The 72,089-nt window shown below is 37.8% G+C and overlaps 1 protein-coding gene across 2 annotated transcripts; it reads right to left on the reverse strand.

The window, feature by feature from the left end:
* Positions 1 to 10,971: 10,971 nt before the first annotated feature.
* MYOZ2 (myozenin 2) lies at positions 10,972 to 48,297 on the reverse strand. 2 transcript variants are annotated; one of them, XM_052641852.1, is made up of 6 exons: positions 48,140 to 48,297; positions 47,529 to 47,619; positions 31,846 to 32,015; positions 26,640 to 26,769; positions 19,503 to 19,686; positions 10,972 to 11,412 (listed from the first exon to the last, which is right to left on the reverse strand). In XM_052641852.1, the coding sequence occupies exons 2-6, from the start codon at positions 47,602 to 47,604 to the stop codon at positions 11,178 to 11,180; spliced, it is 795 nt and encodes a 264-aa protein (XP_052497812.1). In that variant the 5' UTR covers positions 47,605 to 47,619; positions 48,140 to 48,297; the 3' UTR covers positions 10,972 to 11,177. The 2 variants fall into 2 exon arrangements, with proteins under 2 accessions (XP_052497812.1, XP_052497813.1); XM_052641853.1 differs by lacking the exon at positions 48,140 to 48,297 and adding an exon at positions 35,132 to 35,211 and having other exon boundaries at positions 47,529 to 47,564.
* Positions 48,298 to 72,089: the final 23,792 nt, after the last annotated feature.

Consider the following 72,089-nt stretch of genomic DNA (forward strand, 5'->3'; position numbering starts at 1 on the left):
GTGAAGAGGAACTAAAAAGCCTCTCTTGATGAAAATGAAAGAGGAGAGTGAAAAGGTTGGCTCTAAGCTCAACATTCAGAAAACTAAGGTCATGGCATCTGGTCCCATCACTTCATGGGAAATAGATGGAGAAACAGTGGAAACAGTGTCAGACTTTATTTTGGGGGACTCCAAATTTACTGCAGATGGTGATTGCAGCCATGAAATTAAAAGACGCTTACTCCTTGGAAGGAAAGTTATGACCAACCTAGATAGCATATTGAAAGCAGAGACATTACTTTGTCAACAAAAGTCTGTCTACTCAAGGCTGTGGTTTTTCCAGTAGTCATGTATGGATGTGAGAGTTGGACTGTGAAGAAAGCTGAGCACTGAAGAATTGATGCTTTTGAACTGTGTTGTTGGAGAAGACTCTTGAGAGTCCCTTGGACTGCAAGGAGATCCAACCAGTCCATTCTAAAGGAGATCAGTCCTTGGTGTTCTTTGGAAGGAATGATGCCAGAGCTGAAACTCCAGTACTTTGGCCACCACATGTGAAGAGTTGACTCATTGGAAAAGACTCTGATGCTGGGAGGGATTGGGGACAGGAGGTGAAGGGAACAACAGAGGATGAGATGGCTGGATGGCATCACCAACTCGATGTTCATGAGTTTGAGTGAACTCCAGGAGATGGTGATGGACAGGGAGGCCTGGCGTGCTGCAATTCATGGGGTCACAAAGAGTCGGACATGACTGATTGACTGAACTGAACTGAACTGAATATCCTGAGTTTAGAAACAGTGAAAGTTAGGTACTTAGCACAGTGTCTGCCATATAATAGCCACTCAGTAAACACACTGAATGATTTAATAAAAGAACTATCAGTTAAGTATGACATCAGGTTACAGCCAGGAAATATAGTCAGTCAAAATGAGGAAGGCAATGTGTGTCATACTAATAAATCCAGAAGTAAAGGCCAAAACCATCTAGGTTTTGATTGAAAGCTAGTGCTAGGATTTTTGTGCATGAATGTAATTTCTCTTTAATTTTTTGAAGCCAAGTTTTATAGCATGTTATATTTGTATAGTTCTTTAGAATCTTAGAGATGGAAGGGATCTGAGAGATTAGTTTGCCAAAATCCCTTATTTAACAGATGAGAGCACTTGAACTGAGGGACATGCTAGACACTGATAGAAGCAGGACTAAAATTCAATTTCTAGTCACTTGGAATTTGCCTAGTATAAAATATTTTCTGTGATATATTCTGAAATTTCACAGGAGATAGCACTCTTTTGTTCCTTAAAGTACAACCAAATTTCTTCCATATTCAAACACTGTTGATAAACAAAATTGACACTTTTGTCCCTTTCTGAAAGATAAGGGAAGGGAAACGAAAGAAGTCAAGAGCGTTTCACAGGTAAAGGTTATCTTTTTCTGAATTGTGATATCTGTAGTCGTATTCTGACTTTATGAAAAACAGTATGATGTTCAGAAATTTACCAAACTTAATTTCCTATCTCTTTGGAATCTAACAGATCTAAGTGTCTGTGATGTATATGTGTGCACATGCACACACATATGCCCACACACACATACTATTATATATCTTAGACTGACTTGTTTTTGATGTACTTCTTTAAGAAATACAATAGTGAAATAAGACCGTGTCTTTCACTCATTGCATATTGGCTGAAGCCACAAACCCAAAGCAACTTGCCCTGGAGAGCACTTTGCTTTGTAAAGATGGCAGAGATATTCAGGGCACCAGTGTTTTCAAGTTGAACTTCCTTGTTGAAATTCACTTCACAAAAGAAAATAAGTTTGTTTTTTAATACAGTAATAAAATTACTGGAAAATATTCAGTGATAGAAATATTACTAAATATTACTATACAAAGAATTATATGTAAAGGCAGAAATTTTAGAGTATTTAATTTCTTTATTTTGTAACTGTTAGTGGTCTTGAGTTTTCAGTCTCTTGTCTGGAAAACAAGCTCTCAAACTGAAATTGTGCTGGAGAAAAAAAAACAAACTTTTGGCAGGTAATATCCCTGGAATGTCTTTTTGTAAATTTTTAAATCAAAGTTTCTAATTAAATTGTTTTCTACAAGTTTTGCTCTGCTACAGTTTCAGATTCTTTTAATTCTGAAGAACTCTATCAAATTAGTTATAATAGTTTTGATGTGGTGGAGAAAAGCAATTCCAATTACCAATAACAATGCTGACATTTCTGTTTTAAACAGTATTTAGTAATAGGTAGAGCCGTAATTTTCAAACATCTTAGACCGCAACCTAGAATAAGCAGTATATTTTACATTGTAATCCAGTTTACAAGAACACATTAAAAAAATATAGTTTCCTGAAATAATACTGTTTCTAGTGGTATGCTCTGATATTTTCTTTTATTCTATTCTATTTCATTTGAAAAACTTCTAATCTATGTTAATTTTTATATCACCTAACAGGACACAATGATAATTTGAAAGACATGGACCAAGAGGTTTTTAGTGGAAGGAGCAACATTTACACTTTCCTTTAATACTAAAGAGTATGGAATTTTACTCCCTTCTAGTTAGGAAGAATATTCATTTTGTTTCAATATTGTTATATTAACATTTTTTTTTACTGTTTAAAGTAAAATTTTTTAACATTGTTTTCTTAAAAAAACTTTACTCTGTTTCTACATTTTACTGACATTATCCTGACTCACAGTTTTATTTCTTTGTGGCTAAAAAATAATGTATACAAATTATATAAGCCTATATTTATATAGATGCAGATAAATATGAAATCATGTACAGTATGTTATGTCACAGAAGGTGTGTTGATTGTGCCCGTATTCTGGATGATTGTGTTCTCCACTGAGATAGGAGATAGAATAAGATAGTGGGAGGAGTGTTATTAAAAGATCAGAAGCAGAACCCTTGGGTTCTAATTTTAGACATGCAATGTGAGACAGTGACAGTTTCTTCTCTGATCTAAGTTTATATTCCTTAAATGAGGGAATTGATATAAAGTATTTCAAGATAGAGGCTAATTCTAAAGTGCCGTGGTTCTAAGTAAATGATTGTTTATTTAAACCAAAGAGAGTTAGTATTATGCTAGTAACAGTACTAGTGGCTTGTATTTGGTAAAAGAGTAGCTGTTTTCACTATTCTAATTATATATTAATATCTAAAATATTAATATCCTTTTGGATTAATAAGAGGACACTTAAATAAACATCAGTGTATGGATTTGTACAAGCGGCATAGTCTAATACTTTCTGATAATTATGATCATTAGCCATAATTAATATTATATGTAAATGCATCTGAAAACATAATTCTTCTGTGTTGCTATGCATCTTAGTCTGTTCAGGGTACAATAACAGATTGAGTGCCTTGTAGACAACAGAAATTTATTTCCCATAGTTCTAGAATCTGGGAAGTCCAAGGGCAAGGTGCTGACAGATTGGTGTCTGGTATGAATCTACTTCCTGAGTTGTATTTGGCCATTTTCTCTCTGTACTCACATGGGGAAAGGGACAAGAGAGCTTTGTGGAGTCTCTTTTATGAAATACTAATCCCATTCATGAGCACTACATGCTATCATTTAATTACCTCCCAAAGGCTCCACCTCCTAATACTAATTATATGGGAGTTAGGATTTCAACATATTGATTTTAGGGGTGCCATGCACCTTGTCTATAGTATTTTAAGTTTAATGTTTCTTTAATAGATTTTGATGAGTTTTTGAGGAAACTTATTATAATAATCATAAATTATATCCACATCCCTTTCTATGTATCAGAAGTAAAGAATGTTTCTTGAATAAATGTGGTCCGTGTTTGCATTTGACTTTATGTTCTGAAATAGCAGCCAAGCCTAGAGTGCTCAGCTGACCCAGAAGACAGCCTGGCAGGAGACCTGCACCTGAGGCAAGTCGGTTAGAGTCTTCATTAGCTCTAGTTTCTCATACAGGTAGAAGTAAGGTAAAATAGGTATTAGGTACTGAGTTTAAAGTTAAACTTGGAAAGTAGTCCTGCTTTTTCAAGATAAGTTGGAAAAGAAGAAAAAGTTATTTCAGGTTGATTATATTTAGGTAAGTTTTCCATTATGTTAGCATCAGCTCGTAGAGGAATCAGCTCCTTTCCCTGTTTATTACTCTCAGATGCCTCAGTTCTTGAAGCAGCGTGGAGAAAGGACTTTGGGGTGAATGTTTTTATTCATTGTACTACAGAGATGACTGTGCCAAAACATTAGAATTCAGGGGCGGCTATGTACTTCGTGATTTGAAATAGTCTAAGCAGGTGTATGAATGAAAAGTCATTTTAGTTTTTTAAGAAAATAAAGGATTATGTAGCCATCTGTCCTTGGGAACTCCTTTCTGGTTGTATAATGTAGTTTCTAAAAGAGATAGGGTATACTGATCAAGAGAAATATCCATCATATTGATTTTTTTAATTCTCAAGTGACCTACAAAGTATGTGAATGCTCACAAGAAATTGCGCTGTTCTAGCAAGATCCTAAAAAGTCTACCCTAACTGCAATTTTAAGTCTGAGAGCGGAGTTGGCATTAATGCTTATGCTAAAAAATAGTCAGGCCATGTTAGTGTTTCTGATTATACGTGTGTTTAATATACTCACTGCTCCAACATATTTTACTTCTAAATCAGGATCAAATATATTTATCCCAAAGCAGTTCCAGTGTAACCTAATCTAACTTCATTCTAAATGTCTTTCCTTTCTTACTGTGTGGTCTTGATAATTTTTTGTTACTAATAATAGCTAATTATCCCCATAATTAAGATGAATTTATTTATGTAAAAAATTTTTTATTGTTCTTCACTATGTATCAGGCATAGAGGATACAGCAGCTAATAAAAAAGGCAGTCTCTATCCTCAGAGAGCATTCATTCCAGTGGGTGAGATAAATAATAAAGGAGTAAATATATTGTGTGTGGCAGCTACAACTTGTGGGTCTTAAACAACGTGGTTGACTGAGGGCCCCTTACTCTGAGTTGACTGAGTTCTCCTTACTCTGACTTCCATCAGTGCATTCGTGCTGAGTCTGTCTTTCACAGTATGCTCCCAGCCAGTGAGTAACCATGACAGTGACCTTAAGGCAGACATGTTGCTGAGAAACACTGGACCTCTTCTGCAGATGATGTTGGCTCGCAGATCTTCCAACAACCTTGCTGAATTTTCCCTGGACTCTCAGGCAGTCTAGAACATATCCATATACTTCCACCTGAGGTCCCTTGGGTCTCTCCCACCCTTTCTTTGACCTGTCTCCCCATTTTCCTAATAAAATTGTTACAGATATAACTGCATCTTGGCTTCTGATTCTCAGAGGACCCAGACTAATACATTATGTTAGGAAGTAATAAGGGTTATAAAGAAAAACAAAAGCACAGTAAGGGGTTATATGTGTGCTCTCTTAAGTAAGGGTGGTCAGGGAAGGTCTTAAGCAGAAGTGGCCTGTGAAACAGAAATAGTTGGACAAAATTCCAGAGTAAAGTAAATTGCTTGAGATTATATTATTAATTCGTGATAAATCAGCAAATAGCTGGCACATTTAAATGCAACTGCTATTTTATATGCAGTTTATAAGTAAGTGGTGATAAAGAAAATGAATGAGAGTATCTATTTAGGTGACAGTTCATATTAGACAATTGATACACATAGAGCAAAACTGCTTCGGAAGGAGTGAGGAGAAAGCTCTAGAAACCATAGAATAATGCAATTATTTCTTTTCAGCCTACTTCATTCTGGCATTCCTTTCTTCCCCCTGTTCTTTTATTTTACTAGTGCTGCAGCTTCTATACCAATTCTTCTATACCAAATCAGCAGAATTTACCTTTTTTCTTTCTGACTTTTTCCGGTTCTGTTTCCTGAACTGTCTCCATCTCCTACACTGCCTAAGTTGTTGAAATGTGTTTCAAAATATTACACAATCCAGAATAATAAGCACATTCATTTTGAATCTGAACTATAACCTCTTAGAAATAGCTCCCCCACCACCTGCTCTTTGCCCATATGCACCAAATCTTCCTGTTGAAATCACATTACATTGACAAGTCAGGGAGGTTTGTATCCTGAGTTGAAATCTAGTTCTTTCATTTAAAGAATTTAAATAGGGACACACCTTTTTTTTTTTTATATAATAATACATCATCTTCAGCTATTGAAATTCTTATACAATTTTACAATTTTGCTTTTTTCTTAGCTCTGAAAAGTTAAACTTTTTAAAGCATTATAATTTTCTAAAAATCCTTTTGTGTATTTGTGAAGTGCTTTGATCAGTTAGTTTGAAATAGATTCCCCTTGCTTGTTCTTTTGGCAAAAACCTGGCATTCTTCCACCTTTCATAGAAAGTAAACTGCCCTTCTTCCTACAGAATAGAGCATGTGGAGGTCGAAAGTATTTTTCATAAGAAAAGGGGCATTCAGAGCAATACTTAGCTAAGCTTAATAAAAAGCAGTTGTGACTGAGAAATTGCAATGATGTCATGTAAGTTTTATCTTGTATAAGCAGCAGAGTGAGGAAATTCCAGAATTAATAAGTCTGCTGGTACAGCTGTGCCCTGAGTTGGAAAGTTCAGGATGTACTTTTCACTCTCACTGACTGGACATTTTGCTCCACATCAGCCTTTGTGAAAGTAATTGGCTCTCTCCATTTCCAAGCTGCTCAAACATTTATAAATGAGTCTATTTAGAAAATGTGAAATTTTCAGTGGATGTAGTAAGTGATCATTTTGACTAGAAATTATTTTCCATATTTACCTTGATTTAATAATAACCAATAATTAGTTATTTTAAACTATCAAGTCCTTTCAAATATTGAGTTAAGAAATGGAGAAATGATTGAAGGGAGCAAAGAGTTAAAAGCCAAGAATGAGCACTGGTCTTGTTGTTAATGTAGCTCTAGTATTATCCAGAAAGCAGCTGACCAACTTATCAACAAGAAATTGGCTAAATAAAATAGATATGATTTTATGACCCAGAATTCTATTGAACAGTATAATACAAATTCTTCTAAAGTAGAAAATATTTTCATTTAAATGAATGTGTTTGGTGTGTGTTATTACACTAGATTTCATTCAGCCTTATGGGTATTAGTGTTCTGTATTTCTGTCCTCTTTATTTCCTCTTCTTTCAAGAGGGGGAAAAAAAAGATTACATGAACAGTCCATGGAATTACAAAAAGAGTTGGACACAACAACAACAACAAAAATTAATAATTAAGCATGCATATTGCTAGTTTGAAAATCTGAAAGTTTAGCTTTTTGTGATTATGAGTACCTGAATGACTTTAATGGATGGCTAAAATTGCTCAATTTATAGATATATTTTCACAAAGTTAAAATTAATATGATGGAGATTTTTTATTATTTTTTCTAGTAATAAAATAATTTTAAGGTTGAAGTTATTTCTGAAGGAGAAGTTATAAATTATGAGTTCTTAGAGCATGTGTTTTAGATTCGGACTCACCAAGTTCTTCCACTTTGGAGCTAGTATTAAGCTAGTCACTCTAGTTCCCTGAGGCTCACTTTTCTAGCACAAAATGGAGATTATTTATAATACAGTTCTCACAGGATAATCACAAAAATAAAATGATGTTAAAAATACAGGGAATTCCCTAGCAGTCCAGTGGTTAGTACAAGGTGCTTTCACTGTGATGGGCTGGCTTCAGTCCCTAGTTGGGAACTAAGATCCTGCAAATCTGTGTGGTATGGTACAGCCAAAATAAATAAATATAATATTTTAAAATACACATTAGCCTTTATTAGGCTTTTTTTTTTTTTTTTCAAAATACCCACTACACCGTTAAGTAGTGAGTATAGTGCCTGGCATTTAGTAGTCCATCAGCAAATGCTATTTTTATTCATTTTCTTTTAACTTTTTTAACCTTTTTTTCTCTTCTGTTTCATTTTCCATATGTACAAATGTGGGTGGAAAAAAATGCCACAGTCTTTCGCTGTTCTGAAAAGGCTATCATATTTCTTCAGACTTAAAAAGATTTAGCTGCTTTTCAGGTCATTGAAAAACCCATTCAAAATTCCTTTCAAATTTTAATTGTGTAGCAACCAGAGTGTGAAATTTGGCATTTCTAAAGGTGTCAGACAGCTGAATTCGAATTAATAGACACTTCCCAGGAAAGGAAGAAATACAATAGTGAGCAGAGAGTTATTCCATTATTTTCTAACCAATTAAAAAAAATACTATAAAAAGTTAAAATTTTCCTTTATGAAATGGAGAATACTGTTCTATAGCTAACATATTTAATTGCTGGTCCCGTTTTGGTGATTGTCGGAGTGGTGACCCTGAGCATAGAGTTTAACTACTTTGAGATAATTATAATAACATAATAAAATTTCAGTGTAATGAAAAATAGCATTTTGAATTGCTAATAAAGAACTAAACCATTTCATCAAAATACATAATAGGACTAATTCTTTTTCTTTTTTAAAAGATTAAATTAAAAAAAAGCATGAAGTTTCTCTGATATCTAGAGTTTATTACAGATGCCAACACTGTTATTTTAAAACAGGTAAACGGGGAATTCCCTGGCAGTCCAATGGTTAGGAATCTGTGCTTTCTCTGCCAAGGGCCCAGTTTCAATCTCTGGTCAGAGAACTAAGATCACACAAGCTTGCTTGGTGTGGCCAAAAAAATATAAAATAAGTGAAATGAGTAAACACCAACATAAAACTAAAATAACTTAAAGATATATTTTAAATAAAACTTTAATTCCCTACAATGATAATATGTATGAGATATATTGATATTGTTCCTTTCTAGAGATTGCATTTCTCATACGCATATTTTTTTTTAATTTCTCTGCTTTCAAGATTGAAGATCATCAAAACAACTGTTGCAGGAAGGGGGACCCCTTCCAGGGCCCGAAACTGGACCCTTGTCTAACGCTGAGAAATGAATTATCTGAGGAGACACATGTGCTGACAAAGCAAGAGATTTTATTGGGAAAGGACACTCGGGTGGAGAGCAGTAGCGTAAGGGGACCCAGGAGAACAGCTCTGCAGTTTAGGGTTTTATGGTGATGGGATTAGTTTCCGGGTGGTCTTTGGCCAATCATTCTAATTCAGAGTCTTTCCTGGTGGCACAGGCAGCGCTCAACCAAGATGGATGCTAGCCAGAGGGATTTTGGGAAGTGGATGGACATGCGGTGTCTCCTTTCGACCTTTCCTGAACTCTTCTGGTTGGTGGTGGCTTATTAGTTCCGTATTCCTTATCAAGATCTCTTGTCATAAACCAACTCATGCAAATGGTTACTATGGTGCCTGGCCAGGGTGGGTGGCGTGCGCCACCAGGAAAGACTGAATTAGAATGATTGGCCAAAGACCACCCGGAAACTAATCCCATCACCATAAAACCCTAAACTGCAGAGCTGTTCTCCTGGGTCCCCTTACGCTACTGCTCTCCACCCGAGTGTCCTTTCCCAATAAAATCTCTTGCTTTGTCAGCACATGTGTCTCCTCGGACAATTCATTTCCGAGTGTTAGACAAGAGCCCAGTTTTGGGCCCTGGGAAGGGTCCCCCTTCCTGCAACACAACCACCAATTTCAGCATTAAAGTCAAAGAAAGAAAGAAAGTGAAGTCACTCAGTCGTGTCCGACTCTGCGACCCCGTGGACTGTAGCCCGCCAGGCTCCTCTGTCCGTGGGATTCTCCAGGCAAGTACTGGAGTGGGTTGCCATTCCTTCTCCAGGGGATCTTCCCAACCCAGGGATTGAACTTGGTTCTCCTGCATTGCAGGCAGATGCTTTATCCTCTGAGCCACCAGGGAATCCCATAAAGCCTACAGCACCCAGTATTCCCAGGCTGTCTCCCATCCAAGTACTAAACAGGCCCAACCCTGCTTAGCTTCCGAGATCAGACGAGATCGGGGCGCGTTTAGGATTACATACTTTTATAAATATGTGATGTTGCTACATGGCATTTTCATTACTCTGTTGTGCACTTTCCTTCCAATCTCCTAAATTTAATCTGGTAGGTAGTTTTCTGTGTATGAGACCTTTATTCTCTGATATAAACATCTACCACAGAACTTTTAACTGAATTGAAATGGGAAGAATTGGTATTTATTTCTTTCCAACTCCATGTTGTATATTCAATCATATTTTAAAATATACCTATAACTTTATATTAGAGTCTTTTATACTAATATTTTCATATATTTATGACAGAAATGTGCTGTATTGCATTCAAATGCCCTTGTTTTCTTCCATTTCTTGCTTTTGTTTTATGGCATATACTCCCTAGAGCTTAAGGATTTGAGCAGAATTTAAAGATTCAGCAGAGAAAGCTGCTAATTCAAATTACACACTTGTTCTCTCCTTCATATTCATACTTATTTATATGTCTATTAGCATGTGTCTTGTTATTACTCTTCTAAAAATGTATTCATAAAGTTGAACCTAAACAACACACAACATTAGGATTTGCAGAACTTGAATTCCAAGTTTACCTTGGTCATGAAAACTACAATGGTATGATGTTCTTTGAGTCATTTTCTCTCCATATTGTTGATTTAATACTAGACAACAATAATAACCCAATTGAACTCTGGAGACTGTCATCTGGAATAATTATATGATGATTCAAAGCATGTTGAAAAATACAAAGCAGTTTCAAAGTTCTAAGAAATTTGAAATTTTAAGAAAGACTATTGAAAAGACTTCATCTAGACAAGTTATTTTATCATGGAAGCTTGTCAGAAAAGAAGAACCCAACCCTTTCTCCATCAATAATGCTTGTATATCAACTTCTATAGCTTTCATCCCTTAAATAAAACTCTGAATTAATCTAAATATTTTGCACTGTATTTTGATTCTAGATCCATCTAAAAACTTTATTCAGGAATAGCTTATATTAAAGGCAACAAAGATGAAACCCTTTGTTGTCAGTAACTTTTCTGGATTTTCCCAGTGTGGAGACCGGATTGTTTAACCAAGCAGTAACAAGATTATAAGTAAAGACAAGTGAGTTAAAAGTTTTTGTTTCTTTTTTTTAATAAGATTTTGAATTGTTTATTAGATTTTGATCTGAGATTGAGATTAAATGCCATAAAAGGAAAATTGCTAAATTGCTATTAAATTATTGCTACTAATGAAGAGTGTTAGTGGCTTTGCCAGTGAGTAGAATAATAATACAGCAACATTTATATTCAGAGGTTTTTGTCGCGCATACAACTTTCTTTTATAGGTCTTCTGATTCTGGTATGGTGTTATCCTCTGTAGGTTCAGTTGTTATAACTATAGGAATATTCTCAGATATCCATCCCTTTGGAGTCCTATTAAAGGACCGTCTGCCAGAAAGAGGATTGGTAAAGGCCATGAACCTGGGATCTGTTAGAAGTAGTAGGTCAAAATCTGGAACCTTGAATTTAACCATTTTTGATGCTTTTTCAAAACCTCCAAATGGGGTGGCAACTCTGTGAGGAGTGAAAAGAAAAAGAATAAATTAATATTCAAATTTATTTGCCAGAAAATAGGAAACAATTTAATGCATGATCTTATGGGGCGTGTTGTCGTGTTACAGTCTTACTAGGGTTTCAATTTTTGGCCTCTGAAATAAGTGTTTCCATTCAAGGACCATGCCTTTATGATAAAACAGATATTTGATAATGAATTTGTGTAAAGACCTTTTGTATGTACGCTTAGTTTTGGACTGAACTATTCTGTTCCCTGGACGCTGAGTCATCACAAACATTTCTTGCCTTCCTGCCTTTGCTAACAATGTTACACTTGCTTATTTCCTCTGGGGGAGGAAAAAAAAAAAGGTATTTCCTCTGTGCCTCCTTTCCACCTGTATATATCCTGTGGCCTTTAAATTTTAACTTCCCCCTCCATCCCTGGGTCGGGAAGATCCCCTGGAGAAGGAAATGGCAACCCACTCCAGTACTCTTGCCAGGAGAATCTCATGGAGGGAGGAGCCTGGTAGGCTACAATCCATGGGGTCGCAAAGAGTCGAACATGACTGAGTGACTTCACTTCACTTCACTTAACTACCCCAAGCCCTCACTCCCTTTCTTAACCAAATTCCTATAGCATTGATTGTTTTATGTTAGTCTTATAGTGCATCTGTTAATAATATGGCATTTGGTATTGTCAGCTTCTATCTTTCAGAATATGATTTGGTTTCGGTCATCTGTGAATTATAAATTCTTTAAGGGTAAGAAATATATCTTTGCATTTTTCTGGTTGTGCCTCAAAAACATCGAAATCCTTCTACTCATCTGAAGAAAGTCCACCTTCCTTATCTTGGCATTCAAGATGTCATGTAACAGTCTAGCTTTTTTTGATTCAGCCATTAATTATTGATCCAGTGCCAGGCACATTTCTAAATGCTGGACATATGTCAGTGAGCAGTGTAGTCAGAGTGTAAGGTTTTATATTTCTAGTGAAAGAGATAGACAAAAAATAAACATGTAAGTTAATTATACTTCAATAAAAATAATGATTTTTAGTTTTTAATAAAATTTTTAATAAAACACTAAACATACAGACAAACATTCAGTAATAAGAGCTATGAGAAATTTAAAATAGGGTGATACGATAGAGCATAACTGAATGACTAGATAGGGAGAAAAGACTTCTCTGAAGAGGTGACATTTAAACTGCCATCTGAAGGTCAGAAGTTAGCCATGGACAATATAACAGAAGCACTTCAGCATTTCAGATAGAGTAGCTAATACAAAGAATCTAAGGCAGAAATAATGTTGACCTTTTCAGAAATGAGAGAAAGCCTGTGTGCTAGACAGGTAAGTGAGTGGGATGGTAGAAGGGAGAGAGGACAGAGGGGTAGATTGTGTGGAATTTTGTCCAATAAGGAACATGGATTTCATTCTAAGTGTGAAGGGAAGCCATTGAAAACTTAAAAAGGTCAGTTTTCATTCCATTCCCAAAGGCAATGCCAAAGAATGTTCAAACTACTGCACAATTGCGCTCATCTCACATGCTAGTAAAGTAATGCTCAAAATTCTCCAAGCCAGGCTTTAATAGTACATGAACCGTGAACTTCCAGATGTTCAAGCTGGATTTAGAAAAGACACAGGAACCAGAGATCAAATTGCCAACACTTGCTGGATCATAGAAAAATAGAGAATCCCAGAAAAACATCTAATTCTGTTTCATTGACTACACTAAAGCCTTTGACTGTGTGGATCACAACAAACTGTGGAATATTCTTCAAGAGATGGGAATACCAGACCACCTGACCTGCCTCCTGCAAAACCTGTATGCAGATTAAGAAACAACAGTTAGAACCGGATATGGAACAACAGACTGGTTCCAAATTGGGAAAGGAGTACATCAAGGCTGTATATTGTCACCTTGCTTATGTAACTTATATGCATAGTACATCATGAGAAACGCTGGGCTGGATGAAGCACAGCCCAAATCAAGATTGCTGGGAGAAATATCAATAATCTCAGATATGCTGATGACACCAGCCTTATGGCAGAAAGCGAAGAGAAACTAAAGAGCCTCTTGCTGAAGGTGAAAGAGGAGAGTAAAAATGCTGGCTTAAAACTCAACCTTCAAAAAACGAAGATCATGGCATCTGGTCCCATAACTTCATGGCAAATAGATGGGGAAACAATGTAAACGGTGACAGACTTTATTTTCTTGGGCTCCAAAATCACTGCAGATGGTGACTGCAGCCGTGAAATTAAAAGATGCTTGCTCCTTGAAAGAAAAACTATGACCAACCCGGACAGCATATTTAAAAGCAGAGACATTACTTTGCCAACAAAGGTCCATCTAGTTAAAGCTTTGGTTTTTCCTGTGGTCATGTATCAATGTGAGAGTTGGACCGTAAAGAAGGCTGAGAGCCAAAGAATTGATGCTTTTGAACTGTGGTGTTGGAGAAGACTCTTGAAAATCCCTTGGACTGCAAGAAAATCAAATCAGTCAATCCTCAAGGAAATCAGTCCTGAATAATCATTGAAAGGACAGATGCTAAAGCTGAAACTCCAATACTTTGGCCACCTGATGCTCCAATACTTTGGCCACCTGATGCGAAGAGCCAACTAATTAGAAAAAGACCCTGATGCTGGGAATGATTGAAGGCAGGAACAGAAGGGAATAACAAGAGACGAGATGCTTGGATGGCATCACCAACTTAATGGACGTGAGTTTGAGCAAGCTCCAAGAGATGGTGAAATACAGGGAATCCTGGCGTGCTGCAATCCATAGGGTCGCAAAGAATTGGATAAGACTGAGCAACTGAACAACAAAAACAGGAGCAGTATAACTTGAGAAAATTTTAATAAAGAATACTCTGGCACCTGTTACTGTGTGAACAAGTATAGGTGGACAAGAATGAAAGAAGAGATATGGTACCAATTCAGGTGAGAAATGATGATAACTTAGATTTCAGGTGTTTTCCTTGAAGAAGTGGGTGGTTTCAGGATGTGTTCTACAGGTAGGGTCAACAGGATATGCTGACAGATTGGATGAAAATTGTGAGGGAAATGTAAAAATCAATGATTATTCCATGGTTTAGAGTTTCAGTAGCTCACTGGTAGAAGGCAAGGAGAAACAGGTTTGGTATTTGTGTGTGTGGAAAAAAATGACTTTGACATTGTAGTGGAAAGGTCAGTCCTGCTAATTTTACCCTATACACTTTTGTTTAGTCTTTGTTCCAGTCAAACTGATATACTGCTTGCTCTTCACCTTGTTGGAGAAGGAAATGGCAACCCACTCCAGTGTTCTTGCCTGGAGAATCCCAGGGACAGAGGAGCCTGATGGGCTGCCATCTACGGGCTCCCACAGAGTCAGACACGACTGAAGTGACTTAGCAGCAGCAGCAGCAGCTTCTCCCTCTGCTCTCCAACGTCATTGCGTTTACTCACTCATTTTTCTCTGCCTGGAGTGCTCTGACCATCATTACTGACATTTCTAAATCCCCTTTAAGTTTTAAGTATGTTCTTTAAGTAATTTATACTTAAGTAGGAAATGGCAACCCACTCCAGTACTCTTGCCTGGAAAATCCCATGGAAGGAGGAGCCTGGTAGGCTACAGTCTATGGGGTCGCAAAGAGTCGGACACAACTGAGCGACTTCACTTCACATTTGATATTTAATTTTATTCTTGAAGCTTTCCCTGATCTCCCACAGCCAGAACTAAACTCTTTCTCCCTAAGTTTCCATGAACTCTATTTTTACCTCCCTGTAACCTCATTTTCCATCTTTCATTATATTCAACAGTCTGTCTGCCTAATTTCTTATCAGACTACACTCCAAGAGGACTGGAATTCTCTCTGATATATCTTTATATCTTGCTCAATATACGTAACTGTTTAATGTATTTTGCCTGGACGATCCTCATAAACATTTGGACAATGGAATTGGCAGGACTATAAATTCTCCAGTATTGTGGAGATCATTTTAAAGCCTAGAAGAGATCTGATTTTCTTTGACGCTCAATCACCTGTGATCTTTCTTGAATATCTTAATTTCTGGATGATAATAGTAAGGGACTATGGAGTCTAGTAAAGTAAGGAGGAAATGAATGATGGACTTTGAAAAATGAGATGGCTTTGATGTGTGGACCTGAAGCATGATTGAAATAAGTAATAAATGAAAAAATTAAAGATAAAATGTGGTAGTGAGATGCTTGAAATTTAGATTTTGAAGATGATGCAGATATTGGTCGGCTTCCCTGGTAGCTCAGTGGTAAAGAATCTGCCTGCAATGCAGGAGACCCGGGTTCGATCCCTGGGTTGGGAAGATCCCCTGGAGGAGGGTCTGGCAATCTACTCCAGCACTCTTGCCTGGAGAATTCCATGGACAGAGGAGCCTGGTGGGCTACAGTCCATGAAGTCACACAGAGTCAGACATGACTTGAAGTGACTAAGCAGCAGCAACAGCATAGATATTGGTAATGGCAAACTTTAAGGAAAGTCAGTAGTGACTAAGATGGGATTGAGAGAGAGATCCTTTAAAGCAATACAGTCAAGGACTTAAAAGGGCTGAGAATTCAGTGAATCATTTAAGCCACCAAAAAGTGATAACAGGAATAGTCCTTGGGAAAAAGACTGAGAGCCAGATAAAATCTTCAGTGTCCACAGGGTAGATAGGTGACCTCAATGATGGCTATAGCACATGTAACTGTGTCATGTATTGGACTGGCCAAAAATTTTGCTCCTTTAGGGTTTCCATAAGATGTTACAGAAAAACCTGAAAGAATGCAGGTTTTGGCCAATGCAGTAATAGTATAGAATCTCATGTCTTGCTATGTGTGATTAGTTGCTCAGTTGTGTCTGACTCGTTGCAACCCCTTGGACTGCAGCATGCCAGGCTCCTCTGTCTATGGGGATTCTCCAGCCAAGAATACTGGAGTGGGTTGCCATGCCCTCCTCCAGGGGATCTTCCCAACCTAGGGATCAAACCCATGTCTTCCACATTCCAGGCAAATTCTTTACCATAAGTGAAAGTGTCAGTCACTCAGTCATGTCTGCTGTTTTCTACCCCATGGACTGTAGCCCACCAGGCTACTCTGTCAATGGAATTCTCCAGGCAAGAATACTAGAGTGGGTAGCTATTCCGTTATCCAGGGGATCTTCCTGAGCTGGGGATTGAACCAGGATCTCCTGCGTTGCAGGCAGATTCTTTGAGCCACCAGGGAAGTTCTCATGTCTTATTGGCCCATAATTTTCTTGTCTTCTAGTTGGTTTTTTTTTTCCTGAAGAACAGTATGTTTTACTTTCTGTTGCATCTTTTCTCAAGATGGCTGGCCTCTTAAAATATTTCCCCAAATCGCTGTGGAAAATATGGATAACAACAGATCAGTGAGTAATGCAGTAACCTCAGTCTAATGCAGGATTTCAGCAATCATATCAGTAGAGTCTTTCATGTCTAGGGCCTAAAACCATTACTCTGGGGGTGAGAGAGATTGGTTAGGAAAAGAACTTTAAGAATTTAAATGATCAGTCAGGTGCTTTGTGATCATTAACCTCCAGAAGACATAGTAATAATGAAAGCTAATATGTATCTACAGTGCTGTGCACCTGTTCTGTTAGTATGGAAATCACCTTGTGATCTTGTTAAGCTACAGATGCTAATTCAGTCAATCTAGTATGTGTCCTGAGATTCTTCATTTCTAACCAGTTCCCAGGTGATGCCAGCACAACTGGTCTCAGCACACTTTGAGTACCAAGGCTTTACATGATTGTCTCATTAAATTCTCGAAACAACTATTTGAGTTGATTATTTTTCCATCCCCTTTTAATAGATGAAACTGAAACACAAATAGTTAAATGAGTTACCCAATGTCACCCACCTAATAAGGTATAGAATCAGAATTTAAACCCAGGTATTCAGACTTACTGAAGCCTGCTCTTCTATACTACCATTTGTTGTACCCCTTGGACATAATTCTTGAGGAGTATTGGGCCTTCTGAGATTGTTTCTAAGTAGAGAAGTATATTGAGGACTCACATCTGTGATAAAAGTGAGTGATTTAATGTCCCACATTTTGTCATTTGATTTAGTGGATTGAAGAGTCATTAAGAGTCAAATTTGACTCACTGCATAAGTAAAACTTCATATTCTTGGATGTTCAAGATGTCCAAGACAATGTTTTGTCATTTTGGAAGTTTACCATTATAAACCTATAATTAGTTCATTTGTTGGTTCATTCACTTACTCATATAAAAAAGTTGCATGTGTGTGTGCTCAGTTGCTTCAGTCGTGTCCGACTTTTTGTGACACTGTGGACGATAGCCCGCCAGGCTTCTCTGTCCATGGGATTCTCCAGGCACAAATACTGGGAGTGGATTGCCATTTCTTCCTCCAGGGGATCTTCCTGAGCCAGGGATCAAACCCACATATCCTGTGTCTTCTGCATTGACAGGCAGGTTCTTTACCACTAGCGCTACCTGGGAAGCCTGATTATATCTAGACACTCTGCTATGTGCTATGAATTCAAAGATGGAAAGATTGTAGTAGGTCTTAATTTCAGTGAACTCACAAACAAGAAAAGAGAGAAATATAAGCGGGCCGTGGGGGAACACGTCATGGACTAAGATAGTTACTTAAAGGGAACATTTTCCTGAATACAGAGGAACTTAAGGTAAAATTTAGAGCCTGGGATCTGATCTAAACACTTTTGTAGGGCACAGTGCAAAATGAAAACTCGGGACTCTTTGTTTAAAGCTGGTTAGGAATTTCAGACTTTAAAGCAAAAGTTTAAATCAGCTATGGCCTTTTTAATTGTGGGGCCCCCTGCAATTGCACAAGCCACACATCCAAGGGAGTATGAGAGTATATTGTTATCCATTGGATATAAGAGGCTGGAGTTGAATATTATCAGATTTAGGGTGAATTTGCTCAGTTAACCTTGTATTTGGAGAAGGCAATGACACCCCACTCCAGTACTCTTGCCTGGAAAATCCCATGGATGGAGGCGCCTGGTAGGCTGCAGTCCATGGGGTCACGAAGAGTCAGACACGACTGAGTGACTTCACTTTCACTTTTCACTTTCATGCATTGGAGAAGGAAATGGCAACCCACTCCAGTGTTCTTGCCTGGAGAATCCTAGGGACAGAGGAGTGGTGGGCTGCCGTCTATGGGGTCGCACAGAGTCGGACATGACTGAAGTGACTTAGCAGTAGCAACCTTGTATTTATTAATTCCAAAAATCACTTTTATTCTTATATTTATTTTTCTGAATTAAATGAAAAAAGAAATGTTCTTCTGCCACTGTAATCCAATATTTGAGTTTGGTATTTAGTGCATTAGCTTTTCCCTTTCCATTCAGTATGTTTTGTTTTTCCCTCTTAATTTTTGGGTCACTTTCTTCTGTAAATGAAAACATTCCCATCTATTTCATCACCCATCTCCTACCTCCTACCACTTATCCAGTGAAAGATTGTTGTTTCAAAAGAGAATTTTCTTTTCTTTGGCACCATTTGAGACTGTATCCTGTTTGTTTAAATTTTTATTGCCTTCGGACACAAAGTAAACTTTTTAACCAAAATGTTAAGCATTCAAAGTGTGAGAATGTTTGTAAGATTTTTAAGATCTCTGAAAATAGTTTCAAGTTTTATTCAGTTAGAAAAGCAAAAAATTCCACTGAAAGATTTGGAATACTCTACTAAAAAATAACTGTGCATCTCTGTAATTCCCATAATATAATTTCTTTGAACACAGATCTGACTTAAAATGATTTTTTACAGTTTGTCATCTATGTAGTGACTAACAAGATTGTTTGGAGCAACACATAAACTAATATCAACCTTCACATTAGAAATCAATATTAAAATTGCTTTTTAAAATGTTGGAGATGATCTTACAACAATGATAGTTTGTGATTCATAGCCTTCATTTTTATACTAAAAATGTACCGTATTAGTAATACTGCAAAAATGAGTCTTTGCCTAGGCAGAGATACTATATATTGCTTGTAGTTTTTCGGGTTTGTTTTTTTTTTTTCCCTACCAGGGGATTCAGTTCTCCATACTGTGATATAATAGCCTTTGTATTGCATGCTGAAGTGTCATCCAGGGTAATTGAATTACCTGTTAAAGCTCCTGTAATCAGGCAATTCTGCCTTTCCTTCAGGCTTGAAAAATTTAGGGTATAAAGCTTCTAAAAGCTCCGGATCATTGCTAATGGCCTGTTCCCAGGGCGACTGGTAGTACTTAGGGACAGCTGTGGTGTTGAATCTTTCAGGAGGAATTTCCTTCAGTGGTCCAGAATATCCTTTGGAAAAATATTGCAAGAATAAGTAAACACAGAGTACCTGAGAGTTACTAAATTCCACTTAGCATTTTACCATGTTTAATTTTTCCTGCAGGGGTAAATTTATGAAGAATGCATTCTTTTTTGGAGAGGGCAATGGCACCCCACTCCAGTACTCTTGCCTGGGAAATCCCATGGACGGAGGAGCCTCGTAGGCTACAGTCCATGGGGTTGCTAAGAGTCGGACATGACTGAGTGACTTCACTTTCACTTTTCACTTTCATGCATTGGAGAAGGAAATGGCAACCCACTCCAGTGTTCTTGCCTGGAGAATCTCAGGGACAGAGGAGTGGTGGGCTTCTGTCTATGGGGTCCCACAGAGTCGGACACGACTGACACGACGTAGCAGCCCCAGCAGCAACATTCTTTTTATGATCTCTCAGAAAAGAGTAGTCTGACAGCGTTAGACATTTTTAAATCCCTTTAAATTTATGGAATTTTCGAAAGAAACCACTTAGTGTTTCATTTTACCAAATTATAAGTATATATTTGTTCAGTGAAGCTATTAATTGTGCACCTTACATTAATTTATACTAGACCTTATATGCCACAGTTACTGCATTAATTTAGAAACTAGGTTCTGCAGAAATATCAATAAAGACAGATCTCTCTCCCCTGGGAGCTGATTCTTTATAGGTAGTGTTCAGGTGTTGACTATCTAAAATTGCTGCGTGCTTACATGCGGCTAAATTGCTTCAAGTCGTGTCTGACTCTTTGGACCTCAGCCCTCCAGACTCCTCTGTCCATGGAATTCTTTAGGCAAGAATACTAGAATGGGTTGCCATGCCTTCCTCCAGGGCATCTCGTGACCCAGGGATCAAATCCACAACTCTTATAACTCTGCATTGGCAGGCAGATTTTTTGTTTTGTTTTGTTTTTACCACTAGTGCCACCTGTGAAGCCCAATTTTTAATTTTTTTTTTTTGTTCTTGCATGTGGGATCTTAGTCCCCAACCAGGGATCGAACCAGTGCCTGCTCCTTTGGAAGTGTGGAGTCTTAACCACGGGACTGTCAGGGAAGTTTCAGGAATACTGGAGTGGGTAACCATTCCCTTCTCCAGAGGAATCTTCCCAACCCAGGGATCGAACCCAGATCTCCCACATTGCAGACGGACCCTTCACCTTCTGAGCCATCAGGGAAGCCTGAAATTGCCGAGTGGCCTGTCAGATGTTCAAGCTTCAGAATGGTGAAGTAGCTCGTCTCCACTGTCTTCATCAGGCCCTTCTTATTCCCTGATGTGCCTATCCTTTGTTTATTTCATTCCTGAGGATTTCTAACCTAACTTTTCTGCTTCCAGTCTTAGCTCCTCAATTTATTCTTCTCACATGAGCTAGAAGTTTTCTGAAAGTATCATTTAAATATCACACAATTCCTGGCATAACTGTGAAACCATTTTCACACACAGTAAGTGACATTCTTCAGGTCTTCAAAGGCAGAACTGTTTACTTTCCAGCTACCCTACCTTACTGCCTAGTTATCTCTTTTACACAGTTCTCTCTTCTATCATATCAGAACTTCTGCTATGCAGTCACTCCTGCTTTTAGGTTTCCATGATGCTCTTTTCCTTCTCTACAATGTTTTCTCTTTTATTATGTTAAACCATGCCTGACCTTTTTATACACTAAAAATTAGTTTCTCTTTCTCAAAAACTCTTGATAATTCCACAAATAGGCAGCTATTTGTTTGTAGTAATTTAATTTTCTTCTGATTGTCTCCAGGATCAAATGGCAGTCTCTTCAGTAGGCTGCTTTACTCTGCTTAGGAAGTTTAATTTATATATTTGGCTTCAATTGTGACCTACATATTGATGATTCCAAGGTTTGTTTTTTTATCTTGATGCTCTTCTATTCAGCCACCTATTACATTCATCCAAATTACTATTCCCCTGACATCCTTTATAATCTGTCTAGACCTACGTGCAGCTGTTTTCCAATACATTCTGCTTCTTTCTGTATATTGATCATCTTAGCAAATGTTATCACTATTCTTAGATATCTAAGACAGAAGAACTGTCTTAAACAATCTTTCATTCCCACAACAAATCACTAAGTATTACCAGCTATACTTAAGGATTTCTTAAATAAGCTTCTCAACTTTGCAGTTTCTGACTCACCATGGGCACCTACTTAAAATGTTGATAATGGATTCTTCCTTCCAGAGACAGGAGGTCTCAGATATGGCTTACACATTTAATGCAAGTGATTTGCAAACAGAACACTGGGAAGTAACTGTTCAAGCAAATTCTCTCTTTCCTTCTTCTCATTTCCATACCTGGTTCAGGCCCTGTACATATCTTGCCTGGGCTTTCATAGTAACCTTTGCTAAATTCAGATAATCTATAGTTTGTACTCTGAATTTGTTGTACTTTTCAACTCATCAACCGAGAAGGAAGGATCCATTACTCTTGCTTCATTGCAAGCCATCTGATAACCTTGAAACTCTCCCTTTTCTTAGTCTATATTACAGACAAGCCCTAATATTTAATAATTGAATATTGAAACTTTAAGTAGCTATATGAATTTATACTTCCAAAATTTCTCTCTCTATATATATATATATATATTAGAATATATGTATGTGTTTGTATGTAAATATACATAGATTATTCCTGATAGTAAATAAAATATACATATGATATTGAAGTTTGTATGGCAGAGAGAAAATGAGACTACAAATATAGCATGGACATTTGTCCTATGTCCCTGTCTATGAATTCCTTGAGGGTAGAACTTTTTTATTCTTTTTGAAATTTCATAGTTTATAATCAGTTCAGTTGCTCAGTCATGTCTGACTCTGTGCGACCCCATGGACTGCAGCACGCCAGGCTTCCCTGTCCATCACCAGCTCCTGAAGCTTGCTCAAATTTATGTCCATCAAGTTGGTGATGCCATCCAACCATCTCATCCTCTGTCATCCCCTTCTCCTCCTGCCTTCAATCTTTCCCAGCATCCCTTTGCATCAGCCCTTCCAATGAATATTCAGGACTGATTTTCCTTGAGGATTGACTGATTTGATCTCCTTGCTGTCCAAGGGACTCTCAAGAGTCTTCTTCAACAAAACGGTTCAAAAGCATCAATTCTTCAGCTCCCAGCCTTCTTTATGGTGCAACTCTCACATCCATACATGACTACTGAAAAAGCCATAGCTTTGACTAGATGTACCTTTGTCAGCAAAGTAATGTCTCTGCTTTTCAATATGCTGTCTAGGTTGGTCATAACTTCTCTTTCAAGGAGCAAGTGTCTTTTAATTTCATGGGTGCAGTCACCATATGCAGTAACTTCAGAGCCCAAGAAAATAAAGTCTGCCACTGTTTCCACTGTTTCCCCATCTATTTGCCATGAAGTGATGGGCCTGGATGCCATGATCTTAGTGTTTTAATGTTAAGTTTTAAGCCAGCTTTTTCACTTTCCTCTTTCACCTTCACCAGGAGGCTCTTTAGTTCCTCTTTGCTTTTTGCCATAAGAGTGTTGGCATCTGCATATTGGAGGTTATTGATATTTCTCCTGGCAATCTTGATTCCAGCTTATGCTTCATCCAGCCAGGCGTTTCACATGATGTACTCTGCATATAAGTTTAATAGGCAGAATGACAGTATACAGCTTTGATGTACTCCTTTCTCAATTTTGAACCAGTCTGTTGTTCCGTATCCGGTTCTAACTATTGGTTCTTGACCAGCATACAGATTTCTCAGGAAGCAGGTAAGGGGATCTGGTATGCCCATCTCTTTAAGAATTTTCCACAATTTGTTATGATCCACACAAAGGCTTTAGAGGAGTCAATGGAGCATAAGTAGATGTTTTTCTGGAATTGTCTTTTCTATGATCCAGCAAATGTTGCCAATTTGATCTCTGGTTCTTCTGCCTTTTCTAAATCCAACTTGACCATCTGGAAGTTCTTGGTTCATGTACTGTTGAAGCCGAGCTTGAAGAATTTTGAGCATTTCTTTGCTAGCGTGTGAAATGAGAGCATTTGTGCAGGAGTTTGAACATTTCTTTGGAATCACGTTTTTTGGGGAATGGAGCAAAAACTGACCTTTTCCAACCCTGTAGCCACTGCTGAGTTTTCCAAATTTGCTGGCATATTGAGTGCAGCACCTAACAGCTTCATCTTTTAGAATTTGAAATAGGTCAGCTGGAATTCCATCACCTCTAGTAGTTTTGTTCATAGTGATGCTTCCTAATGCCCACTTGACTTTACACTCCAGGATGCCTGGCTCTAGGTAAGTGATCACACCATCGATTCATAATAATCGATGATTATTGATTCATAATAAAACTTTTAACTTAGTAATGGAAGTACCATATTGAATCAACATAAACTTTTCTATATGTCTTCTCTTCCTATTAAAAAACCTTACCATTCCACACATTAGATAGCAGGAGGTTACAGTATAGTGGTTGGAGCTAAAAGAAAATATACATAGTCTATTATGTATTAGAATCGCTCAGTCATGTCCGACTCTTTGCGACCCCATGGACAGTAGCCTGCACCAGGCTCCTCCGTCCATAGGATTTTCTAGGCAAGAGTACTGGAGTGGGTTGCCATTTCCTTCTCCATGGAATCTTCCCGACCTAGGAATCAAACCCAGGTCTCCCACATTGATAGATGCTTTACCATCTGAGCCACCAGGGGACCTATTACGTATTAGGTATATAAAGATGGGTAAGGAAAGGAAAAATTTTAACTCATTATTTTATTGTATATTAGGGACTACACTCACATTCTCACATTTAATTTTCACAACAACCATGTGCAGTGAAATTTATTTTCTTTATTTTACAGACTGAAGAAACAGACTCAAAGATATTTATTTTCTTTCTCAGCACAGTAGTAAAGTGGGCATGGATGAAAGGATCCAGCAGCTTTATTGCTGCTGTCCACAGTGGTGATGGGACTTACTTTTGCCTTACCTGATCACAAATTATGGGGGGACAGGATAAAGATTTATTATTTATTTAAATACAAGGTAAGAATAATTTGATTTTGCTCATTTAAGAGCAAGGAAAAAATGATGGGATGTTGACTGTGTTTGGCACTCAGGACACCTCCGTGAAAGTCCTTGTTCTGCATGGCATCCATCAGCTTTTACCTTTCATCCTTCTTCACTTTTGCTTCTGAGCTTGGCTGTACAAACTTTCACTTTCATTTGATAATATAAGTTCAATTAATTTCACCATTTGAGAGACTACTAGTAACTAAATACTAAAGGAGAGAGAACATTGAAGGAACACATGTTTTTGTTATGGAGTATTGAAAAAAAGGGTAAACTTCTGCCACTGTAGTATGTTTTTATTAAAAGAGGGCTTGATTAATTTAGATTCATTTAGGGATGGTTCATTTATTGGACTGTTTTCTTAAAATCCCAGCATACTGTCTTTAGTAACAGCTGTAATATGTTGAACCATTAATTTGGTTCAACCATAATTTCGGTTCAACCAAAAAAAAATAATTTTTTTTCCTATTCTCAGTTGTCCATGTATACAGTCATATTAAAAGAAAAAAGGAGATCGCAGGTTGAACCCAGACCCATCAGATTCTAACGTTTGTTTTTGCCACATGACCTTAATGTTGTATGTGTAGAACCTGTTGCCTGCTCTTCTGTCATAAAAAAAGCTATATGAAAGCTATTTGAGAATTTTTTTACAGTGCTTTACTTCAGAATTCTATGTATTCTAATTGTATATTTGGTTTCCTTCAATATTACTTTGTCTATCAATACATTTTCTCATTGTGTTCTGTAAGAATGTGCTAATAAATCTAAGCTCATCAGTGACTGACATTCAACTTACTTTTAAATAAGATTTAATATTATACAGTTATTTTACTTATATATTTTCAAAAACACTATGCTATTTGAGAAGGTTCATCAGAAGTACTCTTGATAAATTTACTATTTACAAAAATATGACACAGGCATTGCTAATTTCAGTATAAAAGTAGTTGAAAATTTTATAAATCTACTGTATACATTACTCCTGAGGAAAAACTTAAAGGTATTTGCTTTAAGTTATTTTGGAAAGATATTGTCTAAGTAGAGCAGATAATTTTTCTGATTTAATATTTCAAAACCTAACAATATTTCAAATAGCATGTACTGGTTTGAATAAACATTTACTTATTTTTTGGACTTCCTCATAGCTCAGTTGGTAAAGCTCAGTTGCAACATAGGAGACCCCAGTTTGATCCCTGGATTGCCAAGATCCCCTGGAGAAGGAAAAGACTACCTACTCCAGGATTCTGGCCTGGAGAATTCCATGGACTATGTGTATATTCCATGGGGTCTCAAAGAGTCGGACACAACTGAGCAACTTTCACTTTCACTTTACTTATTTTTTAAGATAATAAACAAATATACAATATTAGAGGATTGCATTTAAAGCCCTGTGAGAGAGCAGAAAATAACAAAAGCAATCCCCACAAGGTCACTCACATGAGACATCTGTGAGTTTGGTATCAGAGCTGGATTTAATTCTTGATCAGTTAGCGTTGGCTTCTAGCTATTCACAACCTCAAGTTCTTAAATGAGGATTATAGTTGGTAAAATGAGGATCATAATAACTGTCATAATTATTACTAAATTAAAGAAGATAAATACATATAATAGTATTTCATAAATTACACAGTTCTATACAAACAGGATTTCAATATAATTACAAACAAGCTTAATTTTTAGTATAATAAACAATTGCCAACAAAAGCTTGGGCCATCTGAAAGAACATAAGACTCCTGTAAATGTGTTACCAAACTCTTCTAGGTCTAATCTTTACATTTGTCCTGAACTTATCTACAAAGTAGGTATATAATGTGAAAAGCTGTATCATTCAGACCCCATTTACTAAAGACTCCAAGTGACTTGAGTCATATTTATGTGCATAGCAGTTTTATTATTCTGTTTGTAAGGGGATTAATTACCTGGTGCAATGTTTTCTGGATTTGGGGGACTTCGTGGATCCGGGGTGTTAGGAGGAGTAAATGGTGCTTGCTGTGAACCACTTTCCAAGTTGATTCCATCCAGTTTCTCATTCTGCATGGCAATATTGTGCTGTATTTGATCAAAAGTAAACTCAACTGAAAACTCAAAAATGTACACTAATAGGACATATCATATGTGCAAGACGCCATTTGTATACTTGGAATTTAAATATAATGCCAATTCATTGTTACATACTGTCTTAATAATTTATATGGTACCGAGTTGAGTAATTGAATGAGAAATTTTACTGATATCAATCTAAACTGTTTTATGATGACAATCTACTTAATAATAATCAATTAAGCCTTACTGTGTGCCAGGCACTGTGTCCAGGGCTTTATATCAATTATCTAATTTACTATTCACAACATATCCATAAGATAAATCTATTTAGTTTTTAAGTCTTTACTGATTTAATATCATATAACATACTTGCCAAATACACAACTTAGTCATTGTTACATTATTAGTTTGCTTATAGTTGGGATTTAATTATATTCTTTAATATGACTTGTTTTAAAGTTAAATCTGAAATATGGACATCAGTCATGTATAACAAAAAATATTTTCATTTTAAGCTGTATAAACTTGTAGAAGGAAGAATTGGGGTTTCTAAAAAATAAAATATTTAAAAGAGCATTTGTCTAAAGTTTTAGGTGAATTTGCTTTACTGTTATAATTTAGGATTTATTTTATGGCAATATAGCACTGTAAAAACAGTCAATTGATTTTTAACAGAGAAGAACAGACATTGTAATAGGTTATATCCTCAGATGTATAGCTCTTTATTACCTCTATAATAAAATATTGTTTTAATTATACATGAGAGATACATGTTTTAAAAGAAGCTGATCTATTTAAGTGCATAAGGTCAAATCATCTTTTAACTTTATAAAGAAAAATTTACTGAAGGCCGTAGCAAATAAACATCAATTTTGAGTTTTTCCTGTGTGAAATAAGCCAAACATATTTTAAAATATTTTTTTATTTCTGTATTTATTTATAAAATGATAAAGTATACTTTTGCAATTTAATAATTATTTAACTTTATAGAAATGTGAATATTTCATACTAAAATCCAAATGCTTACAATAACTAAAGGTCATAAATTAAGGCCTCACCTGACAAAATTATGAAAAGAATAAAGTTTATCCCATTTTCAGCCTTCACCCACCCACAGCCACTCTCCTTACATTCTCCTTACATTCTCCTTACATTCTCTCTTTTACATTCACCTTATTCTAGGCAGCACCCTGGTAAAGTTGCTGTGGAAATGAGCAGGGCAGTGTTGATAGTTGTAAGCTGACGTGGGGACATGAAAGAAGGCATGCAAGGTAACATTAATTAGGTGAGTATGGGTCTTGATTACTGGCCATAAGAGTTTGCATTTTATTCAATAGGCAAAAAGAAACAATTTCTAAAGATGAATAGTGCTGTACTCAAATACATCAGTTTTTAGTGTTTTGATTTTAGTTATTATCTTAAGTATTCAATTTAATTGACTTGGTTAATAACTTTTTTCACTTCTGAACCTTCACCACTTCTTAGAAAAAAAAAAAAGTCTTGCTAAGTTTAATTATAAATAAAAGCCAGCTGAGATACATATAGAAAGTTTAATTGTACCATGCATTAAAATTACTTTTTCTAAGTTACTGTCCATGAAATGAGTTTCACCTAAACTTCTAAATCATTCTACCTACATTAATTTAAAAATTGTGATACTAACCTCCTTTACAGGAAAATCAACGTTTTCTAGCTAGTCATTAATTATCAGGAGACACTCAGTACCTCTGTTTGCCATTGTTAAGTATACAAGCAAAGCCTTATAATAGTTGGGTAGTGACTTATTTTAGTTATGATAGCCTTAAATGATTTTTATAATATTATTTTTTGAACAAAATATATATATTTTTTGAACCTCACTGTATTTAGTTACATCTTATTTCAGAATTACTTTTTACAGTATATTTCCCCTTTTCCAATAATATATAAGATTTCTAAAGATTTTTTTTAAGTCTTTATTGAATTTGTTACAATTTGCTTCTGTTGTTTATGTTCTGGTTTCTTGGTCGTGAAGCATGTGGGATCTTAGCTCACCGACCAGAGATCTAACCCATGCCCCTTGCATTGGAAGGTGAAGTTTTAACCCCTGGGCCACCAGGGAAGTGCCTCCAAGGAATTTTAAAAGTGCTTAGTTACTGCAAACATATGTAGTTTCAACTGTAAACTGTGGATTTTTTTTTTATTAGTTCCTTGACCAGAGATTGAGTCTCCTGCATTGGAAGGCAGATTCTTTTTTATTGACTGCTCTTCATTGCTTTTGCGTGGGCTTTCTCTAGTGGTGCCAAGTGGTGGGCCAGGTCTGGGGAGGGGGGCGGCTACTGTTTGTTGCCCTGTGTGGGCTTCTCACTGCAGTGGCTTCTCTCGTTGCAGAGCACAGGCTCTAGGCATGTGGGCTTCAGTAGTTCAGCACACAGGCTTAGTAGTTGCTGCTCACAAGCTTGGTTGCTGCACAGGATGTGGAATCTTCCCAGACCAAGGATTGAACCCATGTCTCCTGCCTTGGCAGGCAGATTCTTATCCACTGTGCCACCAGGGAAGTCTGTGGATTGTTTTGAATAATATCCTTTTGTGGTAACTTATAGAAAGGAATTTTAATTATGATGAATCATTCTTTTATTTTCTCTTGTATGCTTATTTTCTTCATTCCTTTTTGTATGTGTATGTGTAAGAAGCTATCAGTTCATGAACTAGGACTTTGAAATTGGCATGTGTAGCAAGCAATGTATCTTCATTTTATCTTAAAAATGCATATTTTCTGTTGTTATTTGTATCATAAGAAGGTTTGTGTGGCTTGAATTTACTAGTTTCTCAGCAAGAGAATAAGCTGTGCTTATTTTTTTAAATTTTACTTAATATTTAAATAGATGGCATTGATTACCAAAGAGTTGGTTTATATTTTCATCTAATGATGTCCTGAAATTATAAGAAATGCATAAATGTAAGTTAACTAATTATTTTGACAATATCTAAAGCTCAAGGGAAGCAGTAAAATATTATTTCAGAAAATGTAGTCAATAACATTAATTTGATATAAATCATATAAAGATGATTCAAGAACTAGATTCTAAGTAAATCATTGTTTTCTATTTATCAATGTTATTTTGTCCCTCCATCACTAGACAAGGGCTGTGTTAATTTATGTTTGAAATCCAAGCATAGTCTCTAGAACATAGTAGGCAATCAATACATTTTTGCTGTAAGTATAAATAAATGAACGGGAATAGACCCAAACCTAATATCATCTTCTAAATTTCTGTCATATTATCAATGCTTGCTCAAAGTTGCAGTCTAAAGCCTTGATAAAAGCAAATGTGTCATCAAATTTCATCAGACTTCAGAGTATATTGTGTAACTCAGTGACAGGTGACTTCATTCCCTATAATATTATTGTGTATTATTTTATGCTACTCATTAGTATTTAATTGTTTCAGTATATTCAGTATATGTTCAAATATTTCAGTACAGATGTTTGGGACTATTTAGTTCTCAATCTTCTAGGAATGCTGGAAAAATATTAAGACATATTCTTATATATTTTACCTATGACCAGAATGTTTGACCATAGGTATATAAGATTACTGTCAATAATTTGAAATACTAGTGATAAGAGAATATGTTGTATTCTAATGGACATTTTAAATCTTATACCTTCTTTCAGAATTGTAATTAAAGCATTATACTTAGAGATATAAATATTAGTTATGAAAACTGGATTTATTCAGATGTCTAGACTTGTAGATGACTTTTCAAAGAATTTCCATTAAGGCACTATATTTCATATTATTCTTCAAAGCTACCTCTCTATTGTATCCATCAGATGAGCCAGAGGTTATTTTAGGTTCATACTGTATTTGCTGCAGACATTTTCTGATAAGAGGATACTGAGCTTAATTACAGGATACCATAGCATTACATTTATCCATTACTTCAAGTGAAAATCTTCCTTCATTAAATGTAAATACTATGGTTGAGTAAAATTTGATGTCTAACTGAATTCATAATTATAACTAGATTCAATTATGGATGTTGAAAGATGCTCATTAATGTTAAAAAAAAAACTGTTTAAGATGTTCTGTAACTATTTATTGTTAAGCAGATCATAACAAGGGAAATAGAAATTTCAAGAATGAGTAAAATTTTAGGGTTTGTGAGTGCAAATGTTAGTTCTGTAGTGTGTTTTAGTAATTATGATAAAAGGTCAGTGAAACTGGTCTGTTTGCTATAAAGAATTCAGTTGTTCATTCAAAACAGCTTACTAGTGATGGTAGTTGGAAAGCTTTCAGGTTTAAATTCATGAGTAAACTTTTCATAGCTATAGAAAGAAACCCTTAGTTTAAAAAAAAAAATATTGTTGTAGTCTCCACCATCTCCTATAGTGCAGTATTCCCTTTTGATTCTTCTTACTGGTATTTTATTTTTAAAATATTTTCCTGAAGCTAATCGTTTTTCAGTTATGAACTTCTTCCTCTAAAATTTCTCTGAATGACAATTTAAAAGAATATGGTATTCATGCAATATGTAAAATATAATTTAATGAGTTTGTTTGTTTTAACTTTTGGTCGATGGGAACTGTTGTCCAAAGAGTTTTATCCACATCGATTTTATTGTCAGTGAGTACCAGACTTCTCTATACAGCGTGGAATGGATACTTTGAAAGGAGATCAGCTGTGCCTAGTTCCCAGGCATCTTTCAATGCCAGGATGTTTTCAGCGAATAAAATGCTTCTACTTGCTTTATGGAGCACTGTGTGCTTTGGAATTGTTTCCATCCCAGACATTTAACCAGTGGTGATAAGATACGGAAACTTGTAGTTCCACCAGTCTCCACTCCCTCTCCCTCCTCTTAGCAGAACAGACCAGTTCTGCAGTGCCAAGTCTACAAACATGCAGTGAACCAAAGAGACACTCATATCAGGCATAATATTCGTTTATCCACCTAAATTACTCATTATCATGAAAAAAAGTGTAACAGAATCAATGAAAAGAAAATTTGTAAAATACTCGTTTGGGAATTTAATAATACATATACATTTAGAAATGCCGCCCATTTATTTAGATAACCATATTATCAAGTTATACCTACGTTTATTTGTGCTTTAGTTTCATACCGGAAGTTTTCAAATGTGTATTTGTCAGATCTTCTTTGTCGCATCTTAAATAGTCTGGCACCACGGTTACTGAGATGGGATAATTCTTCCAACATGATGTCTCTGGGGACGCTGACTTTTTTGCCCAGGTGCATGACATCTACATCTGTAAAACAATATTCATGTGCATGAAAAACCCTAAGGTAAGCATTTTTAAATGCTCTGCTAAATTACATAATTTACCATCTGTTATATGCTAAATAGGCTTCCCTGGTGGATCAATAGTAAAGAATCTGCCTGCCAATGCAGGCAGAGAAGGCAATGGCAACCCACTCCAGTACTCTTGCCTGGAAAATCCCATGGATGGTGGAGCCTGGTAGGTTGCAGTCCATGGGGTCGTGAAGAGTCAGACACAACTGAGCGACTTCACTTTCACTTTTCATTTTTATGCATTGGAGAAGGAAATGGCAACCCACTCCAGTGTTCTTGCCTGGAGAATCCCAGGGACGGCGGAGCCTGGTGGGCTGCCGTCTATGGGGTCCCACAGAGTTGGATACGACTGAAGCGACTTAGCAGCAGCAGGAGCAGCAGCAGCCAGTGCAGGAGACGCTGGTTCCATCCCTGTGTAGGAAAGATCCCCTGGAGAAGGAAATGGCAACCCACTCCAGTATTTCTGCCTGGAAAATTCCATGGACAGAGAAGCCTGACAGGCTACAGTCCATGGGGTCACAAAAGAGCCAATACAACTTGTTAACTAAACAACAACAATATGCTAGTATAGTAACTAAAATAGAGTCTCTTTACTCAGACTGCCTTGGGTTAAATCCTGGGTCTACTACTTTCTAACTGTATGACCACAGGTATGTTGCTTATTTTTTTGTAAACCTCAATTTTCTTATCTCTAAAGTGGGACTAATAATAATAATATTACTGCATAGGTTTTATGTAAGGATTAAATAAAATGTTTCTTATCAAACAGTATCATACCTGGCACATAAAAGAGTGAGTAAAGTTTAATGACACTATTAATTTATTCTTTTCTTATTTAGTGACTTATCAAACAGTACCACTCATAGTTCTGTTCATAAGCTCTGTTTGACTCCCAGCATTTTTATGTATCAGTTTGAACTGTCTCCATTACAAGAATGCTTATGCTTTGACTCATGCCACCCATTTCTCTGTCAGAATACTATTAATTCTATATCTTGCATCAAGGAGCCTAACATAAAGTAGGTAGGTGATAAGTATTGAATAATCCTTCTCGATCCAGTTTATGCGCCATTTCTGTCAATTCCTTCTCTAACATTTCTATTCATAATTATTTATGCCTTTTCTGTATTCTCATAGCACTGAATCAATATTACTTGATTCCATTTTACCTATTCTGTGATTTGCATTTTCTTTATGTTTTTGTCTTTGTGTCCTCCATGCATTAAATAGAGGAGATGTTCAGTAAACAACTATTATTTTCTGTTTCTAGTACTGAAGGACTTTTCTGAAATCTCAAAGAACTAAAACTCCTCTACTTGCTCCTCTAATCAGAAATGCTTTTTTTTTGTTAACACACAGAGTTCCTTTGCCACTGTGGACTGCTGTTAAATGCAGAGAAGAAAAATTGGACCATTCGTAAAATAAATATTCTGGAAGATTGGGACAACATTTTCTGATGTTACAAATTAACCCTAATAATTAGGCTTTTTGAGGTCTTTAGGGATAAAATAATAAAATTGCTTATAAACTTTCTCCCCATTTTGCTTTGAAGAAATCACTTTGCTTATATATCTTGATGTTACTAGAAGAGGCACTCTGCTAATTATAAAAATTGTAATATCAAGACTTCTGTTTCTGTGAAGATAGAATAGATCTACTTTTCCCTGTACATTTACTAACTAAAACTAAAAGTCCTGGACATTAGTATAAAATAAACATAAGACTAAGAGTTGGAGGGAAGAAGGCAGCTAGGGACCTCCGGACCAAGGAACAACACGGTACTAATTCTTTGGGTTTCTTTTGGCCCCACATATCCCAGACTTGGAGCTGAAAATGCTTTTAACTGAGAAACATGCAGCAGGTGCAGCCAAAAACCTACAGCAAGATTGTTCTCACTAGCCAAGACCGGGAAAGGAGCAACCTACAAAGACAAGAAACTTTTAGACAATAGCTACTCTACTTTAGCCAAATGCCACAGAAAAAAACTAGCCTCACCCATACCAACAAATTTCAAGTGTAGAGCCCAGGATTTTACCCTTGCAAAGCTATAACGAGGTGCCCCAGTGCACCCTTATATAAGGGTGGTATCTGAGAGGCCAAGGAGGAAGCTGGGACTTTGTCCCTGTTAGCCAGGAACAACCCTCAGCCCCTGCAGAGTTAGTAGAGACTAGGTGGAGATTCTGAACTCCCACCACCTAATAGTAACTAAGTGACCCTCCTCAAGTTTCACTGTGGGCCAACTGAGACTTCTTTTTTCTACCTGGCAGTGGTGAATGAGGTGCCACTCTCCTTCCCCTGCTGAAGCAATGTCAGACAAGTATAGATAAAATTGAAGGCTTAAATAAGAGCAAGATTCTTAGAATATAATATGAAAATGTGCAGGCTCAAATAAAAAACTCATTTGTCATACCAAGAAACAAGAAGATCTCAAACTAAATGGGAAAAAAGATAGATGCCAGCATGAGAAGACTGAGATATTAAAATTATATAACAAAGATTTTAAAGTGGCCACGATAAAAATGCTTCAAAGAGCAATTACAAAGTTTCTGGAAACAAATCGAAAATTTTAGAAAACTTTAGCAAAGGAAAAAAAATCATGACTGAAATAAAAGTTATAAAGACCCAAATGGAAACTTCAGAACTGAAAAAATAGCCCAAATAAAAAGTTCAGTGGATGGATTCAGTAGCAGAATGGAGGGGATAAAGGAAAGAATCAGTGAACTGGGAGACAGAGTAATGGAAATTACCCAATACGAACAACAGAGGAAAAAAATAGGAAAAAAAGTAAAGAAAGCCTTACGGATCAGTGTGACTAGAACAAAAGATACAGCATTTGTATCACTGAAGTCCCAGAAGGAGAGGAGGTATTTGGGGTTGGAAAAGTACACAAAGAAATAATGGCTGAAAACATCCCAAATTTGGCAAGAGATATAAACCTACAGACTCAGGAAGCAAAAAGTATTCTATAAAAGATAAATCTATAGAACTCTACAACAAGACATATCATAAACTTCTGAAAACGAAAGACAAAGGGAAAATCTTGAAAGCAGCCCGAGAAAAATGACAACTTACCTATAGGGAGAAAAAAATGAGAATGACAGTAGATTTCTCATCACAAACCATGAAGACCAGAAGGAAGTGGCACAAAAATGCTGAAAGAAAAGAAATGTCAACCCAGAATCTGATACCAAGTGAAAATATTCTTTAGAAATAAAGGGGAATTTGAGACATCTCCAGATGAAGGACTTCCCTGGTGGCTCAGATGGTAAAGCATCTGTCTACAATGCGGGAGACCTGGGTTCGAGCCCTGGGTTGGGAAGATCCCCTGGAGAAGTAAATGGCAATCCACTCCAGTACTGTTGCCTGGAAAATCCCATGGACAGAGGAGCCTGGTACGCTACAGTCTATGGAGTTGCAAAGAATTGGGCACGACTGAGAGTGACTTCACTTCAGATGAAGGAAAAGTAGGAGATTATTTTTCCTGGAGACCTACCCTAAAAGAATTGATTCATGCTATTATCACAAAACATCCAAGACTGGTGACTTATAAACGCAAAAAATGTATTTCTTATAGATCTGGAGGCTGGAAGTGTGAGATATGGGTACCAGCATAGTTGGTTCAGTTGAAGTCATTCTTCTGAGTTGCAGACTGCCTACTTCTCACTTTGTTTTCATGTAATGGAAGAGACATGGTAGCTCTCTTGGGCTTCTTTTATAAAGATGTTAATATCATTCATGAAGACCCCACTCTCGTGGCCTAATCACCTCCCAAAGGCCTCATCTCCCAACACCATCAGGGGCACTAGAATTTCAATATATGAATTCTAGGGGGACACAAATATTCAGACCATAGCAAATAACTAAATGAAGTTCTTTAAACAAAATGCAAACAAAATAAGGAAACTTAGAACATCAAGAATGAGAAAAGATTACAGTAAGCAAAAATGTGGATAAATACAATAAGTTTTCCTTTCCCTCTTGAGTTTTCTAAATTATGTTTGACTCTAGAAGCAAAAATTATAAACCTCTCAGATATAATTATAAATGTATGTAGAAAATAGTTAACAGTTATAAACAGTAACAGTTATAAACAGAAAGAGGTAAATAGACATAAAGGTAGGTAGGTTTTCTGCACTTAAACTGATAAAATGACAACGTCAGTAGACTTTGATAAATTAAACATATATAATGTAATAGAACAACTACTAAAAACTATAAATATATACTTGAAAAACTAGAGGTAAATAAAAATTTAATTCTGAAAAATAGGCAAGAAACCCCATAGAAAACTAAGAAAAAGAAAACAGAAGTAAAAAACAGAAAGCAAAAAATAAAATGATAGACTTAAGGTCTACTATGTCAATAATTTTACATTAAATATAAATGCTAAAAATATACTAATTAGAGGATAGAGACTAGTGACTGGATTTAAAAACATGACCCAAATATAAATTGTCTAGAAGAAACCCACTTCAAAAATAAGTACCTTTAGCAATATAGGCAAATTGAAAGTAACAGGATAGAAAAAGATATCAAACAAATATTAATCAATGGGAAGTAGAAGTGGTTATATTAATAGCAGATAAAGTGGACTTCAGAACAAAGGAAATAACCAGAGATAGAGAATGTTATATAATGATTAAAGTGTCAGTCCACTAAGAAGACCTAAAACTACTAAATGTGTATTCATCAGAAAACAGAGCTGCAAATGGAGCAAAAATTAATAGAACTAAAAGGAGAAATAGATAAATCCACAATTATAGTTGGAGACTTCAATATCCCTTTCTCAACAAATGATAGGGCAACAGAGAGAAAATGAGCAAGGATATAAAAGAAGTCAATGACACTATCAACCAGTAGGATGTAAATGTTTGTAAAATACTCTACTGAACAGCAAAAGTTACACATTCTTTCCAGGTGCACATAGAGTATACACCAAGATAGACCATTTCCTGTACCATATAATAAGCTTTGACAAATTCAAAAGAGTGAAAATTATACACAGTATGATCTTTGATCACAGTGGAATCACACTAGAAATCAGTAACAGAACAATTACAAGAAAATCTCCAAATATTTGGAAACAACAAGAAAAAAATACTTCTAAGAAATCTGTGGGTCAAAGAAGTCTCAAAGGAAATAAAAAATTCATTGAACTAAGTGAAATGGAAAATAGAATTCATCAGCAATACTGGGCATTTATTCTAGTGAAATGAAAGTTTTATATTCACACAAAAACCTATACACAAATGTTCACAGCTTTATTCTTAATATAAGAAAAGAGTCAAGTGTACTTTAATGAGTAATGGTTAAAAGGGGCTTCCCAAGTAAAGAATTCTACAATGCAAGAGACGTGGATGCAATCTCTGGTTTGGAAAGAGTCCCTGGAAAAGCAAATGACAACCCACTCCAGTATTCTTGCCTGGGAAATCCCATGGACAGAGGAACCTGGTGGGCTACAATCCATAGGGTCTCAAGAAAGTTGGACACAACTTAGCTACTAAACAACAACAAATGGTTAAAAACGCTATGATCCATCCATGGCATGGTACTCAGCAGTAAAAGCAAACAAACTATTGAAACATACAGCTGGATCTACCTCCAGGGAACTACACTGAGTGAGAAAAGCTATCCTCAAAGGTTACATAATGTATGATTCCATTTTACAGCATCTTAAAATGAAAAAAAAAAAAAAATATATATATATAGGAGATAGATTACTGATTGATAGGAGTCTCTTGACTGCATAAATGTCAATATTCTCGTTGTGATATTGTCAATATTCTCGTTGTGATATTGTACCATGGTTTTGAAGATATTGATATTGGGGGAAACTGGGAAAACATACTGGGTTTGCTCTGTATTCTTACACGCATCTGTACTCAGTCACTCAGCTCAGTTGTGTCCAACTCTGCCACCCCACGGACTATAGCCTGTCAGGCTCCTGTCCATGGAATTCTCCAGGCAAGAATACTGGATTGGGTAGCCATTCCCTTCTCCAGCGAATCTTCCTGACTCAGGGATCAAACTCTTGTCTCCTGCATTGGCAGGCGGATTCTTTACCACTGAGCCACTTGGGAAGCCTATTCATTCTTACAGCTGCATGTAAACTTTTATCTCAAAATCAAAAGTTTAATTAAGAGCTATCAACCATGAAAAGACATGAAGGATCCTTAAATGTATATTGCTAAGTGAAAGAAGCCAGTATGTAATGGGTTACTGTGTGACTCCAACTTCTGAAAAAGACACAACTTTGTAAGAAAGGAAAAGAATCAGTGGTTGTCAAGCGCCTATGGGGAGGGAGTGCACATGAAGATGTTGAGCACAGAGGACTTTTAGGGCAGGGAGACTGTTCTGCATGATATTATAATGGCAGGTACATGACTGTGCATTCGCTTGAAACCCACTGAACACTATAAGCCAGTGTGAACCCTGACATAAACTATGGACTTCAATTAATAATACTATATCAATATTGATTTATCAGTCACAGCAAGTATAATACACTATGATGTCAGTAATAGGAGAGACTATATATTAGAAGAAGAAGGGTATATAGAAACACTACTTAACTTTGTGTTCAATTTTTCTGTAAACTGCTCCAAAAAATTAAGTCTATTCTAATTAACATGTTCAATTTAAAATTTTTTCATAGCACTTCCTAATGAATGCAGAATGGCATTGTCTGTTAAGATGGGAAAAAAAAAAAAATTCTGTGCTTTACAGTCCCTGGGATGACAGAAGTAGCTTATGGAAGAGGAATGAAGGCCAACAGCAGAGTGAGTGAGACTATTTTATAGTTTCCTGGGGCTTGTTTGCTAGCTCTCTTGAGTTCTACAGGGAATACTCACTTCTTTTTATTTGCAAGTGTTTGGAGTTTCTGTTACTGTGTGCTTGCCACATGGAAGGAGGAACTGGGTTATTTTTTGGTATGTCTATATCCCTCAATATTGTAGAAAGTGTGACAGGAGTGAACTATTTCAGCTTTTTTATTCCGGAATCAAAATAAGTTCCCTTTAGGTCACTAATGATAAAAAAGCCACAATATTGCTTATAGTAATTTGGTACAATATTAGGGCTTCCCTGATAGCTCAGTTGATTCTCCACCTGCAATGCAGGAGGCCCCAGTTCAATTCCTAGGTCCAGAAGATCCCCTGGAGAAGGGATAGGCTACCCACTGCAGTATTCTTGGGCTTTCCCTGTGGCTCAGCTGGTAAAGAATCCGCCTGCATTGTGGGAGACCTGGGTTCAATCCTGGGTTGGGAAGAACTCCTGGAGAAGAGAAAGGCTACCCACTCCAGTATTCTGGCCTAGTGAATTCCATGGGCTATAGTCCATGGGGTCAAAGAGTTAGGACATGACTGAGCTACTTTGACTTCACGTCACAATACTAGGGGGTGGAGGGGAAATCTCCTTTAAATGCTTCTTGAGAGAATTCAATTAGCAATGCAAGACAGAGAAGATAAAAAGAATTACAGAAAATAGAAATCCATAGGAATACACATTCTGTTTAACAATTATATATTACAAGTAATGTTTTTAAAGAAATTTAGATTTTTCCTGAAAAACCTTTCAACTGGGAAAGAACTAAAAAATGCCCCATACCAGGTAACCACTAGAAAATGCAAAGATGACAGTCTTTATAGTACAGTATGCCCCCTATATGTGAAAGAGTTCCATTCAAAGAGTGCATCCGTAAAGTCCAATGAAGTTACCCTAGGTACCCAACTAACACAATCAGCCATATAGCACCATACTGTAATAATTTCACACAAATAATACATAAAAACCATTTGTAATCTTACAGTATCTTGAAACGTACAGTAGTACAGTACAAGAGCTGGCATGCAGGCATCTTTGAAAGCTTCCAACCTGACAGTTCATAGGTAGGGGACTTAACTGTTATGGAATCTTTCTCCTTACAATTAATGCTATAAAGGTTTTCCATAAGGAAACCGAAACAAGGATGCAGCTTCTCTCTTTCTCCTCTTTACCAGTTTGAGTCATTATAAACAGTTAAATGAAAATAAAGAGTCTAGAAAAAGGAAATAGTGTATTATTATTTTCTAAAAGTTCTAAATTTTAAGCTATGGCATAAGTTTAATTTGGGGACTCCAAGACAAGGATTTGAGAAAACTTTTCTCTCATTTTCCTCTTCCTAATGACCGCTGATTACACCAATGTTTCTGAAATAACCACATGATCTAAGTGAATCCTATCCCGCTAGCCCCTTAGATTTACAATAGTCCTCTGAGGTATATTTGACAGGAATTATTACCTTTGTGATTGATACAGGAACAGGTGTGTAATGACTTAGGCCAGTGAGAGAAAATACCAGGACTTTTCTTTGTGTACACTGTGCCAAAGATACTTTCTTTTCCTGCTACATATAAGCATGGATGCATATTGTCCCGTAAACTGTTGATATGTACTTGATAAAATGATAGAGTCAGACATGAGGTGAAGCTTACCCCAAGGAAATCAGAGCAGAGGCAGAGAAAGAAACTGGTCCTTAATAACGTACTTGAGGTGCCAGATGAAGATTTATTGAATCACCTCTGAACTTTTCAGTTATATTAGGCAGTAAATTCCCTTTATTTTTCAATCTAGTTGGTTTCTGATTTTCTGCTATTTTCAACTTAAAAAGCATGCTAACTGATATGGTCATTCTCTTCAGATCTTCATCTCACTGATATAGGTCCAAAAAGTTTATTAAGATTGGAGTCACAAGAAAGAGTAAAGAAGGATAGCCAAGAAACCCGTAAGTGGGAGTCTCGAAGAAGAAAGGGAAAAAAGAGCAGAGGTATAAACTATACCTCTGGCCAGACTTGTTTGGACTCATAAAAAACATTCACTCCTTTTTAGCAAAACACAATAATTATCACTCAAGCTGCTGCAAGGAATAGATGTATAGCAAGAGCCATGAGGAACTTACCTACCCTCAATAATCAGCTGGTGCAATCCATTATTACAGTAAATTTGTATCACAATAGAGAAATAAGAGACAAAAAGGAAAGAGGAGAAGGCACACGTAATTGACCAACTCTCAACTCTCTTTTCTTATTCTTCATACTTACTTTTGTTAAGCCTAAATTATCTCTCTTACTCCAGAAGTAACAGACAAGGAATTCATTGGCTTTGAATGACCATCTAAAGGTACTGTGGATCTCTGGGATGAGATAACTTCATGAGAAGTCTGCTGGTATCTGAAGCAGGCTTGTCCTGGCTCACAAAGAGTCAATAAATTTTCAGAAATTCTGTGAGCTAGTAGTTAAAGTCAATGAACATAGCCACTATTACAATTAAATTATATAAACTTAATGATTAGATAAATTGTATTAAAAAGAAAGCAATAGATACTCAGAAATATCACTTTATAATTACTTTTTTTTGCTATTATCAGTGCTCTTGATGTTTTCTTATATCTATTATATCTGTATGGTGGAAATACTTTAGTATTGTATTACTACACACCTCTTCCCAACTCTGCATTCAGTTTCTCCTTGATGGTAGCTCAAACTTGTTTATAGCAAGAGAATTTTGCAAACTCTACAAACAGGCATTCCTTACCTAAAAAACCAGTTAAATATTCACTAACATACTAATAGACATAGGAACATTTAAAGTCAACATGTTTTGCATAAACAAATAATAAAAGACATAACCAAATTTTCCAAGGTTTTTTTTTTCCCTTCCTTTCCAGTAGTTGAGTTTATGATGTCACTGGAGCTCGAGTTCCAGACCATCTATGAGTTGGGAAATCTAACATATGAACACTCATTTATTTAAATTTTCAGAGTGAAGAATTCTCTCAACTGAGCAGACAGAATCCAAGTTCAGCTGTTCCCTGCTCTTTATTGCAAACCTCTGTGCAGGGTCTTAACAGTGTGTTTTATCTGGATGCCTGATAAATGATATAACTTATTCAGGGTTCATATCCTTGCCCTGATGGATTAGAAGGTTGTCTTTGTGGCATTAGATCATCTATTGAAAATAATATTGCTAGACATACTTTCCTGTTGATGTCATTCATAGTAATCCAGAATTTTCCATTTATTCTTTAAAGATCTTATAGGACTTAATCCATTATAGCTTGCTGCTATTTTAGGGAGATCAGTGGTTATTTTGGATTAAATATCCAATTATAAAAAATATTAAAATATACCTTTAGGGTCTTTACCATAAAAAAATTAATTTCCACAAAAAACTCCACATTTTCCAATCTACTAGAGATATTAAATAATTGTAACTAATATTCTTTATCAGATGCATTTTTTCTAGTTAGATTAAGATTTTAAATCTTACATTAAAAAGTTCAAAATTTTGATTTTTGAGTGTGCTTTCCTTCCACTTCAGCCACGTTACTATGAGTACTGGAAACCAATTGAAAAAATGCATTTTGGTGGGAGAGGTGTCAGTGGTCTTTGAAAATGTGATCTATTTCTTTTTCAAATCTTTCTTCAATATGTAGTCTTATGAGCAGACCCTGGATCTAAATTCTTACAAAAGGAAACATTCTTTTTTTCACATTTATTTCATAGGTTAACATTCTGAAACAGTCAGCAAGGATTTATGGATGCACAGATAGTTCTGTTTGTATTTTGAAAATTTTATCCTGCCAGTGTTATATATTTAGTTAGATCAGTGAGTCCAATTCACAGTTTATAAAGATATTCAAATAATTGTAGTAAGACAAAAATCTTTTAAAACTGTTTCCCTGTGAAATTTACTAGCAGCTGCAATTCTGGTAGAATGGGCAAAGTCACAGACGGGGAGATAATTGAATCTGATTTACTTGAGAGTGGTCCTATCAATTTAGTTAAAAGCCTGCTTAAATCCAAGAGATCTCTGTATTTATACAGGACTCTTCGGCCTGCTTACAGTTAACCTATGTGCACTGAATAATAATCCATAAATATACATCATTGCATACTGAAATATGCATATATACATGCTATATAAAAAAGTTAATAGTCCAGACTGATTTTGATTTTGAATAGTGCTTTAAAAGTCTACATTTGGTTAAAAGTTCACTACTAATTTCTAATAGTTTTCTCTACATGAAAAAAGTTGGTTTTGAAACTCATCTGGAATTGCATATTTTCCTACTTTGTATCTCTTTGCCTTGATTTGAGTTCTAAACTATAAAGTTTTCAAAACTTTACTGTTAAAAGTATTGCCACTTATAAACTGTGTAAATCTATAAACATTTAAAAAATGAGATTACCGTTGTATTGAAGTATGCACATTGAATCACACTAACCAGTAATGCCACCAGAACTGTCATTAGGATGCACGTTAGAGTGAAAAAGACAATAAAGAAATTAGAATGCAGAAGTTATGGCTAGAATTAAACATCACCATTTCAACTTTGGTGTGAACTGGAATTTAGCCTGGTTCTCTGCTGCTACTTTTCTGGAAGGCCTTATTAGAGGCTTAGAAATCTATGGCAGATTTAGAAATATCCACGATTTTAAAACATATTACTGCACACTGATTTTCAAAATAATGCATGATTTTTCTCATGAGAATGCTAATGTGAAATTTTAAACCAGAGAAAACTCTCAGACTTGTACATTGAAGCGTTAGGGTAAGTTCTTTTTCTCCCCCAGACTTTTTATATTTGATCTGTGGTATTTAAGGCCTTCCTTGTGTCCTCATTTTTATACCAGTAACTTGATCAATTATAGTTTGAGATATGCCTGTATAGGAAAAGTAAAAGGGTTCCTCACCTTAGTCTTTCATCTGAAAGTTAAGACATCATGATTATGTGTCCCTGCAATTTGTGTCAGTATTATCGTTGCCTTTGCTATTGGTGGGGAAACTCAAACACACATAGCTCAATACATTAGAGTCATGACATTTTAAAAGTAGATGTCTCAACAAACCCAACCCCTTCAGTCTCAGGTGAGGAATTAGATGTCTGGTCTGGAACCCAGGGGTCCTGGTACCATATCAACAACAGCACTCCATTTAGAACCTGGCTTCCTATTTTCAGACCACAGACTAACCTCTTTTCCTGAAATCACAAAAAATATCTGCTCAGTCTTCTGTGTACTGTTACTGTTCACCAGCTGTTCACCAGTCATGAGGGAAAACAAACAAACAAAAAACATACTAAAAAAGCCCTCACAAAACCAGCTGAGAAAACTGTAGGGTCACTGAAACAGTAGTCTTTCTATTTCTGAAAGCTCTACTTCTTACGTGTATTTGTGCTTAAAATCAGGGGCCAGCATACTCCCAGTTCTTGCATAATTTTAATTCCTTTTCCCCGCCATTTCTGACAGAAGCCAGTTGTTCTAATGTGCCTCTCCTTCTTCCATTCTCATTCTCCCTTCTCTTTCTCTTTCAACTTATTGCTTACTATTCATTTATCCCACCCCCTACCCTTCCTGGGTCTCAAATGAGTTCCTGAGAGATAAACACGATCACCACTGGAGAATGGGTACAGCTTCAGGAGAAATAGCACAGGATTGGTGGGCATTACGCACCATTATAAGCAGTCTTTTCTTGTCTCCATAACTAATTCATGCACCAATAATGGCAAAATATTTCTGTTTTTGTCTTTTAGAATAGCACTTGTTAGATGGTAACAGCATGGCTCTGATATTTCTGTTTAATACTTATAGGTTTTGTATCACAGCTGTAGCACCAAACAGTTACTACCATCAACTCTAACACTTCTGATACTGATGGTGATGACCATGATGATGATCATCTGGATGTGATGATGAGGACGGTCTGCCTTAGTATTACGGGATACTTTCTATTAATTACTTTTGAGAGTGTAGTATTTTTGCTTCTGGTACATAATTTGACACCAAATCATGATGGCTCCATAATGAGTGAACATTTTGGGGTTTGTTAGAGGTGGGGTCATCTTCATTTTTACTCAGGCAATCCAGTTCAGTGTATTCTAGTCTGTATGGATAGGACTTTCCTGTGATTCTTTGAGGTTATTTCTCCTTAAGATTAAGTGAGTGCTGTGATGAAAAACTCTTCTTTTGATTCTCATATTTTTCTATTGGCGGATCTCAAGGCTCACTAACTATAGTCTCTCTCCCCACAACAAGAACTGGAATGAACTTCTAGTTCAGGTTTAGAAAGCAACCCATTTAGCCATCTCATTGTCACATTTCATTCTCCTCCTGGCTCTATGTTTCTGAAAAGTAATATAAAAAATAAATGAATTATAATACTGCAAAAAAAAAAAATCTTGATGCACAAGGGGAAGAAGGGATGGAAGAAGAATGTAGACTGGGAGAAGAGCTTCTCTGATCATGTTTATAAAGGACAATTCAGTCCAAATTTTACTTATTTAGTCTTAGAATTAAGATCAAGACTGTGGTACGCTTCATCATACATTATCCAGGTTTTTACTGGTGTGAAGTGTTTGAAAATTTGGAGGATTGTTCCGAAAAATGTTTTCTGTGCAGTCCATGTCTCATTTCTGCCTCCTTAGGAAAAATGATGCCCATCTAATTCCACATCTCTAAACAATATGACATATACAAATAGTAAAGTTCCATGTAATATGTCAGAGGAAATAAAAGAGGGAGATTATTTAAATTACTTCCTAAAGTACTACAGCTATTTTAGTTGAGATGAGTTAAGAAAGAGTCTGTGATTATCCGTGTGTTATCTGTAGTACTTGACCTCCAAACTAAGGCAGAGCATGTGACTCTACTTAAGGGACTGGAAATCTACCCGTGATTTGGGAGGGAGGCTTTAGCAGACTTTACGTGGCCAAGACCTGTTGGTGATGAGATAGTAGTTTTGAGAATGTTTTTTTATCCCTTGAGATATAATTGTATTTTTTCTTTATATTTCATTCTAAAAGTTATGTTACAAAAAAAGAAAAAGATACTCTTTGTAGGTCTATATCAGTAATAGAGTAGAATTCAAAATATGATTTAAACTGGAAATAAATTAAAATGATGGACTGATTTATGATTATGACATAATTAGAAAATGATAAATTATCCCAAGCCTAGTTTGAAAGTAAGTAAGTTTAGTTACAAACTCAAATGATTATCTGATTTTTGCCTTCCTGATCAGGGAAGCTGTTAAAACAATTTCAAGTAAACAACATGAAGCAGGAGATACAAAGAAGCATAAAAAAATGAAAAGAAGCATGAATTTTGGAAACTTACCTTGGTACAAATTTAGTTCTGGGGTCTGATTCAGAATTATCTTCACTTTATTCCAAGCTAACTCAAAATGATAGTAAAACACAGAACTAAGTTGAATCCGCTATTTTATATTGGATGATTTTATATTACAGAAAATGAAAACAAACTTAATAGCAGAATCCTTAACTATGACTACATTATGGGGGAAGCATCTAACACAATCTCTGATTGGTTCTATTCAGCTCACATTATGGAAGGTGAAGTGTGAAAATGCTACACTTTGTACACCTGAAACTAACACGGCATTGTAAATCAGCTATACTCCAATACAAATTTAAAAGAGAGAAAGAAAAAAATGCTACCCTTATGCCTGCTCTCAGCTGCCTTCACCAGATCTCATTTCTTTAGGTTTCAGTATTGTTCAGGTAAAAGATCATATTCCTTGTCAATAGAAGGGAAGTAAGGAGATGCCCTGAAAACTCCACAGATACATTCTGGAATGGCTCAAATCAGCCCTTAAAGGAATCTAGATATTCTACTTATTTGCTTTTAAAATTGACACTATCCTTTGCTCAGTTTCTTTTATTCTTTTAGTCAAAGTTGAATTTCCATTACAACAATCAAAATGCAATATATAAAGTACTAGAGTCTAGAATTTTTACTAGAACTTAGAGAAAAGAATGACGTATCACCTTACATCTTACATTAAAATTGTTTTGAGTTGTATGTTTTGAGACTATAGGAAATCTGTATTTTCCTAGAAATTATAAATAGTAGATTTCCACACAAAATGTCTTGGTAAATCAGTTACTAAATATGAAGACTATTTCAGTGTTAAAGAAGTTCACAATTAATATGAATTCTAATTTAACAACATTTTTTTTCCTAAAGGGATAGTAGAACGGATTTTGAATAATTTATATAATTTATGGTAAAAGAAATCAATATAGATCTTGTGGGATGGACAACGAACACAAGATTTCATGAGACCTGTCCGAAAAAAAAACAGAAAAAGAAAAAAATAAATGATCTGAGAGTGGTGATATTAACTTATAATGTGAAGTGTGAAAGGCAAGCCAAGCAGAATGTACATCAGCTGTCAGATTGCTTCATTCCTTTAGAACAGTTGTTCATCTGAAAATAGCTTTCAAATGAGAAAGGATGACTACAAAAGGATTAGTTACCATAGGCTTTTCCACACCCCCTGGAGCTCCAGGTTTGTTATGACAGAATAGCAAGAATTTAAAGAAAGTAAACTATAGAATATTAAATAACATCAGGAAGGGTCTACATTAGTGCTGAGCTGTGTTAATGCTATGAAGGATTGTCACTGATACCATTTCCATGGATTTCCTTCATGATGGCTGATGCTTGCTCTTTCCTCTGCTTCACCATGGTATTATGTGATAGCATGATTTTTTTTGTTCCCTGTTAAAAATAAAGAAACATTATTGAGGCAATGTGAAGAACTCATTTGCAATATTTTATAATCATCCTTTTGAAGGAGAGCATCTTTGTTCTTTATTATTGCTTTCCTTTGAAAGGCTTTATTACCATTCCTTGTTTGGTGACAGAGTATGCTATTCATTGACAGGCAATGTCACAGTGAACAGAGGCTGATTCTCAGTTTCAAGCCATCTTATCTATATACTAGTACAATTATTATTGGGCAATGAGAAGCAATGAAAGAGCTGGCTTCCTTTCCCCTTCCTTTCTCACTTTCACAGTTTATTTTAACCTGTCATTGCTTCCTTACTGGCCTTCAGTTCCAGCAAACTGTAAGAATGAAGACAAGACACCAGATTAAATAAGAACTCTTTGGTGGTAGCATTTTAATATTGGCATCAACTGCTGTCCTTTAAAGCAAAGAAAGCCCACTAATGAGTCACAGCTCTGAACTTCCTTGGACAATTGACTAATACAACATTTTAGGAAACGATATACTCACCTTGCTTTTCAGGAAGGAGGAATCCCAATTTGTGGAGGAAAGACTGGAGATGGACTATGGATGGCACTTGGGCCTGATGGTTTTTATCCTTGAGCCTGGGACGGCATGGTCCCTAGTTCTGACTCAAACTGGAGAGTGAGCCTTTCTGAAGAGACTGGCATCCAGCTGACATCAACTGACTATATATAGCACCAAATACTTCAGCTACTCATATCTTCCTGGCGAAAGGGAGGAACCAAGAAAGATTAGGTTCTCTCCATTGTGTTTCTATCTTGTGAGATGGTTGAATGAACATACAGAAGGTTTCTATGGACCACCTTCTGTTTGAAGAGCTAGTAGCCCAAAGAGATTTTTTTTAATTTTGAAGATATAAGTCTTACATTTCATCCTAATCGAGGTGGCAAAAGATACGTACTTGAATTAGAACAGAATGATGGATTAGTAACAAATTAAAGTGGAAGCACTGACAATAGTGTCTGAGGAGTTTCAAGAAGAAAGAAAGCAATATAGGGCAGAGCTATCCCTTAAATAATGCCATCCCTTAAGCAAGAGTGAGAACCTATGCTAACTTCAGAAAAATGGGTGATACTTGGGTGAAGTGGAGAAGCTTTTTGTAATGGCATTAAAAGTTAAACCTTGAATCTGAGTAAAAGTTTAGACTCGTAGCTGAGTCATGAGTCTTCCTGAAGAGACCCTGTAGAGAACAGTGCCTGCAAAATTGCCTGATCTCTTCAAGGTCTGGAGTCAAGTATTCCTGTTTAAGAATCAGGATAAGAAGTTGAGAATGTAGGCCATCTTGGCTACCTTGCTGATCTTTGAACACAGAAGCATGTTCCTCCTGTATCCTTTTTCTTTTGCTATGTCCCACTTCCTGGAATACTCTCTCCTGCTATCACTTGGCTTACTCACGCATTCAGAACTCCTCCCAACTATTGATTCCTCAAAGTCCTTCCTCAGTCACCCTTTAATCACCCTCAGTCTAAAATACTACTCAGAGCCACACTCTTGTCCCTTACTCTGCTTTATCTTTAAAATATTTTTGTATTAGTTTAGATTAAAATTCTAATGCATGTGACAGAGAACCCTAAAAACAGAAATTTCAAAAAGATGGAAATGTTTGTTTTTCTCACACATGAACTTTTCCCAGAGATAAATAATCTAGAGTTGATGTGATTGACATATTTATCAGGGGCTCAGTCACCTCTAACTTCTTGCTCCCTTGTCCCCAAAATGAAAACCCTTGGGCCTAAATTACTGCTTCAGCTCTAGTCAGCATGCTCTTATTTCAGCCAATGGGAAAAATTAAAAAGGAATGATGTCTTTCAAACATAGCCTGATATGGCTCAGATCTCTTTTGTTTACATCCCGTTGGCAGGACTTAGTCACATAACTATACACAGCTCAAGAGAGGTTGGGAAATGTAAATTTTATGCTGGGTGGCCATGGACCCAGTTAAATTCAGAGTTTAACTTACTGACAAAGACGATAATGATTATTGGGTGACACCTCTCAGTTTTTGCCACAAGGGCATATCCGCATTATTTTATCTCTATCAATCCATCTACCTATCATCCTTTTATCAATCTGTCTCTCGTATCTCTTTTTCCTATTAAAATATGAACTTCCTAAGGACTTAGGTTTTAAATCTTCAGCAGCAAGAATTCTGTCTAATATATTGGTGGACATTCAATATTCATTTAATGAGTGAATAAATGAGTGGTTTGGAGATTAATTGTAGAATGCATTTAAGGTTTGGCATGAGTTTGGAATTCTTTTCCTGTTATGTCAAACACTTGGGGAAGTAGAATTGTAATAAACAAACAGTCACTTGATTATAAGATGATGGTGGCTACTAAAGGGAGAGGTTTGTTTTGTATGCAGCTGAAGTAGGTGGCTGATCATAGGCTCGACAGTTCAAGGTAGTAAATGGTAGGTTTCAGTTCAGTTGCTCAGTCGTGTCCAACTCTTTGTGACCCCATGGACTGCAGCACACCAGGCCTCACTGTCCATCACCAACTCCCAGAGTTCACTCAAACTCATGTCCATCGAATCGGTAATGCCATCCAGCCATCTCGTCCTCTATCATCACCTTCTTCTCCTGCCCCCAATCCCTCCCAGCATCAGTCTTTTCCAGTGAGTCAACTGTTCACATGAGGTGGCCAAACTATAGGAGTTTCAGCTTTAGCATCAGTTTTTCCAAAGAACACCTAGGACTGGTCTTTAGAATGGACTGGTGGGATTCCTTGCAGTCCAAGGGACTCTCAAGAGTCTTCTCCAACAACACCACAGTGTGAAAACATCAATTCTTTGGCGCTCAGCTTTCTTCACAGTCCAACTTTCACATCCATACATGACCACTGGAAAAACCGTAGCCTTGACTAGACGGACCTTTGTTGACAAAGTAATGTCTCTGCTTTTGAATATGCTATCTAGGTTGGTCATAACTTTTCTTCCAAGGAGTAAGCGTCTTTTAATTTCATGGTTGCAATCACCATCTGCAGTGATTTTGGAGCCCAAAAAAATAAAGTCTGACACTGTTTCCACTGTTTCCCCATCTATTTCCCATGAAGTGATGGGACCGGATGTCATGATCCTCGTTTTCTGAATGTTGAGCTTTAAGCCAACTTTTTCACTCTCCTCTTTCAATTTCATCAAGAGGCTTTTTAGTTCCTCTTCACTTTCTGCCATAAGGGTGGTGTCATCTGCATATCTGAGGTTATTGATATTTCTCCCGGCAATCTTGATTCCAGCTTGTGCTTCTTCCAGTCCAGCGTTTCTCATGATGTACTCTGCATAGAAGTTAACTAAGCAGGGTGACAATATACAGCCTTGACGTACTCCTTTTCCTATTTGGAACCAGTCTGTTGTTCCATGTCCAGTTCTAACTGTTGCTTCCTGACCTGCTTCTCAAGAGGCAGGTCAGGTGGTCTGGTAGTCCCATCTCTTTCAGAATTTTCCAAGTTTCCTGTGATCCACACAGTCAAAGGCTTTGGCATAGTCAATAAAGCAGAAATAGATGTATTTTCTGGAACTCTCTTGCTTTTTTGATGATCCAGCAGATGTTGGCAATTTGATCTCTGGTTCCTCTGCCTTTCCTAAAACCAGCTTGAACATCTGAAAGTTCACGGTTCACGTATTGCTGAAGCCTGGCTTGGAGAATTTTGAGCATTACTTTACTAGCATGTGAGATGAGTGCAATTGTGTGGTAGTTTGAGCATTCTTTGGCACTGCCTTTCTTTGGGATTGGAATGAAAACTGACCTTTTCCAGTCCTGTGGCCACTGCTGAGTTTTCCAAATTTGTTGGCATATTGAGTGCAGCCCTTTCACAGCATCATCTTCCAGGATTTGAAACAGCTCAACTGGAATTCCATCACCTCCACTAGCTTTGTTCGTCGTGATGCTTTCTAAGGCCCACTTGACTTCACATTCCAGGATGTCTGGCTCTAGGTGAGTGATCACACCATCGTGATTATCTGGGTCACGAAGATCTTTTTTGTACAGTTCTTCTGTGTATTCTTGCCACCTCTTCTTAATATCTTCTGCTTCTGTTAGAAGCTTTCTGTCCTTTATTGAGCCCATCTTTGCATGAAATGTTCCCTTGGTATCTCTAATTTTCTTGAAGAGATCTCTAGTCTATCCTATTCTGTTGTTTTCCTCTATTTCTGCATTGATCGCTGAGGAAGGCTTTCTTATCTCTTCTTGCTATTCTTTGGAACTTTGCATTCAGATGCTTATATCTTTCCTTTTCTCGTTTGCTTTTCGCTTCTCTTCTTTTCACAGCTATTTGTAAGGCCTCCCCAGACAGCCCCTTTGCTTTTTTGCCTTTCTTTTCTATAGGGATGGTCTTGGTCCCTGTCTCCTGTACAATGTCACGAACCTCCGTCCATAGTTCATCAGGCACTCTATCAGATCTAGGCCCTTAAATCTATTTCTCATTTCCACTGTATAATCATAAGGAATTTGATTTAGGTCATACCTGAATAGTCTAGTGGTTTTCCCTACTTTCTTCAATTTAAGTCTGAATTTGGTAATAAGGAGTTCATGATCTCAGCCACAGTCAGCTCCCGGTCTTGTTTTTGCTGACTGTAGAGCTTCTCCATCTTTCGCTGCAAAGAATATAATCAATCTGATTTTGGTGTTGACCATCTGATGATGTCCATGTGTAGAGTCAGACCACAGCCTTTTCTAACTCAATGAAACTAAGCCATGCTATGTGGGGCCACCCAAGAGGGGTGGGTCATGGTAGAGAGGTCTGACAGAATGTGGTCCACTGGAGAAGGGAATGGCAAACCACTTCAGTATTCTTGCCTTGAGAACCCTATGAACAGTATGAAAATGCATAATGAAAGAGGAACTCCCCAGGTCGGTAGGAGCCCAATGTGCTCCTGGACATCACTGGAGAAATAACTCCAGAAAGAATTAAGGGATGAAGCCAAAGCAAAAACAATACCCAGCTGTGGATGTGACTGGTGATAGAAGCAAGGTCCGATGCTGTAAAGAGCAATATTGCATAGGAACCTGGAATGTTAGGTCCATGAATCAAGGCAAATTGGAAGTAGTCGAACAGGAGATGGCAAGAGTGAGTGTCGACATTCTAGGAGTCAGCGAACTAAAATGGACTGGAATGGGTGAATTTAACTCAGATGACCCTTATATCTACTACTGTGGCAGGAATCCCTTAGAAGAAATGGAGTGGCCATCATGGTCAACAAAAGAGTCCAAAATGCAGTACTTGGATGCAATCTCAAAAACGACAGAATGATCTCTGTTCGTTTCCAAGGAAAACCATTCAATATCACAGTAATCCAGGTCTATGCCCCAACCAGTAACGCTGAAGAAGCTGAAATTGAACAGTTTTATGAAGACCTACAAGACCTTTTGGAACTAACACCCTTTTCATTATAGGGGACTGGAATGCAAAAGTAGGAAGTCAAGAAACACCCGGGGTAACAGGCAAATTTGACCTTGGAGTACGGAATGAAGCAGGGCAAAGGCTAATAGAGTTTTGCCAAGAGAACGCACTCGTCATAGCAAACACCCTCTTCCAACAACACAAGAGAAGGTTTAAGTTAACCTATTGCATTTGCTTCTAAGTAAATGTTTGCATTGAAGTTATTAAGTACCAGTGAGAAACAGTTAATCGAGTCATTGAATTTAAATTTCTTCTCAAGATCTCTCATCTGCTTATATATTCCTGGCTTTAGCATTTACAGTGGTGTGACATTCATCAAGTCTCTCAAGCTGTGTTTTTTCATTTGTAAAATGGAGGTTACAATATCTATCACCTATAACCATGGGCATTTTACATGTAACAATTTTAGAAATTCTTAATACTTAATAAAAGTTGAGTGTTAATTTTCCCTTTTACTATTTTATTCCTGCACTATGAAAGGATGTAAAACCTTAAAACAGTCAACTGCATTATTCAATAAAAAATTAAAATATATTTAGAAAGATGGTTTTCCTACTTGGTGACCTTTATATGTTCCCAATTTTGTGTTATATACAGTTTAAGGGTTGAAATGGTGTCCCCCAAAGACAATAATTACTATGTTGATTTTGGTTTCCAAAATGAAAAGTGTTTATTTTAAAAGATTTTAAAAGCTTTGAAGGATATAACTTAACTTGTTTTTGTTTATTTCTCAGTGACACCTAAAATTGTTTTGCCTTATATTTTAAAGTCATTTGTACATATCTCTGATAGCTTTCTGGTTTTTAACTTATTATTTGTTCTGAAAAGAAGAAAGAATTAGTCACTGGTATTGTAGCTTTAAGACAGTTATACTATCCGATTGCTTTATGACACAACAGCTAAATTTTAAAAAGACCTTTAATGGTTATTATACTGCATTTTTAAATGGTCCATTCTGAAAGCCAGTGCATTTGAATTTTAAATCAAGTCACAGTTAATATAATTCTGTTTCATCTACACAGAGGTCTGGCTCTAGATTACACTTTCCTCAGGTTTGTCATATTGCCATCAGGCCCCACCTCCTCACCTCTGGACCCAGGACTGTCTCCCTCCTTGGCTATCCCCACCGCCCCTATGCATACTGTACACTGGGAAAGAGTCTCTCCCTGGGATCTCAGCACCTACACTGGCCATACTCATCATCCCTGTCCTTGAAGTGTCTCCCTAATCCCAATTTAAACAGAGTAGTACTTTATTGTCCCCTCAAGGCCTAAATAGTTTGATCTAATTGGTGGTAAAGATAATGATAGACTCTTCTATTGTAGGCAAAATAATGGGATTCCAAAATCACTGCAGATGGTGATTGCAGCCATGAAATGAAAAGACGCTTACTCCTGGGAAGGAAAGTTATGACCAACCTAGATAGCATATTCAAAAGCAGAGACATTACTTTGCCAACAAAGGTCCGTCTAGTCAAGGCTATGTTTTTTCCAGTGGTCATGTATGGATGTGAAAGTTGGACTGTGAAGAAAGCTGAGCACCCAAGAATTGATGCTTTTGAACTGTGGTGTTGGAGAAGACTCTTGAGAGTCCCTTGGATTGTAAGGAGATCCAACCAGTCCATTCTAAAGGAGATCAGTCCTGGGTATTCTTTGGAAGGAATGATGCTAAAGCTGAAACTCCAGTGCTTTGGCCACCTCATGCGAAGAGTTGACTCATTGGAAAAGACTCTGATGCTGGGAGGGATTAGGGGCAGGAGGAGAAGGGGACGACAGGATGAGATGGCTGGATGGCATCACGGACTCGATGGACGTGAGTTTGAGTGAACTCTGGGAGTTGGTGGATAGACAGGGAGGCCTGGCGTGCTGCAGTTCATGGGGTCGCAAAGAATCGGACACGACTGAGCGACTGAACTGAACTGAATGGTAAAATTTGGTGCCTTAGGAGGCTAGTTAAGGAAGAAGTTCTTGGCGGAGCTTTTCAACGCCCCTATAACCAAATTCTTTCCATTTCTGGGCCTGCCACAGTTGCATTTCCAACTCTTTTAGCACCTGCTAAAAGACAAAAAAGATTAAGTTAATCTTAAAAAATAAGATGAATTTTACTGCCTATATACCACCCAGCAAAAATCTACACCATGAGGACCCATGAAAGACAACCTTATTCAGCCAGTGGTAAACATGAGCCCTTTTAGAGTGGTAAACAAGGTCTACATTCATTTTCCTCTGACTGAGCCACTTTTTTTTTTTAAATCCTGTGTTTCTCCTTGTCCCATTTTAGGTCTGTATTAGGTGGCTGTGGACAGTTGGAGATTAGGGCAGGATCCAGGGGAGGGGGAGGGAGCCCAGGATCTGAGGGCTGACTGTCTGCTAGGTGGGCCGACAGCACATTACCATTACTGAGGCTCAATTCTGAATTAATGCACACAGAACCCAAACAGGGTAACCCCCAGGCTAGTGTTGAAGGACATATCTAAGAGGATGATCAGTTCTTTACCAGCCTTCATTGTCTCAAACATGGTGGTAACCCTGGGAGGAAAGAATCTATTTGAAAGGATAAAAATGTGTAAAAACTCACAGCTGATGAGGCTGTCTATGGAAACATGGGCTTATGTTTCTGCAAAAAGGTATGGGGACGGAGGTGGGAGGGGGGTTCAGGATGGGGAACAGGTGTACACCCATGGCAGATTCATCTTCATGTATGGGAAAACCAATACAATATTGTAAAGTAATTAGCCTCCAATTTAAATAAATAAATTTAAATTTTAAAAAAATCCCTGTGAAGTGAAAGTCTCTCTGTCATATTCAACTCTTCACAACCCCATGGTCTATGCAGTCCATGGAGTTCTCAGGCCAGAATACTGGGATAGGTAGCCTTTCCCTTCTCCAAGGGGTCTTCCCGACCCAGGAATCAAACCAGGGTCTCCTGCATTGCAGGTGGATTCTTTACCAACTGAGCTATCAGAGAAGCCAGAAATCTGACACTTGTAGCTTATTTCCTCCTGCTGCTTGACAGAGAGATAAAAAATGTCTGACACTTGCAGCCTATTTCCTCCATTTGGAGACCCCTAGCCTTCCTTTCTGTTACCCTCTCATTCCCTCCTTTTCTTTTAGAAGAATTATGTTGCCTAGGGAAAGGGGTGGAGAAGGAAATGCCAACCCACTCCAGTGTTCTTGCCTGGAGAATCCCAGGGATGGGGGAGCCAGGGCTGCCGTCTATGGGGTCGCACAGCGTCGGACACGACTGAGGCAATTTAGCAGCAGAAGCAGCAGCAGGGAAAGGGGAGTTCCCTAAATTGGTGAGGCAACATATTCTCCTAACCCTAATATTGAGGGTCTCTGATCCAGGGGCCCCAAGTAGTAGTTGGAGGAAACTGCCACAGTGGCAGGAGTTTGAGCAACCATTTGTAACTTAAAAACCTTCATGTAGCTGGAAACAAATCCAGTCACACAGTCACAGATGCAGGGAGCAAACAGCAAAAACAGAACAATCAGCAAAGGTAAAAGTCACGTTATGTTCACAGTTAGGGCACAAAGTGTTGCACAAGTCTGTTTTAGGATTGTTAGATACCATCAGATTAAGAAGAGGCATGACATATGATTGTTGTCGAAGGTATTCATAGATTTGGAGAAAGTCCTTTACTTGAAGTGGAGATGCCCATCATGGGAAGCCTTCCACTGATGAAGAGGGGAGCACTCCACAGGCCTAGCAGTAGACTGATTATGAAATGCAGCATAGGAGTTGTCTGTAGTCCATAGACTCCTCCCTTTCCCTTCTCCAGGGGATCTTCAGAACCCAAGGATTGAACCCAGGTCTCCCCCATTGCAGGCGGATTCGTTACCAGCTGAGCCACCAGGGAAACCCAAGAATACTGGAGTGGGTAGCCTATCCCTTCTCCAGCGGATCTTCCACATCCAGGAATCAAAATGGAGTCTCCTGCACTGCAGGTGGAATTTGTACCAGCTGAGCTACCAGGGAAGCACAAGTTGCTCAGTCCTGTCTGACTCTTTACAACCCCATACAGTCCAGGGAATCCTCCAGGCCAGAATTCTGGAGTGGATAGCCTTTCCCTTCTCCAGGGGATCTTCCCAACCCAGGGATTGAACCCAGGTCTCCCATATTGCAGGCGGATTCTTTATCAGCTGATCCACCAGGGAAGCCCAAAAGCCCTGTGCATTCTCCTTAATAGCTAATTGGCTTTCCATGCCTTCCATGGTTTCTATTTTCCTATAATGAATAAGATCCAGCTTATAATTGATCTCCCTACAGGCCCAAAGCAAGGGCAGTGGTGATTATAAACAAAGCTGTGGTGATTATCCTACTAGCTAAAATGAGATATTGCAAGACAAATAAAGGCCTAAGGGCACCAACTAATAGTAAAAGGAACTGTTACAAATTCTTTTTAGTTAATATTTGCTAGGTATTTCTTTTGTTTTGCAGATGAGGAAATTGAGGTTCTGAGAGATTAAAGTCCCCCATGTATCATAAGTTACAAAGATGAAATTAAAAGGTGTTTCTCTCTCATGTAAAGCCTTTTGTGTTTTCACTATATTGTGGAGAAATCTCCAACTTCCTGTCTCTGAATATCTCTGTATTGATACCTTCATGATAAAAATTAAAAAATAGAGTTAACAATTGTCAAAATAATCATTTCATTTTGCTCCTTATTGACTCCTTTTGGAATTTAGTATCCCAGTACTAGGTTTATCTTGGCTGAGGTACTTTTTGCTTATTAACATTTATGGCTCTTTCCCAACTCATGTTTTTCTGGTTAGCAAACTTCTAGAGTTCCTCATGGTGTCTATCCTCAGGGTGCCTTCCTTTCCTTCAGCTGTGCAAATACTAATGTTATTAAAATGCTGAACATAAACAATGGAAATGTGCCATTTGCTATGCAGACCTCTCCTTCCTTTCCTGGCCAGTGTACCACACACGTCACTGCCAAAATAAGGATCAAACCCAATTCTATCAAAATAATCCATTTACAGGCAAGCTCAAGTGTTTTACCTGTCTTCCTCTGCAATTTTGTTGTTGTTGTTGTTTTACTTAAGCATTTCCTTCTAGGCTTTTAAATTAAGCCTTAAGGTAAACTGGGGAGAACAGGAGAGGTAAACAGGGCTCAGTGACCAAGCTTGTCAAGGACAGAAACTAACGTAATAGGGTTGGGAACTTGGAAAGAAAGAAAGATTCATATACAGGAATATTAAGAAAGAAGTTGCCAAACAAAACCTGCAAATCATTTTTTTCCTTTGCTTGCATAATCCCAGCATTTATTTAGAACCCTGTCCTATTTCCTTTCACAGTTGTAGCCAACCTGTATTTTTCCTATCATCTACAGAAGCATTTTCTTTGACAGTTTTCTCACCTGCAAGAATTTATCTCTGTTTTTATATACAAATTTAGCATGACCTAATTAAATAAGAGTTAATTAAACAGAACATTAAGTTTTTAAGAAGAATGTATAGTCAAGGATTTTAGTGATAGAGTCTAGACTTCACAGCCATGTCTCACATGCTAGAGTCTCAGTAGCCTGATTATAAAATAAGGACAATCACAATATCAATATCATAAGGCTGTTGCATGACATAGTACTTGTCACAATGCCTGGCTCATATTAAGTGTGTGATAAATATTAGCCATTATTATTATCATCAAAAAATTGACTTTAGCATAAACATGTAAAATGATGACAATCAAAATGTGTTACGTCACCTTAAAAAATAGCAGCTTAATACTTATTTGCAGACAAGACACAGGGAGGCTAAATCACATTTTGAAGATCACATAGATAGAAAAAGTCGAAAAGTTACTTAACTGAGAAAGATATGAAGATGAATGAGCTGTTGGATTAATATACATAAATAAAGCATGTGTAGATCAGAAGAGGAAATGCTAAGAAATAAAATAGAAAAGAACAGTGAAGGGTCTGGTGTACTTGATAAGTATGAGTATATATATCCTATGTGGGAGTGATTTACCAGCACAGCAGAACCTAATATCATGGCACAAAATCTGAATTGTATGAATAACTCTCCTTATTCTTATTCTATGCTCCCATGCAAACCTCCATTAATCTATTAGTTTCCCATGAGTTTGCTTGAATCCAAACCCATCTACTTTATCTCACATATTATGACACATTTTAAGAGTTAAAAAACTCAGTGTCTAGTATTTGTTGAATGAGTGAGTAAATGAAAGGATGAATCAGAAAAAGTTAAAGAAATTGGGGAGAAAAAAAAAAAAAAACCCAGGAGAGCAAAGTTCAAGAGAAGAGAGAAATTTAAGGCACTGTCAAATTCTACACAGAGATTATAAAGGATGACATATGAGAAAAGGTCATTGGATTTAGCAAGAAGTAGGTCACTGGCAGAATTTAGAGACATTTTTTCATGTGGTCGTAACAGAACCCAAATAGAAAGGATTTAAGGCAAAAAAGAGTGGATGGGAAGTGTAAACTGCAAATGGAAACTGTTTAAAAGATCTGGCTGTGACCTAAAGAGGAGAGAGTGTTCAATAGCTAACAGAAAAGCAATTTGTGTGTGTGCATGTGTGTTTTGAAAGAGAAAACTTGAACATATTTGGAGATAAGTGAAACAAGTTATGATGTGTAAACAGTAACAACTCTGATAATTTAATATTTGGCTGGTTCACTTAATGATAGATGTTAAGTCTCAGATGGTTGACCACTGGGGAGAAATCCCGGTAGGAGGGAAGTAGTATGTGCGTGGAGGTTTGGCATCTGGGCCAAAAGGTACCATCAGAAGGCCTTGTAACATGCCATCGTTGGGGTAAGTTTTCCAGGGACCAGGTGCTGAACAGGTCCAGACTTGCCAACTTCCCAATTTGATTACTCTTAGGCTGTGCCCCATCACTTCATTGAAATTACTTTTGAGATGAGTGATCTCCTAGATGGCAGATCCTAACCTATCTCCTGGCCTCTTAACTGGATTCCAAGTTGCAACTAGAAACCTCATTTTAGTGCTACACAAACACTTCAAAATTAACATGCCCCAAACTGGGCTTATCTTCCTCTTATATAAGCTCCTTGTCCTAAATCTTCAAACTCAGACAATATACTCATTGCTGTCTACACAGTAGACCAAACCAGAAATCACCCAGAATCCTCTTTTCTTTCTTTTCCCTCTTATAATCTAATCAAGCTCTTAAGTCATGTTTAGGTTAGGGGAATGGAAGTCTACCTCAACCCCATCCCTCTTACCCAAAGAAGTAAAGGAGACAGTAACCTGATTTTTGACTCCTAAGGCACACATCTGGTTAGGTTGAGTGGTGCTGTAGTCAAAATGTTTTGAGAGGATATACAACTAAGTATTGTTTCATTCTTTGCTGTCTATTCCAAGCAAGCAACAGAAGCTGAAATCAACTCCAGTCCCAGGCTTCTTGTTCTTCTCTCCTGTTTCTAATTTTATATGACTGATAAGATTGTATTAAAGCTTGGGGTTTGTAGGCTCTTGTTTGGGCTTGGGGTTGGTAGGCTCTTAGGTTTCTACTGATGTTCATTGTTTGAAACTTTTAAGTTTTACAAACAATAGTTTTTCCCTCTACCTGTTGAGTTCCCTTACTTGGTTATTCTCCACTGATTTTTTTCTGTGGTCTCCTTCTACAAACATCTCTACCTCCTTGAAACCTCCTCTGACCTTCCTAAGCAGAGTTTATGTTTGCTCTTGGGTTACTTGCTCTTCTGGGCTTATGTTGTGTTATGTTGGTATGTGCAACACATCGACATCTATTATTATATTCATTCTCTTTCATCTAACAAAGTTCTAATGTTTTATTTCCTGACATATCAGGGAATTGAGTCACTTTGGAATTCTAGTACTTAAAATACTGCTGGCATATGGTAAGCATGTGGTAAATATTTGTTAGATGACATAGCATAATGATTAGCACATAGCAGGAATATAATGTGTATTAGTTCCTTTTACCACCATCAGCTAAACCATCCGTTCTTCATTCTTACCCCCTGATTCCATGATATGCGGCAGTGGGTCCAGAAGTGGCATTGGTCAGCGGACCTTTGCTCCCTTATTTTGATTCAAAACTCTTGATGCCAAAATGGTGTCCATGTCATACTAACATGACTTCAGGACATCTCAAATAAAAACATGCATCTCAAGTAAACAATGCATCAGTGTTACCTTTTTCTCTTGAAAAGTTTTGTTTTCTCATTCCAGCAAACTTTATAATCCTGGTTTTTTCTCCTCTCTTCCTTCCTAGTTTATTCACTCAACAAGTATTTACTGACCAGCTATCATATATTAGTTACTATTCTAGGTACTGCTGCTGCTGCTGCTAAACTGCTTCAGTCGTGTCCAACTCTGTGCGACCCCAGAGATGGCAGCCCACCAGCCTCCCCCGTCTCTGGGATTCTGTAGGCAAGAACACTGGAGTGGGTTGCCATTGCCTTCTCCTCTAAGTACTGAGTAGGAAATAAAAACTTTTAAATCCTCACCATCATGGAGCTTACTTTCTAGTGGGAGAAGTTGGCATGGAGCAAGGTAAACAAGTGAAATATACTGTATGTTAGATAAGGGAAACAAGTCGGGGAAACACACAGCATTGTTGGGAGTAGGGATTGTGGTTCTAGGTAGAATGACTGAGGAAGACCTCATTGAGAAGATGACATTCAGCTAAAGATCTGAAGGAGACGGAAGAGGAAGCCAGAAGAGTATATTAGGAGAAGAACATCCCAGCAAGAAGGAACAAGTACGTAGGCCCTGAGGTGGTACCATGTCTAGTATATTTGAGAACAGTACAGAGACTAGTGTGACTAGGATAAAGCAAGGGAGGGAGAGGTTAGGAGATTGGTCAGAGATAATGTAAACCTCAACAGCCATCATAAGGACTTTAGTTTTCCTCTAGGATGGGAAGCTGTTGGAGGGTCTTACCCAGAGTTATGACTGTAGTTCTGATATGACCTCTCTGATTGCTCTATGGAGAATAGTATATAGAGGAGCAAGGACAGACCTCTCAGGAAAGCTATTGCAATAATCTAGGCAAGAGATGGTGGTGACTTGGTCCAGGGTGGCGAGCAGTAGAGGTTGTGAGAAGTGGTCTGTTTCTGGACATACCTGGAAAGTAGAACCAACAGAATTTGCAGGTGAATTGGATATAAGATATGAAAGGCAGAAGTGACTCCCAACTCTGAGGACCTAGCCAATGGGAAGAATAAAGTTTCCATCCCCTGAGATTTCAAAGACTGAGAAGATTGTATTTGGAGGAGAATATCAAAAGTTCAAATTTGAAAGTGTTAGCTTTGAGATGTCTGTTAGACATCCCAGGGGAAAATCTGGGGTAGAAATATGAATTTGAGAACTGTCAGTGCTTATATGATAGCTATTGTCATATAAATATGACATATGATATCAGTGAAAGTGAAGTTGTTCAGTCGTGTCTGACTTTTTGCGACACCATGACTGTAGCTTATCAGGCTTCTCCATCCATGGGATTTTCCAGGCAAGAGTACTGAAGTGGGTTGCCATTTCCTTCTCCAGTGGATCTTCCTGACCCAGGGATCAAACCCGGGTCTCCTGCATGGCAGGCAGATGCTTTACCCTCTGAGCCGCCAGGGAAACCCCTGGCACATATGATATTGTCAGTGCTTATATATTTAAGGCCTTGAGACTAGATGAGATCCTCTTTGCTGGTTCCTATTCAATAACCCAAGTTTTTAATGTTAAAATGCTACAGGGCCCCATCTTTGAACCTGTTCTCTTTTTTTGCTTATACTCACTCATTTCTTATTCAAAATGAAGCAAGACAAAGGTTAACAGAATTTTGCCAAGAGAACACAGTGTCATAGCAAACACCCTCTTACAACAATACAAGAGACAAGTCTACACATGGACATCACCAGATGGTCAGTACAGAAATCAGATTGATTATATTCTTCGTAGTCAAAGATGGAGAAGTTCTATACAGTCAGCAAAAACAGGACCAGGAGCTGACTGTGGCTCAGATCATATTGCCAAATTCAGACATAAAGTGAAGAGAGTAGGGAAAACCACTAGGCCATTCAGGTGTGACCTAAATTAAATCCCTTACGATTATACAGTGGACGTGAGAAATAGATTCAAGGGATTAGATCTGATAGAGTGCCTGAAGAACTATGGACAGAGGTTCCTATGTTGTATAGGAGGCAATGATCCAAACAATTCCCAAGAAAAAGAAATGCAAAAATTTTAAATGATTCTCTGAGGAGGCCTTACAAATAGCTAAGAAAAGAAAAGAAGTGAAAGGCAAAGGAGAAAAAAAGGTATATCCATCTGAATGCAGAGTTCCAAAGAATAGCAAGGAGAGATAAGAAAGCCTTCCCCGGTAATCAATGCAAAGAAACAGGAAAACAATAGAATAGGAAAGACTAGAGTTCTCTTCAAGAAAATTAGAGATACGAAGGGAACATTTCATGCAAAGATAGGCACAATAAAAGACAGAAGTGCTATGGACCTAACAGGAGCAGAATTATTAAGAAGAGGTAGCAAGAATACACATAAGAACTATACAAAAAGGATCTTAATGACCCAGGTAACCATGATGGTGTACTCACTCACCTAGAGCCAGATATCCTGGAGTGCCAAGTCAAGTGGGTCTTAGGAAGCATCACTACCAACAAAGCTAGTGGAGGTGATGGAATTCCAACTTAGCTGTTTCAAATCTGAAAAGATGATGCTGTTAAAGTGCTACACTCAATATGCCAGCAAATTTGAAAAACACAGCAGTGGCCACAGGACTGGAAAAGGTCAGTCTTAACTCCAGTCCCAAAGAAGGGCAATGCCAAAGAATGCTCAAACTACCACACAATTGCAATCATTTCATGTGCTAGCAAAGAAATGCTCAAAATTCTCTAAGCCAGGCTTCAACAGTATGTGAACCGATAACTTCCACATAGTCAAGCTGGATTTAGAAAAGACAAAGGAACCAGAGTTCAAATTGCCACATTTACTGGATCAGAAAAACCAAGGGAACTTCAGAAAAACTTCTGCTTCATCAACTAGGGCTAAAGCCTTTGACAGTGTAGATCACAACAAAATATGGAAAATACTTCAAGAGATGGGAAAACCAGACCACCCATTCTGCCTCCTGCGAGACCTGTATGCAGGTCAAGAAGCAACAGTGAGAACCAGACATGGAACAACAGACTGGTTCCAAATTGGGAAAAGAGTACATCAAGGCTGTATATTGTCACCCTGTTTATTTAACTTCCATGCAGAATACATCATGCAGCCATGAAATTAAAAATGCTTGCTCCTTGGAAGAATAGTTATGAGAAACCTAGACAGCATATTAAAAACCAGAGACATCATTTTGCCAACAAAGATCCATCTAGTCAAATTTCCAGTAGTCATTTATGGATGTGAGAGTTGGACTATAAATTATAGAAAGCTGAGTGCTAAACAATCAATGCTTTTGACCAGTGGTGTTGGAGAAGACTCTTGAGAGTCTTTTGGACTGCAAGGAGATCCATCCAGTCCATCCTAAAGGAAATCAGTCCTGAATATTCATTGGAAGGACTGATGCTGAAGCTTAGGCTCCAATACTTTGGCCACCTGATGCAAAGAACTGTTTCTGGGAAAGACTGAAGGCAGGAGGAGAAGGGGATGGCAGAGGATGAGATGGCTGGATGGCATCACTGACTCGATGGACATGAGTTTGAGCAAGCTCCGGGAGTTGATGGACAAGGAAACCTGACGTGTTGCAGTCCATGGGGTCTCAAAGAGTCAGACACGACTGAGCGACTGAAGTGAACTGAGCATACATCATACGAAATGCTGGGCTGGATGAAGCACAAACTGAAAGCAGGATTGCCAGGAGAAATAGCAATAACCTCAGATATGCAGATGACACCATCGTTATGGCAGAAAGTGAAGAGGAACTAAAAAGCTTCTTGATGAAAGTGAAAGAGGAGAGTGAAAAAGTTGGCTTAAAGCTCAATATTCAGAAAACGAAGATCATGGCATCCAGTCCCATCACTTCATGGCAAATAGATGGGGAAACAGCGGAAACAGTGACAGACTTTATTTTCTTAGGCTCCAAAATCACTGCAGGTGGTGACTGCAGCCATGAAATTAAAACACGTTTGCTCCTTGGAAGAAAAACTATGACCAACGAGGACAACAAATTTAAAAGCAGAGATATTACTGTCAACAAAGGTCCGTCTAGTCAAAGCTATGGTTTTCCAATAGTCATGTACGGATGTGAGAGTTAGACCACAAAGAAAGCTGAACACCGAAGAACTGATGTTTTTGCACAGTGGTGTTGGAGAAAACTCTTGAGAGTCCCTTGGACTGCAAGGAGATCAAACCAGTCCATCCTAAAGGAAATCAATCATGAGTATTCATTAGAAGCACTGATGCTGAAGCTGAAGTTCCAATACGTTGGCCACCTGATGCAAAGAGCCGACTCATTGGAAAAAACCGTGATGCTGGGAAAGGCTGAAGGTGGGAGGAGAAGGAGATGACAGAGGATGAGATGTTTGGATGGCGTCACTGAGTCAGTGGACATGAGTTTGAACAAGCTCTGGGAGATGGAGATGGACAGAGAAGGCTTATATGCTGCAGTCCATGGAATGGCAGAATCAGACATGGCTGAGCAACTGAACAACAAAAACTACAACCTCTTTCTCCCATACTCTTTATCAAATCTGGTCAGCAAATCCTGAATATTGAAGGCTTCAAAATATCAGAAACTGACCCCTTCTCACCACCTCCACTATTACCACTCTGATCCATTTCTCTTGCCTAGATTTTGCAGTAACCTCGAAGCTAATATTCTGTTTCTGAAACTGTGCCCCAACAGAAGCTGATGACTAACATGATTTCTTGAGCTTGTCTTGCAAACCAACAAATAGGGGAACAGCTTGTTAAAACCCCCCTACTTATAACTGCCTTCACTGATTAAGCTCGCTTAAATTATTGTTTTCTTTCTTTTTTTCCTCCTCTTAACTGCATATCTTCCCAGCTTTATGTAGCCCAGTTTTATTATAGGAACTTGAAGTTGGCTCATGTCTGATGAGAGCTGACTAAGACTAATTAGATCACCAGCCTTAAAACTGAGATCACTCAGGTGTCCAAAGAATGGACTTTTGATGTCAGAGGGCCAGGAAACTTTCCTTCAGATCATACTAAGCACCTCCATTTTTAAATATGCAGAAGCATTGTAACTGATATACACCTGCACAAAACTGATTACCTCACCTTTTTCCCAATCTTTAATCTTCTTTCCCCACACCTGAGACCACCCTGCTTCTCTCATAAATACTCTACTACCCTTGCCTTCAAATAGGCAGATCTGAAACTCATCCTCCTAATCTGTGTCTCCTCAATTGGCTGCCGTGTGAATATATGCTTTCTCTGTTGCAAACCTCTGCATCTCAGTGTTTAGCTTGCTGCCCATCAGGGAGATGGACCTTATTCAGTAACATTTCTATGTGTATCTCACTTGCGTCTGTTCTTGAAAAGGAGTTAGAACTTTTTGAAAGCTAAAACTTATTGCTCAGTCATGTCTGACTCTACAACCCCACAGACTGTAGCCCACAAGTCTCCTCTGTCCATGGAATTTTCTAGGCAAGAGTACTGGAGTAGGTAGCCATTCCCTTCTCCAGGGGATCTTTCCAACCCAGGGATCGAACTTGGGTCTCCCATATTGCAATCAGATTGTTTACCATCTAAGCCAAAATTAAAATGAAATTTTACTTCCCTGCTCAAAATGCTCCAATGATTCCTATATTAGAGTAAAAAATTACATAAAAATATCTTTCACAACCATGTCATCTGTTAACTCACTGATCACACCTTCTACACTCTCTCTTACTTTTGCTGCCCTAAACTCCCAGTCTTCTTTACTTTTCTCAGACATCCCAGGCAGTTCCTTCTGAGAGGAACGCTTTGCTCCAGATATCTGAGTGGCTAAGCAACATTGGGCCTTCATTCAATGCCACTTTCCCAGGGGAGCATCCCTTGTCTACCCTATTTAAAAATGCACCACCTCCTTCCCCTAGAATTCGCTATCTTCCCAGATTTATTTTTTTCCATAATACTAATCACTGTCTTCCATATTTAATAAATACCATGAGGCATGAATTATTGTCTGTTATTTTCTTTGCTGTATCCACAGCACCAAGGATAGTATCTGACACATTGTCGACACTTAAAAAATATACTTTAATAAATGGATGAAAGAAATGTACATAAGCAAAAGGTGTCTCCTTGCTCTGTGAACATTTGTTTCAAAGTAGTCTCCCCAGACCTTCTTCTGTCAAAATCCTCTCTAGGCTCCTAAATGAAATGCTTTAACACCCACTGAAGTGGCTTAAACACCCACATATAGTAGAAAGTATACGCTGTGCAGCTCAAGTCATACTGAGTGTTTCGTTAGTCATACCTGTGGCAGACATTTATAAAAATGATTAAAATATGGTTCCAGGCTTTGAGGCATTTGTAGTCCATTAGAGGTGAAAGTTGTATACAATGTGACTTGAGTAAAAAGAACAAGTTTCAATGGCACCCCACTCCAGTACTCTTGCCTGGAAAATCCCATGGATGGAGGAGCCTTGTAGGCTGAAGTCCATGGGGTCACTAAGAGTCGGACACAACTGAGCGACTTCCCTTTCACTTTTCACTTTCATGCATTGGAGAAGGAAATGGCAACCCACTCCAGTGTTCTTGCCTGGAGAATCCCAGGGACGGCAGAGGCTGGTGGGCTGCCATCTATGGGGTCGCACAGAGTCGGACGCGACTGAAGCGACTTAGCAGCAGCATTCACAACTTTAGGCTTGCTTCCTAGGTGGCTCAGTGGTAATGTATCCATTTGTAACACAGGAGACATGGGGTTCAGTCCCTGGGTGGGGAAGATCCTCTGGAGAAGGAAATAACAACCCACTCCAGTATTCTTGCCTGGGAAATCCTTTGAACAGAGGAACCTGGTGGGCTACAGTCCTTGGGATCTTAAAAGAATTGGACATGACTCAGCGACTAGAGAGCAACATGGCTTTCCCTTTGGATGCCAATTCCTAAAGGATATTTTGAGCCTCTGGCAACAGAGAGCTGCAGATTTAAGAGAAGGTGGATGAGGCTTCCTTCAGTCAGTTCAGTTAAGTTGCTCAGTCGTGTCTGACTTTTTGTGACCCCATGGACTGCAGAATGCCAGGCTTCCCTGTCCATCACCACCTCCCAGAGCTTGCTGAAACTCATGTTCATTGAGTCGCTGATGCCATCCAACCATCTCATCCTCTGTCGTCCCCTTCTCCTCCCCACTTCAATCTTTCCCAGCATCAGGGTTATTTCCAATGAGTCAGTTCTTCCCATCAGGTGGCCAGAGTATTGGAGCTTCAGCTTCAGCATCAGTCCTTCCAACAAATATTCAGGACTGATTTCCTGTAGGACTGACTAGTTTGATCTCCTTGCAGACCAAGGGACTCTCAAGAGTCTTCTCCAACACCACAGTGCAAAAGCATCAATTCTTCGGCGCTCAGCTTTCTTTATGATCCAACTCTCACATCCGTACATGACTACTGGAAAAACCATAGCTTTTGACTGGATGGACGTTTGTCAGCAAAGTAATGTTTTTGCTTTTTAATATGCTGCCTAGGTTGGTCATAGCTTTTCTTCCAAGGAGCAAGTGTCTTTTAATTTCATGGCTGCAGTCGCCATCTGCAGTGATTTTGGAGCCCCCCAAAATAAAGTTTGTCTTTGTTTCCATTGTTTCCCCATCTATTTGCCATGAAGTGATTGGACCGGATGCCATGATCTTCGTTTTCTGAATGTTGAGCTTTAAGCCAACTTTTTTCTTTTTTTAATTTTTATTTTTACTTTATTTTACTTTACAATACTGTATTGGTTTTGCCATACCTTGACATGAATCCACCACGTAAGCCAACTTTTTTAGTCTCCTCTTTCACTTTCATCAAGAGGCTCTTTAGTTCTTCTTCACTTTCTGCCAAAAGTGTGGTGTCATCTGCATATCTGAGGTTATTGATATTTCTCCCAGCAATCTTGATTCCAGCTTGTGCTTCATCCAGCCTGGCATTTCTCATGATGTCCTCTGCATGTAAGTTAAATAAGCAGGGTGACAATGTTATCACCTTGACATACTCCTTTCCTGATTTGGAACCAGTCTGTTGTTCCATGTCCAGTTCTAACTGTTGCTTCTTGACCTGCATACGAATTTCTCAGGAGGCAGGTAAGGTGTTCTGTATTCCCATCTCTTGAAGAATTTCCCACAGTTTCTTGAGAGCCACGTAGTCAAAGGCTTTGATATAGTCAATAAAGCAGAAATAAATGTTCCTTGAGTTACATTTAAAAGGGGAGAAGTGGCTCAAGAAAGTCTCCTGAGAGGCCAGATTAAAAAGGAAGGAATTTTGGTTAGTGATAAGAAGAGGAAAGGAATATGATAAGATAATAATTGTGGGCTTAGGGTGCATGAAAGGGAAGAAAGAGAAGGATTTTGGAACAGCTTCCATAAGAATTGGAGAAAACCAAGTGGATAAAGAGAATTTTTAATATTTATGGATCAAGTAAAGGAACTATCCTTTCTTTCCTCCAGAATACCTCAATTTTATGAGCAAGTTTTCTTTTTGAGAGCACCCAAATGACTTGGTTGCAAATGTGCCTGTAGAAGGATGACTGACTAAATTCATCTACCATTTGCTATTTGACTTGGAAAATGTCTTCTTTTAAGATGATACTTTCAGCAATTCCTCTGACTGTAAGTAGGAAAGATCAAAGGCTGTCCCTGTTTTTTTTGTCTTGTTTTGTTTGTTTGTTTTTATCAAACCATACCATCAACACAGAGGAGAATGTGAAGGCAACTATTGCATCTGGCACTTTTACAAAATAAATCTATGAATGTATACATATACACAAAACTCCGTTTCATCTAGAAGGCACTACATTTGTACCTAAAATATTTGCTCTCTAGAGTCGGACACGACTGAAGTGACTTAGCAGCAGCAGCAGCATACTTTCTGCCCTCTTTTTATTTGTTTGTTTGGGTTTTTTTGGCTTAAATGTTAAGCCATTTTTATACCATAGAAATTATAAACTGTTATTAATGTTAGGTGTTTTTCTTTTTACATTTTTCATCCCTTTATGCAGGGACTGATTAGCTGACCAATGAACTGACCCAAGCAAGGACTAGAAAAACCCTTTCTACCTTCTCTATTGAGGGATCTCTGAGTGTGGATTTCTGTATCTCACAAGTAGATTATCACTGAATCAGTATTAAGTTTCTATATATGCTTGCCTGTTTCTGTGACATCTGTCATGTTTCACTGGCCTATTAGTCTGTTTCCACCCAATATCATACTGTCTTCAATTTTATAACTTTTTAATTGTTGGGGGAGTGTGTAATTTCCTCAGTTCTGCCTCACCACAACAAAGGTTTGAAATGGTGGAGCAGTGTTACAGCTCAGTTTTATTTGGCAAGCAAAGTATAGTAAATTCTTGAGGCCTGAGAGTGGACTGACCCAAAAAAGAAGGGGGCTCAATCTTGGCTCCTCGTTTTATGTTTTGTCTCCTCCCCCTGAGCCTGCCTTGTGTAAATTGGGCTAGCCAGGAGGGCTGTTTGTTTCACCTGAGTTCTCACTCTGGTCCTCAGATTTTCTTTTGTTCCATTTTTGTGGGCTTTTTCCTTTTTTTGTCTTTTAGCCACTACTATTTTGGACTCCTTTTTCCAATTCTAACCACCTAACAATCCCCCCTTAAGAAATGGGAGGCCCAATTCTTTCAGAATAGGGGCATTGAGGTCTCTCTGGCTACTTCCTGCTGAGGTGGGAGGGCGAGGGGCACTGGGCCTCCCCCTCTTGCTAGTCTCAGGCCTCAGAGTCCTTATAGCAGTGTCCATCTATGGGTGAGTGATATTTTTCCATGGTCAGGTGTAATTTTATATATCCTTGTTGAACTGGCACTGCATGTTTTAGCTTGGTGACCTGGGCAGAGACAAAATGGTTTAGACAATTGATAATACATGAAGCAATCATAAGCAGCATCAATATGGTGATAACAGGAATTAATAGGGGCATTAGCCAACCCCAAATCCCACCTCAGCAGGAGAAGGATCCCCCAAAGAGAGATTCTAACCACGCTGAGGACTCTCTAGCTTGTTTTTTGAGATCCCATAGGATCTGAATGTTTTTCTTCAGGACTGTGAGACTTTAAATTAGCTGGAGGTATTTATCTAGAAACAACACATCTCATTCAAGATGGCTCAAGTCCCTCCTTGTTCAGGGATCAGGAAATCTATCACCTGTCTAGTACAACCCCTGCCAAGCTGTGTTGGCTCTTTAGAGCTATCCTGAGAAATCTTATCCCCAGAAACTTAATTTTGGGGGTGTTCCTTAGAATGGCACTCATTTGTAGTCCTGAATGGGTGTCTGAGATCTCCCAGGGGCTCACAGGTGTATTTTGAGTTGTCGCTTCTGTTGTCTTCCACAGCTTGACTCGTGAATAGTGAATCCGAGTCGTGCCCTTGTGCCTTTACTGCTGTGAGGGTAGGGACCCTTCCATGTGGGCTGGAGTTAAGCCTTTGGGGACCCATGTTTCCAGACTTTAATTAGGACTTGAGTCCCTGGAGCATATAGTGGTGGCTCTTTAGACTCTTTTGGGTCCTGGTTGACACCCACAAGCATCTTTCTTGTTGGAATTGCCCAACAGCCATGGTGTAATACTGAAGAGTATGAACCTCTGAATCTAGGAAGAGGTCTTGGATGTAAATGAAAGGTCTCCCATATAGCATCTCACAAGAGCTAAGACTAACCTTTTTTTTAGGGGCAATACAGTTGTGGAGGAGAGCTATTGATAAAGCCTCCTTCCATCCAAGGGAGGTCTCTCCTGGGTTATCTTTTTTATCACTGATTTAAGAATTGGTTGGCTCTTTAAACTTTTCCTGAAGACTGAGGCTTCCAGGCCCAATGGAGGTAATAAGTAATGCCCAATTCTTTAGAGACCCCTTGGGTGACCTTAGAAGTAAATGATGTCCCATTGTTACTTTGTAATGAGCTGGGCAGGCCAAATCTCGAAATGATT

This window comes from Budorcas taxicolor, chromosome 6 (genome assembly GCF_023091745.1).
Source record: "Budorcas taxicolor isolate Tak-1 chromosome 6, Takin1.1, whole genome shotgun sequence".
NCBI classification, from domain to species: domain Eukaryota; kingdom Metazoa; phylum Chordata; class Mammalia; order Artiodactyla; family Bovidae; genus Budorcas; species Budorcas taxicolor.

Excerpts from the sequence above, each read along its gene's own strand:
- MYOZ2 (XM_052641852.1), bottom strand. The coding sequence starts at position 47,604 with ATGCTATCACATAATACCATGGTGAAGCAGAGGAAAGAGCAAGCATCA. Across the intron at positions 32,016-47,528 it reads GAAGGAAATCCATGGAAATG|ATGTAGATGTCATGCACCTG; the intron begins GTATCAGTGACA and ends ATTGTTTTACAG. Across the intron at positions 11,413-19,502 it reads GATTACAGGAGCTTTAACAG|AGTTGCCACCCCATTTGGAG; the intron begins GTAATTCAATTA and ends CACTCCTCACAG.